Source organism: Eleutherodactylus coqui, chromosome 4, assembly GCF_035609145.1.
Source record: "Eleutherodactylus coqui strain aEleCoq1 chromosome 4, aEleCoq1.hap1, whole genome shotgun sequence".
Classification (NCBI taxonomy): Eukaryota; Metazoa; Chordata; class Amphibia; order Anura; family Eleutherodactylidae; genus Eleutherodactylus; species Eleutherodactylus coqui.
The window spans coordinates 53,104,619-53,176,707 of NC_089840.1; the positions used below are offsets into that span (position 1 = coordinate 53,104,619).

General features: G+C 42.4%; 1 protein-coding gene across 1 annotated transcript; it reads right to left on the reverse strand.

The window, feature by feature from the left end:
- Window positions 1–16,726: 16,726 nt before the first annotated feature.
- Window positions 16,727–47,479, reverse strand: LOC136624614 (cell surface A33 antigen-like). The gene is made up of 6 exons (XM_066598571.1): window positions 47,316–47,479; window positions 40,641–40,789; window positions 35,923–36,133; window positions 30,305–30,469; window positions 29,838–29,954; window positions 16,727–16,962 (listed from the first exon to the last, which is right to left on the reverse strand). Coding segments are annotated over exons 1-6 (684 nt in total). The 5' UTR covers window positions 47,356–47,479; the 3' UTR covers window positions 16,727–16,960.
- Window positions 47,480–72,089: the final 24,610 nt, after the last annotated feature.

Consider the following 72,089-nt stretch of genomic DNA (forward strand, 5'->3'; position numbering starts at 1 on the left):
AAATCGCGGCTAAAAACGCCCGTCTGACTAAGGCCTAAGCAGGAATTCAAAACGTCCATATCTTGTTCTAAAGGCAGTCTTTCACTCATCCCCTGAGCAAATCCGTATGAGGTTATAGGCCCTTCTCAGGTCCAGTTAGGTGAAAATCTTTGCAAAACCAAGTCTTTCCCGCAATTCTGGAATTAGCGATTTTTAACAGTAATTATATTTCTTTCTCTGTAATCAATGTGTTAGGTCAGCTGCCCGGGTCTGCTGGTCTCCTGCTGTTGCGGACAGATGCGGGCGTTGCCATGCTTCTCCTGCATGAAATACTATTTTACATTCTATCAGCACTACTGGAGTTAATTCTCCGCTGTGAGCTTTCCATTAGCACTGCAGTAGTTAACCATTCTCCATGCTCTCAGCCCAGCTGCAGGGTTAATAGATGATTACTCTCATATTTAAGCTGGGCTGGGAAACTTCCTCCTTGCCAGAGTATTGGTGTTGTTTGTTCCTGCTTCCAGAAAAGCTATTCTGTTTCTGATTCCCATGTACCCAAACTTGGACCTGTTTTTTGGATTTTGCTTGAACTCTGCCTGCCCTGACACTTGGAATTGTTACCTGGACTTGCTTGATCTCGGCCTGACTCGCCCTCAGCCTTACTTGAACACCACCAGCCCAGACATCAGTCTATATCCAGACTGCATGCTTCAGCCTATCTCGTGGTGCGTTGCATCAGTCTCACCGACCCAGTGGGTCAGCCGCCAACTACATCAGGACTACTCCAGGAGGTAGCATCCTGGTCGTTTCCCTGCAGCAAAATGCCAGTTGAATACCGGGGAACTGTCACGATAATGCCCTTAGGTTTAGCCAAAAGCCATACCAGTTAGTTGGTACAGTGGGTCCACACCTGCTGGTCATAACAGTATACTCTGGCCATGGACCTCACTGATGCCTCCTGCAGGGGAATCTCAGAACTGCTTCAAGAGATGGTTCAACAGAGTGATCACCAGGAACAAATTCTAGCATACCTGCATAATGTGAACGTTCACCTGAGCTCCATCTCAACTTTTGCAGCAGCACTGCAGCCTTCTGCAGCATTGAAATTCCGGCTCTGTCTCCACAGGCAGCCTCTGCACCAGGATCCGGTCCTTGATTGTCTGCGTCTCCACGTTACGAGGAGATCAGAAGCAATGCCACAGATTTATTAACTAGTACTTCCTGCACTTCGAACTGCTTCCCCACCTGTTTCCACTGACCAAACTAAGATGGCTTTCATGATGTTCCACCTTTCTGGACAGGCCCTGGCCTGGATAAACCCTCTCTGGGAGAGAGATCATCTTACAGTCAATAGCCTTAGCATGTTCATAGAGACTTTCCATAGGGTGTTTTATTAGCCTGGTCAGGCTACTTCAGCTGCCTCCTCTCTTTTACATCTATATCAGGGCAATTTCACTGTGGGCCAATATGCCATACAATTTTGAAACCCTGGCCTCAGATTTGGGCTGGAATAATAAGGCCCTGGTGGTGGCATTTTGGAAGGAACTGGCAGGTCGCATCAAGGAGGAATGGGCAGGTCATAAGATTATGTCTTCCCTGGACACCTTCATCTCCCTGGCTACTAGGATAGATCTTCAATTCCAGGAAAGGATCAAAGAGGCAGCCCTGGAGAGGAGATCTTTCTGACTGGCAACCGAGTTCAAGAGGTGGCTTTCTAACTCTCCGTCTACTCCCTTGGCTACTGATCCAGAGCCCATTCAGGCCGTTTGCTTCAGGCTAACAGAAGAGAAGCACATGCGCAGGCATTCCAATAATCTGTGCATGTAATGTGGAGGCCAGGGGCATTATGTTCGCACCTGTCCTCTCAAGCCAGTAAAACTCCTGAACCTAGGGGTCAGAGGGAGAGGCTACCCTATGCAAAGAGTGAGCTTACCAGTGACTTTGTCTATCTCCGGTACACTATTCGCTGTGTTGGCCTTCCTGGATTCAGGTGTGGCAGGGAACTTCTTGCAGCAGGCTGTGGTAGATCACTTCCAGATTCCTATCCGCCGGCTTGAGAGACCTTATCTGGTGACAATGGTTGATGAAAGTCCCCTTTCTGAGACCATTCAGTTCGTCATGGAGCCCTTTGTACCTGAAAGTAGGCATTCTCCGCTCCTTCTGAGGTCTACCAGCCCCTGTTGTTGGGTCTGCCTTGGCTTCATCAGCATAATCCCACCTTGGGTCGGAGGTCTGGGAATGTGTTACGTTGGGGGTTATCCTGCCATTCCAAGTACCTATTTCCAGAAAAGTCTGTTTGTCACCCCCCGATACCCCTAAACCCCCAGGGCCTGCCAGAAGCTTACTATGGTTTTGCTGATGTTTTCGACAAAGAGGCAGAATGTCAGCCACCACATCATACCTATGACTGTCCTTTTGATCTGGTATCTGGTTCCATACCACCTCAAGGCAGAGTATACCCTCTGTCACTTCCTGTGAACCAAGCTATGGCGGAATACATCAAAGATAATCTCGCTAGAGGATTCGTCTGCAAATCTTCCTCTCCTGCTGGAGCTGGATTCTTCTTCGTTAAAAAGGACGGGTCACTCAGCCATGCATAGACTATTGGGGCTTGAATGCTATCCCTCTAAGAACAAATATCTGTTACCCTTAATCCCTAAGCTATTTGGTCCCTAGCACGAAGCATGTATTTTCCCGAAACTTGATCTACGTGGAGCTTACAATTTCATCCATATCCGCGAAGGTGACAAGTGGAAAACCGCCTTTAACACTTGGGGTGGGCACTATGAGTATTTGATAATGTCTTTCGGTCTGGTTAATATTCCAGCCATCTTCCAGGAGTTTGTAAATGACATATTCAGAGATCTTCTCTGTAATGTTGTGTAGTTTGATGCTATTCTGATATTCTTGCCAGATATCCACTCACATCGTAGACAAGTCTGTACAGTAATCCAGCGATTAAGGGAGAACCAATTTTATGCCAAATTCGAGAAATGTAACCTTGAAATAAACTCACTTTTTTTTCTAGGGTACATAGTTTCTGATCTGGGCCTGCAGATGGACCCTGACAAACTTTCAGGAGCTGCAATACATTATTGATTCTGCTAGGATAGTAACCATGGCTCCTGTTTGAATAAAGAACATTCCACCTGTAAAACATTTGTTCCTGTACCTAAAAGAAGGTTAGTTTTATCCTAGGGACACAGTTCCAATGTAGCTGGGCACCCGGGTCAACGTAAAACTACAAAGTTAATTTGCTGCCTTTACAAGCGGACGTTTATGGTGGAGGATATTTGGAACTTTGTCTCTGCCTGTGCTACTTGCACACAAAATAAATCTTCAAAAGAAAAACTTGCCGGTCTTCTTTGTCCTCTACCCATTCCCAAGGCTCTGTGGCAGCACATAGCTATGGACTTTATCACGAACTTACCCTCATAAAATGGATGCACCGTCATCTGGGTGGTTGTTGATCACTTTTCCAAGATGGCTTACTTCGTCCTGTTGCCCAGATTACCCTCCGTCAGTCAACTAGCAGTGAAGTTCATTGACCACATCCTCCATCTCCATGGCTTTTTATGTACATTGTATCCTGATTGAGGGGTTCAGTTTACGTCAAAATTCTGGAGGGCCCTTTGCAAACTCATGGGTGTTTCCCTGGACTTCTCTTCAGCATGCCACCGACAGTCTAATGGGAAGATTGAACGTACCAACCAGATCCTGTATAACTACCTTCATCGCTTTACTAATTTACATCAAGGCGATTGGTCTAACTTGTTTTCCTGAGTGGAGTTTGCCCATGACCACCATGCCAGTGAGTCCACTAATAAGTCTCCTGTCGCGGCCTCTCAGTTGCGACATTGTCGTGGCATGGTGGCCTCGATGCAGGCCAAACCTGTTGCCTTGTTATGCAGGAAAAAGATTAATGCTCCATGTGCAGAGACTGCTGGTTGCTGTCTCTCTATGCTGCATGGATGCATGCTGATTATTAGTCATTTCTTGTAGAAGGTTGGGGTGTTGTTCTCTAGTTGCTTTGCCAATCATCAGGTGTGGAGAGCTTTATATTCTTACCCTTCCCTTTGCTCACCACTGCTTATTCAGTTCCATAAAGGAGTAGTTGAAGAGTGGTGTTCCTCTGTGCTGAGTGTATTGTTACTTATCCAAATAAGTGCTGCGGTTTCCTATTCAGTTGTATTTCTGTTTTCATTTTTGTATTGCTTTGCTGTGTTGGTTCATCTCTCTATAGGGACAATCAGGAAGATGACAGTGGGGCCGCCTTTATCGAGGCGATGACTTCACTTTTAGGCAGGGACCCTTCACCTCCGTGCTAGGCTAGGGCCAGGCTTCCTTCTCCCTGGAGTGGTGCTAATGATCAGCATAGCATGGTGTTCTATGATATCCAGCAGTGTGTACATTATCCTACGCCGTGCTGAGCGTGGTACTCTTGTGCCGAACGGGCTTTACATACTGGCTTTCATATTCCTAGTGTGGTGCACACTGTTCTACAGTGCATAGTGTTAACAACTGCAGTAAGTGTAAACGTCACCCTGCATCTGTGCTAAGTGTGGTGCTCGTGTGCTGCACGGACGTGACATCCACATTTGTGATTGTGTATGGTCATCAACTAAGGATTCTCTGCTTATCTCTGCCACATCTGATGTTCTGGCAGCAGTTTTATCGGTGGAGAATTTTTCCAAGATCTGGCAGGAGACTAAGACTTCATTAGAGAAGGCTACTATCACAGGAGTTTCTATTTTTTTGCATGCCAGCTACTAAAATCAAGGTAGCTGTCAATGTACACAGTTTTAAAGTGAGTCTTTGTGTGAATTTGTCCCTTCAAAATGAAAAGTAAAAGATTCAAAAAGACCATCTGTTTGCCATAAATCTTGCGTAACCCCTTAGTGACCAAGCCCGTTAGCGCCAGGCCAAATTTTGAAAATCTGCCATGTGTCACTTTAGCATAGAAAGACTACATAAAGGTTTAGTATATCCAAGTAATTCTGACATTGTTTTTTCATCACATATTGTACTAAATTTAAGTGGTAAAAACAGACTGATAGAATTTGTGTATATTTATTAAAAGTGCCAAAATTCGGAACATTTTGAAAAAATTGTCATTTTCTCCCATTTTCAACTGCAAATATACTGTACAAATTCTTGATGAGTTTTATATTTTCATCTGTTTACTTTATTCTGGAAGCAGATTTTAAAAATGTAAGTTTAGGAGATGTACACATTTAATATTAGTTATTAAAATTTTGAGGATCATTTTGTTTTTCTATACAATGCCAAGATTGCAAAGACTCATAGGTGTTCTAATGATAGATACCCTAACAAATTACCACATTTTAAAAAATACTCCCCTTAATGTATTCATTGAGGGGTGTCATAAGTATTTTGACCCCACAATTTTTTTTCTCAAAAGTTAATGCAATTTAGAGGAGAAAAAAAAAATATAGATCTGCAAATATGTCATTTTAAAGACAGTTTTTTTTTTTCTATAGTGCACATGAAAATGGGGATTTGCTCCCCAAAATGGATACCCCTGTTTGTTCTGTGTTCATAAACATACCCATTGTGGCCCAAATCTTATTTCTGTATGCGCAGTGGGGCCCAAACCGAAAGAAGTATCCGGCGGCTTTCAGAACAGGAATTTTGCTTGAAGGCCTCATTACGCACTTGTAGAGCCCTTGAGCTGCCAAAACTATAGAGAACCCCCACAAATGACCCCATTTTTAAAACTAGACCCCTTGATGAATTTATCAAAGGGTGGCTTCCCATGAGTGTGTTTTTGTGCGTGCATTCGTGCGCACAAAAACACGCGTCTATTACAACCAATGCATTCCCTATGGTGTGTTCACATGTCCGTGTTTTACAGGCGTGTTCCATAGGGAATGCACGCATTGCCTTCAATGGAGCTGCGACTGCTGCCTTGATGACAACTCCCTATTTGGAAAGAGCTAAAGTTTGTACAACAAAGACACTGCTTCTGCATTCTGGATTGGTTTACCCGATGATCCAGCAAAATTTCCACTACACCACAAGGGTTAGTATCCTGGTTTGTTCAAAGTCAAATTTTTCCAGTTTGATATAGAGATAATTCTTTTGGAGACGTTCCAAGATTAGCAATGCCTAATGCCTGTGCTGTTCCCCCAAGCTGTCTGAAAATATAAGAAGGTTATCGAGATAAGCAACAACAAATTAATCAAAGAGATTTCTAAACACATCATTAATTAAATGCTGAAAGGTGGAAGGGCATTGCAAAGGCCAAAAGGCATAAGGCCTTAGTCAGACGGGCGATTTTTCGTGCGATTTGCGGATCGCATGACGGATGCGCATCCGCAAATCGCGTGACCGGTGCGCGCAAGTCGCCCGCAAATCGCCCGAAAATCTGCTCCTAGCCGCGTTTCATTAGAAACGGGCCGGAGCTGTCCAGCGCATTGCATTCAATGGAGACGGCAATACAGCCGTCTCCATTGAAAGCAATGCGCTGCGGGCGAGCCCGGGATGAATTGTTGGTAAGGGCTTAAATATATAAGCCCTTACCTGCAATTCATCCTAAAATGTGTAAAAATAAAAAAAAATTGTATACTCACCTTCTGCCGGCAGCCGGAGCTCCGCGCGGCCGTCCTGCAGTGGGTGTGAAGGGGGTGTGAGTCAGACCTGCCCCCTGATTGGCTCAGCGCTGAGCCAATCATAGGCATGCCTCACTCACACCCATTCATGAATTCATGAATGGATGTGAGTCAGACCTGCCCCTGATTGGCTCAGCGCTGAGAGGCAGCAGTCACTCACCCATTCATGATTTCATGAATGGGTGTGTGAGTGTTTTCAGCCTCTGATTGGTCAGGGCTGTGACCAATCAGAGGCAGATCATTCAGCAGGCGTGGATTTTAAAGCCCCGCCGGCTGAATAGTGCCGAGAAGCAGTTCAGGAGAACTGACAGCGGCCGCGGCTGGACTCCGGCTGCAGCGGAAAGGTGAGTATACAATTTTTTTTTATTTTAACACATTTTAGGATGAATTGCCGGGAAGGGCTTATATATTTAACCCCTTCCCGACAATTCACCCCGCGCACGCCGGCAGCCCATTGCTTTCAATGGAGCGGCTGTATTGCTGCTCCATTGAATTCAATGGGCAAACATCGTTCTTCTCTGCCACAGCTGTTACAGCTGTGGCAGAGAAGAATGATTTGTCTTCTATATGTTCTCAATGGGGTCGGCGCTGCTGCCGCCGGCCCCATTGAGCGCATATACAGAAGAGAACAGGAATCGCAGATCGCAGATAGGTGCGATCTGCGATTTTTTGTTCTATAATTTATCGGACGAGCGCATAAAAAGCGCTCATGTGTCCGATACCATTGCAAAGCAATGGTTTTAAAAAATCGCCGGACGCATGCGCATGCGCAAATCGCGGCTAAAAACGCCCGTCTGACTAAAGCCTAAGCAGGAATTCAAAACGTCCATATCTTGTTCTAAAGGCAGTCTTTCACTCATCCCCTGAGCAAATCCGTATGAGGTTATAGGCCCTTCTCAGGTCCAGTTAGGTGAAAATCTTTGCAAAACCAAGTCTTTCCCGCAATTCTGGAATTAGCGATTTTTAACAGTAATTATATTTCTTTCTCTGTAATCAATATGTTAGGTCAGCTGCCCGGGTCTGCTGGTCTCCTGCTGTTGCGGACAGATGCGGGCGTTGCCATGCTTCTCCTGCATGAAATACTATTTTACATTCTATCAGCACTACTGGAGTTAATTCTCCGCTGTGAGCTTTCCATTAGCACTGCAGTAGTTAACCATTCTCCATGCTCTCAGCCCAGCTGCAGGGTTAATAGATGATTACTCTCATATTTAAGCTGGGCTGGGAAACTTCCTCCTTGCCAGAGTATTGGTGTTGTTTGTTCCTGCTTCCAGAAAAGCTATTCTGTTTCTGATTCCCATGTACCCAAACTTGGACCTGTTTTTTGGATTTTGCTTGAACTCTGCCTGCCCTGACACTTGGAATTGTTACCTGGACTTGCTTGATCTCGGCCTGACTCGACCCTCAGCCTTACTTGAACACCACCAGCCCAGACATCAGTCTATATCCAGACTGCGTGCTTCAGCCTATCTCGTGGTGCGTTGCATCAGTCTCACCGACCCAGTGGGTCAGCCGCCAACTACATCAGGACTACTCCAGGAGGTAGCATCCTGGTCGTTTCCCTGCAGCAAAATGCCAGTTGAATACCGGGGAACTGTCACGATAATGCCCTTAGGTTTAGCCAAAAGCCATACCAGTTAGTTGGTACAGTGGGTCCACACCTGCTGGTCATAACAGTATACTCTGGCCATGGACCTCACTGATGCCTCCTGCAGGGGAATCTCAGAACTGCTTCAAGAGATGGTTCAACAGAGTGATCACCAGGAACAAATTCTGGCATACCTGCATAATGTGAACGTTCACCTGAGCTCCATCTCAACTTTTGCAGCAGCACTGCAGCCTTCTGCAGCATTGAAATTCCGGCTCTGTCTCCACAGGCAGCCTCTGCACCAGGATCCGGTCCTTGATTGTCTGCGTCTCCACGTTACGAGGAGATCAGAAGCAATGCCACAGATTTATTAACTAGTACTTCCTGCACTTCGAACTGCTTCCCCACCTGTTTCCACTGACCAAACTAAGATGGCTTTCATGATGTTCCACCTTTCTGGACAGGCCCTGGCCTGGATAAACCCTCTCTGGGAGAGAGATCATCTTACAGTCAATAGCCTTAGCATGTTCATAGAGACTTTCCATAGGGTGTTTTATTAGCCTGGTCAGGCTACTTCAGCTGCCTCCTCTCTTTTACATCTATATCAGGGCAATTTCACTGTGGGCCAATATGCCATACAATTTTGAAACCCTGGCCTCAGATTTGGGCTGGAATAATAAGGCCCTGGTGGTGGCATTTTGGAAGGAACTGGCAGGTCGCATCAAGGAGGAATGGGCAGGTCATAAGATTATGTCTTCCCTGGACACCTTCATCTCCCTGGCTACTAGGATAGATCTTCAATTCCAGGAAAGGATCAAAGAGGCAGCCCTGGAGAGGAGATCTTTCTGACTGGCAACCGAGTTCAAGAGGTGGCTTTCTAACTCTCCATCTACTCCCTTGGCTACTGATCCAGAGCCCATTCAGGCCGTTTGCTTCAGGCTAACAGAAGAGAAGCACATGCGCAGGCATTCCAATAATCTGTGCATGTAATGTGGAGGCCAGGGGCATTATGTTCGCACCTGTCCTCTCAAGCCAGTAAAACTCCTGAACCTAGGGGTCAGAGGGAGAGGCTACCCTATGCAAAGAGTGAGCTTACCAGTGACTTTGTCTATCTCCGGTACACTATTCGCTGTGTTGGCCTTCCTGGATTCAGGTGTGGCAGGGAACTTCTTGCAGCAGGCTGTGGTAGATCACTTCCAGATTCCTATCCGCCGGCTTGAGAGACCTTTTCTGGTGACAATGGTTGATGAAAGTCCCCTTTCTGAGACCATTCAGTTCGTCATGGAGCCCTTTGTACCTGAAAGTAGGCATTCTCCGCTCCTTCTGAGGTCTACCAGCCCCTGTTGTTGGGTCTGCCTTGGCTTCATCAGCATAATCCCACCTTGGGTCGGAGGTCTGGGAATGTGTTACGTTGGGGGTTATCCTGCCATTCCAAGTACCTATTTCCAGAAAAGTCTGTTTGTCACCCCCCGATACCCCTAAACCCCCAGGGCCTGCCAGAAGCTTACTATGGTTTTGCTGATGTTTTCGACAAAGAGGCAGAATGTCAGCCACCACATCATACCTATGACTGTCCTTTTGATCTGGTACCTGGTTCCATACCACCTCAAGGCAGAGTATACCCTCTGTCACTTCCTGTGAACCAAGCTATGGCGGAATACATCAAAGATAATCTCGCTAGAGGATTCGTCTGCAAATCTTCCTCTCCTGCTGGAGCTGGATTCTTCTTCGTTAAAAAGGACGGGTCACTCAGCCATGCATAGACTATTGGGGCTTGAATGCTATCCCTCTAAGAACAAATATCTGTTACCCTTAATCCCTAAGCTATTTGGTCCCTAGCACGAAGCATGTATTTTCCCGAAACTTGATCTACGTGGAGCTTACAATTTCATCCATATCCGCGAAGGTGACAAGTGGAAAACCGCCTTTAACACTCGGGGTGGGCACTATGAGTATTTGATAATGTCTTTCGATCTGGTTAATATTCCAGCCATCTTCCAGGAGTTTGTAAATGACATATTCAGAGATCTTCTCTGTAATGTTGTGTAGTTTGATGCTATTCTGATATTCTTGCCAGATATCCACTCACATCGTAGACAAGTCTGTACAGTAATCCAGCGATTAAGGGAGAACCAATTTTATGCCAAATTCGAGAAATGTAACCTTGAAATAAACTCACTTTTTTTTCTAGGGTACATAGTTTCTGATCTGGGCCTGCAGATGGACCCTGACAAACTTTCAGGAGCTGCAATACATTATTGATTCTGCTAGGATAGTAACCATGGCTCCTGTTTGAATAAAGAACATTCCACCTGTAAAACATTTGTTCCTGTACCTAAAAGAAGGTTAGTTTTATCCTAGGGACACAGTTCCAATGTAGCTGGGCACCCGGGTCAACGTAAAACTACAAAGTTAATTTGCTGCCTTTACAAGCGGACGTTTATGGTGGAGGATATTTGGAACTTTGTCTCTGCCTGTGCTACTTGCACACAAAATAAATCTTCAAAAGAAAAACTTGCCGGTCTTCTTTGTCCTCTACCCATTCCCAAGGCTCTGTGGCAGCACATAGCTATGGACTTTATCACGAACTTACCCTCATAAAATGGATGCACCGTCATCTGGGTGGTTGTTGATCACTTTTCCAAGATGGCTTACTTCGTCCTGTTGCCCAGATTACCCTCCGTCAGTCAACTAGCAGTGAAGTTCATTGACCACATCCTCCATCTCCATGGCTTTTTATGTACATTGTATCCTGATTGAGGGGTTCAGTTTACGTCAAAATTCTGGAGGGCCCTTTGCAAACTCATGGGTGTTTCCCTGGACTTCTCTTCAGCATGCCACCGACAGTCTAATGGGAAGATTGAACGTACCAACCAGATCCTGTATAACTACCTTCATCACTTTACTAATTTACATCAAGGCGATTGGTCTAACTTGTTTTCCTGAGTGGAGTTTGCCCATGACCACCATGCCAGTGAGTCCACTAATAAGTCTCCTGTCGCGGCCTCTCAGTTGCGACAGTGTCGTGGCATGGTGGCCTCGATGCAGGCCAAACCTGTTGCCTTGTTATGCAGGAAAAAGATTAATGCTCCATGTGCAGAGACTGCTGGTTGCTGTCTCTCTATGCTGCATGGATGCATGCTGATTATTAGTCATTTCTTGTAGAAGGTTGGGGTGTTGTTCTCTAGTTGCTTTGCCAATCATCAGGTGTGGAGAGCTTTATATTCTTACCCCTCCCTTTGCTCACCACTGCTTATTCAGTTCCATAAAGGAGTAGTTGAAGAGTGGTGTTCCTCTGTGCTGAGTGTATTGTTACTTATCCAAATAAGTGCTGTGGTTTCCTATTCAGTTGTATTTCTGTTTTCATTTTTGTATTGCTTTGCTGTGTTGGTTCATCTCTCTATAGGGACAATCAGGAAGATGACAGTGGGGCCGCCTTTATCGAGGCGATGACTTCACTTTTAGGCAGGGACCCTTCACCTCTGTGCTAGGCTAGGGCCAGGCTTCCTTCTCCCTGGAGTGGTGCTAATGATCAGCATAGCATGGTGTTCTATGATATCCAGCAGTGTGTACATTATCCTACGCCGTGCTGAGCGTGGTACTCTTGTGCCGAACGGGCTTTACATACTGGCTTTCATATTCCTAGTGTGGTGCACACTGTTCTACAGTGCATAGTGTTAACAACTGCAGTAAGTGTAAACGTCACCCTGCATCTGTGCTAAGTGTGGTGCTCGTGTGCTGCACGGACGTGACATCCACATTTGTGATTGTGTATGGTCATCAACTAAGGATTTCTCTGCTTATCTCTGCCACATCTGATGTTCTGGCAGCAGTTTTATCGGTGGAGAATTTTTCCAAGATCTGGCAGGAGACTAAGACTTCATTAGAGAAGGCTACTATCACAGGAGTTTCTATTTTTTTGCATGCCAGCTACTAAAATCAAGGTAGCTGTCAATGTACACAGTTTTAAAGTGAGTCTTTGTGTGAATTTGTCCCTTCAAAATGAAAAGTAAAAGATTCAAAAAGACCATCTGTTTGCCATAAATCTTGCTTAACCCCTTAGTGACCAAGCCCGTTAGCGCCAGGCCAAATTTTGGAAATCTGCCATGTGTCACTTTAGCATAGAAAGACTACATAAAGGTTTAGTATATCCAAGTAATTCTGACATTGTTTTTTCATCACATATTGTACTAAATTTAAGTGGTAAAAACAGACTGATAGAATTTGTGTATATTTATTAAAAGTGCCAAAATTCGGAACATTTTGAAAAAATTGTCATTTTCTCCCATTTTCAACTGCAAATATACTGTACAAATTGTTGATGAGTTTTATATTTTCATCTGTTTACTTTATTCTGGAAGCAGATTTTAAAAATGTAAGTTTAGGAGATGTACACATTTAATATTAGTTATTAAAATTTTGAGGATCATTTTGTTTTTCTATACAATGCCAAGATTGCAAAGGCTCATAGGTGTTCTAATGATAGATACCCTAACAAATTACCACATTTTAAAAAATACTCCCCTTAATGTATTCATTGAGGGGTGTCATAAGTATTTTGACCCCACAATTTTTTTTCTCAAAAGTTAATGCAATTTAGAGGAGAAAAAAAAATATATAGATCTGCAAATATGTCATTTTAAAGACAGGTTTTTTTTTTCTATAGTGCACATGAAAATGGGGATTTGCTCCCCAAAATGGATACCCCTGTTTGTTCTGTGTTCATAAACATACCCATTGTGGCCCAAATCTTATTTCTGTATGCGCAGTGGGGCCCAAACCGAAAGAAGTATCCGGCGGCTTTCAGAACAGGAATTTTGCTTGAAGGCCCCATTACGCACTTGTAGAGCCCTTGAGCTGCCAAAACTATAGAGAACCCCCACAAATGACCCCATTTTTAAAACTAGACCCCTTGATGAATTTATCAAAGGGTGGCTTCCCATGAGTGTGTTTTTGTGCGTGCATTCGTGCGCACAAAAACACGCGTCTATTACAACCAATGCATTCCCTATGGTGTGTTCACATGTCCGTGTTTTACAGGCGTGTTCCATAGGGAATGCACGCATTGCCTTCAATGGAGCTGCGACTGCTGCCTTGATGACAACTCCCTATTTGGAAAGAGCTAAAGTTTGTACAACAAAGACACTGCTTCTGCATTCTGGATTGGTTTACCCGATGATCCAGCAAAATTTCCACTACACCACAAGGGTTAGAAATCAAATGCGATTTCAAGAGCGTACCTCAATTCAGTGCATACATTAAGTCTTACCTTCAGCCAGCCTACAAACTGTAGCAAGAGCCGTGAACTTCGGCCTTCTGAGCAGGTGTCAGGTTGTGCTCTTGGGACCTGTAGTACTACGGGTTTCCAGAAGCACACTGCCACAGGTGTAGGATGTTTGAGCTGGCTTTGTGTGGAGTTCTTCAGACAGTCAATCACCACTGGTCTGCTGCACATAAATGCCAGCTCCCCTGGCTAGAGGGTGCTAGTCTGCTCATTTCCCCCACAGTCTCTTTGTGTTTGTATTCATGCATGTTTTGTTATAGGTGTGAACAGCGACATGTTTTGTGTGTCTGTGCAGGTGGCCGAACATGTGGTAAGAACAGTTCTATTCCGTGTGTTCTGCATTCCCTTCGGGTGTTGATGGGAACTGTGTACTGTTCAGCTTAGATTGTTTACCATCTAGTGCAATCCAGGTCCCTAGGCTGCAGGCAGAAGAAGTTGTCTTGTTAGAGCAGGTATTCACAAGACAACAAGGACCTTTGTTGTGGGCTCATGGGCTTAAGTATATTGGCCAAAATATGGACCAATACCTCATACGCACTGTAACTATTCCATCTGCATAGGCGTGTAGGTATGCTAGGTAGGTGTTTTGGTGGTTTATCATTGTGTCATATCTGCTCGCGAATCCCGTTTGCAGTTCACTTGGTTGTGTTGTTCAGTGTGTGTGCACGTTTTCCTATCCCAGTCTTTCTTTCCTGCTGAATTCAAGTGAAAGTAATGTAGCAGGATTCAACATAGTTTCTTTTATAGCCCCGGCGTATAGTAAAGCATGAATTATTACTTCAATGGCTGCCTCTTGTGCAGGGCTCAGGGGGTACTGAAGCTTGTGAAGAAGCACAGCCCCTTCTTTCAGCTTGCCCAAGAAAGCTGGGACTGAAGGGGTAAAAAGTGGATAGTGGCTTGCAAAGCTTGTAACACATCTGCCCCAATCAGATTTACAGATGCAGTGTTGCTGACCAGGAATTGTTTTAGAATCTTGTGACCCCCGTCGATATCTGTATTAGGAATGGGAGTTTAAAAAACGTTTTTAAGACCCCTACTTTCACTTCCATTAATTCCAGACAATCATGCCCTTGAAATTCAATGTCTTGCCACACCCCTGCTGCCCCCCTCCTTTTCAAATTCAGCAGAAGTAATGAAGTTGTATTTAGAACTATTTTGATTGGGGTGTGAAGCTGCTAGCAGGGTGATCTCATACTTTGTGTATCTGGCAGCAGAAGGATTTTTAATTTGTGCTCAATGCAGTGTTTCCATGCCTGCATAAGGGATCATGACAGTAAGAGGGCTCATAACTCCTGTGGTACCTGTGCAAAAAACTTGTTGCAAATATGGTTCAAGAATGTAAATTCTTCCCCCCTAAGAACTGCACAAATGATGGTTAACTGCTGGTTCATGAAGGGCTTGGGGTATATTCAATTTCTGCTTGTACCACTGTAAGTATGTCTGCCCCTAACAAACTCACTGGGCAGGTCTCTGACATAATAAATCTACACACCTTATCTCTGAGTCTCTGAGAAGCAAGAAAATATTAACCCTGTCTAGTCAAGACTCTACATAAGAAAGCTTCCTTCCCCTTACAAACTGCAAATCCACACCACACAAACAGCAAGAACACTTATTCATTCATATTCAGAAACTAGAATCTGCCAAACTGCAGATCGTGAACAAAAAAACAAGAAAGAGAGGTTTTACTCACCATGGTTTGACATGTTTGTTAACAATGGGTCATCTGATGCTGGCAACAGCACTATACTTGCCTGATTCCCAATTACGCAACTGTCCATTGCTTGACATCCTTGCATTGCATCTTTAACTTTTCTCCCGTCAAAACAGCTGCTTAACTGTCTTCCAGGCAATGCCCTTACTGCCAATTCTTTCAAAGGTTCAAAGTGATGTCTGGTCGTAATTGAAAAGCCTGTTTGTGAAGGCATACTTCTCAACACTACACCCTTGACACTGTACTTATTCCAGGAAATGAGCAGTTGGGGGCCCTTTTCTCAAACTGGCAATAACTCTCAACATTACGTAGATCACAAAAACCACAAACAGCAATGATTTAGTTGAGCAGCGTAATCTCATTACTTAACAGTCATAAAAATATCTGTAATCTACGGGGGTTACCATTTGTCTAATTATCTTTTGGCCATTACCATTTCCCACCCACCGCTTCCCTGTTAGTTTCCCATAACTCACTATTATTGAGCGTTCTGCGACCTGCCCCTTCATCCTGTTCTCAGAGATATTTGTCTCTTTAGCAGTCCGTTTTGTCTACAGTAAGCAGGCAACCAGTTCTTAAGGCAGCACTCTACTACAATGAATGTGTTTGCATATTTTATGTGGACACACAGCCTTTATGGGAAATGTGCAGTTGGGAAACTTTTTCTTTGATTAGCAAACAAAGATAACCATATAGCCTTCTAGCAATGCAGTAGAACTCAGTGCACTCATTAGCCCCCACCTCAGCAATGTGAAAGTGGGGATCAGAGAGACATCACTGTCTCCCTGTTTTAACAAAGAACAAACACCCCTCTTCCCCCAACTGGGAGATGATGCTTCCACCTTCTCTTGAAGGACAAAGAAAACCACAGAAACAAACTTTCTAACTATTTGTAAAACATATAATATAGATTTAGTACTTATTAAACTGTCCTGACCAATATTGGTCACAGAGCAAACCTTTCCTATTTTTAAACAGCAATACAGATAATTATTGTAACCAAGTACCTCCATCTTTAACTCTCAGATTCCTTCAATTGCCACTGTAGCCTTTCAGCAACAGGTACAGTCCATTCACTCTGGTATTCTTCCTTTGTCATAGCCTGAAGATCATGCACATTTACAGGGTCCAGACAATAATGATCAGAAATTTCCTTTCGTGATAGGATCACACTACACACACTCTGGACACCAGTTCACAATTTGAATATATGTTTCTTACCCAAAAATATACAGTCTGTTGGATTCTTTGACATGGATCTCAAAGCACGACAGTAGTGCCCTCCTTGGCCAGCAACGAGGTCCAATAACAACTTCAGGGAAGGACAAATAATTTTGTAAGAAATTAGGTTTCTTACCTGTTGTTTATAGAGCACTTTGTCTCATGATATTCCATTCATGCTTCATGTTGGGAGCCAAATTTGTTAGTGCAAATATTCACTAGTTGGTATGGTTTCAGGTGACCAACTTAAGAGGTAATGTTCGAGCTCGAGGAAGCTCACTAATCACACACAGAATTGAATGTGATAGGAAATCATCTAATTTATTAATCAGCAGAAGTATTTTTACAAAGACATTTGAGACATGGTTAAAAGACGTCTCACTTCTGAATATGCCTAATTTATTATAATTCATTTATTATCATTGGTTATTAAAAACTCAACAAGTACAGTGATGTCTCCTTAGAGGCAGGACTTTTCTCAGGTTGATTGAAGCTGTTTCTCATCAGATCTCAGGTAATGGCCTTGGAAAACAGTCTTGCATTCCTGTGATAAAAACAATCATTATATCTGAATATGTGCTAAAAAAAGACAGAGAAATAGAGAATAGCAGGTTACAAGACAAGATGGAGGACAGAAAATATTATAGCTTATCTCACTCTGCAAACCCAACCCTTTTCTTGGGGGGGGGGGGGGGTTATTCCTTGACTTCAGTGGCAGGGATGGGGTGTAAGAAGTGGCACCCTGTGAGCCTTTGCACTGCCTCATACTCGTAAGCTTACTGACGTGTGATGGTCTCAAACAGAAGTTGCTGAACGAGCTGCTTCTGGAACTGCAGGAAAGTAAACGTGCCCTGGGACATTTAGGTAGTGATCTGAATAAAGTACAATGCTAACTTTTTATAACTTTGGATAAGAGCAGTCACATCACCGGAGACTGCTTAGCAGGGGGCCCAGTCACTGCTCCAGGCTCTCAGCTTTCTTTGGTAGCTAGGACCAAGGAGATTTTAAATTTCCCGGGCTCTCCCCGGCTTCTGTGGATGCGTCCACCATTTTGCTGTTGAGTGCATGCACAGAAGCCAGGGAAGGTTCGTGGAGTGTGTTTACATCGGGGGACAAATCCTCCGGTAAGAGGTTTCATCTCCCCTCAGCGATTGCATACCAATTAGCAAATAATTACACTAACAAATTTGGCGCCCAATGTGGGTCTGGAATGTGATTTCTTCTAAAGGTAGCTACGCCAGATGGAAGCGTTTCTGCATTCTGGATTGGACAAATTAAGGAGCTCCATAAAAGAGGTAAGAAAACTTATGTTCTTCCGAAATTTCATCCGTCCCTCCCCTGAATGCAATTAACATTCTGTGATTGCTGCGAAGAAAGGTGATCTCTTTCATGATACGACTCCCAGTTTTAGAGAACCTGACAGACAGTATGTTTTTGGGTAAGAAATCTGTATGTAAATGGTGAACTGGTGTGCTTCATGGGTGTGTAGTGCCATATTGTCTCATAAGGCAAATAGGAAAGGTATCTTCTATAAATACTATTCACAGTCTGTACTCATAAGTGATTTTAATGGGATCTGGAGAGAAAAATGATGTACCTTCTGCCAGATTAATCTATATGTCAGACCTAATTGCTCTTATCAGCTAAAGTCGTGGAATTTGGTAATTGAAATTTAAAAAAAAAGGAAATAGTAATCCCCGTGGAAATGTTGTGTGGTATGTCCTTGGACTGCTGACTGCAATGCAATGTTGTATAAGGTGTACATATAGTGCAATGTTCCTTAGGAACCAATGTGGTTTTTGCCCTCCCGGGTGTGTTCTTCTGTTTTGACAGTCAAATTTGATATTGATTAGGAGTTAGGACAATAGAAGTGCTAAACTGCTTATTGCTAAAGTATATTGCCCAGAGAGTAATGTATAATGCACTGCCCTGGGTGTAGTGTGTTGTTTCCCAGAAAGGTATACTGCCCAGAGAGTAGTATACCATGTAATATACCTATGCTGCCACAGTGTGTCAATGGGAGATGTTATAATCTATAGCACAGGAGATAAAACAGTAAACAGGAGGTGAAACTATAGGAAATTTAATAATAATAATCTTTATTTACATAGTGCCAACTAATTCTGCAGCGTTTTCAAGCATGGGAGAACACAGGCAATAGAACAATTACATGCGATATACAATCAATTTGAAACAAACGGTATGGGGGTGTTACAGGAGGTACAAGGGAGGATGAAGCATGGGGGAACACAAGCAGTACGGGAATCACATGAGGAATTCAGTTATTAGGAATCAAATGTTGTGGGGTGGTAAGGAGGTGCAGGGGTAGAGGTCGTATGCGATAAGCAGGGTGGAAGGTGTGGGAAGCCATAGGATGGGCAGGGAGACTAGGTCAGGAGATTTGGTATGCCTCCCTGAAGAGGTGCGCTTTTAGGGAGTGTCTGAAATTTTGTGCTTCAGGAATTGTCCGGATGCCTTGGAGTAGAGCGTTCCAGAGGATTGGTGCTGCTCTGGTGAAGTCCTGTAGACGAGCATGTGAAGTTCGTATTAGAGGGGTGTTTAGTCGGAGTGTGTTAGCGGATCGGAGTGTGCGGGCTGGGTGGTATATGGACAGGAGGGAAGCGATGCATGGTGGTGCTGCATCATGGAGAGCTTTGCGGGTGAGGGTGAGAAGTTTAAATTTAGTTCTGCAATGGATGGGCAGCCAATGCAGTGACTAGCATACGGTACTTGAAAAAGACATGTAGTCGAAACATTGCCTTTTCCTGTATGGAGCAATAAAAGGATTTTAAGCTTTATTCTACACCTTTGATGCTGCCGCCTCTGCCTTACTGTTATGGATTGACCCGGGATTGGGGGCCCATGATCCCATTGACTGGTGGCTGTGCATATATCTACCTCGCCCATCTGGGAAAGCTGTGTTTGAGTGCTGCCGGACCTCTATGTATTGGATGATATTTCTGATAGGCTGACGGAGGAGATAAGAGTTAAAAACTGGGAGGCAGATGAGGAGCTGGGGTTGTAAATAGGGATTATTCAAATTACCATGGATGAGCGTTGGGATTTCACAGGATAGGAAGTGGAGAAGCTTGGCGGCGAAGTGGTGTAGGAACAGGTGGGTGGGACTTAGGGGCCAGTAGATAACTGTGACGTGCAGGGACAGTGGGCGGAAGAGTAGTAGGGTGTGAACATTGAATGACTGAAAGGTGAACGAGGGAGCCGAGGGAATGACCTGAAAGATATAGTTTGGCAAGAGGAGGATGCCTACTCCTCCACTGCTCCTGTCTTCTGATCTGGGGGTGTGGGAGAACTTCAGGCCATCATAGGACAATGCAGCGGTGGAGGAAGAATCAGACTACTGTATCCACATTTCAGTGAGGGCGAGCAGGTTGACATGTTTGGTGGTGAAGAGGTCATGGATAGTTGGGAGTTTGTTACATGCGGATTGGGAGTTCCATAGGGCGCATTTGAATTGGGTTAGGGGGGCATTTTGGTAGAGAGCAGTATGAGGTGGGCCTGGGTTGGAGGATATGCCCCCCATGGGTAGGAGTAGCAGGATAGCAAGGGTGAGCAGGTGGCTGGGGGATGTGTGTGGGTGGCTAAGGTGTTTCTTGGTGGTATGGTGGGTTGGAGGCGTCTGAGGAAGGTGAAAAGTGCATGGGAGCCATGTATGTGTGAGGAGAGGAGGCAGGGGCTGATGTGGATGGAGTGTGTTGGGTCTGGGCATAGGAAGAAAGTGTTATGGCTTGAAAAGAGAATAGCTGTGGTGGTCAGTGCAAAGAGAAGGGTATTTTTGTCCAGACTATGGGTGATTGTGGGATTTATCTGTCTCCTGCTGTGTCGAACTGCACTGTTCAACTGCATCATTTGAGTACATAAGACACTTGTTCCCGGTCACTTAGTACTGTACACCTATCCATGGTAATGAGGCTACTACCAGCTTTAAAGTTCCGGCTGCACGACTACAGCTGGGAGTGGCTAGTTAAATTACACTAGTCAGCCAGCTGGCCCCATCTTTGCATTGCTAATGAAAAGGATGGAGGGAGGATGAAGAGGTTTATTGCCCTCTTTGGATAAACAAAATGTGCCTAGCAACTTTAAGATGTGACAGAGGTGATTGAAAATGCTACTGGGGGAGATGATAGGGAAAAATGCATGTGGTAACAAATAGAGTCAATTCAGATTGAATGAAGCAGGAACATACTATTACACACAGATCATGACATTAAATGAAAGATTGCACAGCAGTCCAGTAGGGGGGAGGCAGATCAGTCAAATTCAGATTGAATTGAGCAATGGAGCAGTGGAACTTGATAAGTAATGGTGCTGAACAGGGCATTGTCTTGAAGACTGCTAAGCAGCTGGTTGAGGAGAGAAAAGTTAAAAATACAGTTAAAGGATGTCAAGCAATGTTAAAAAGAGCTTGTATGAATCCAGGAGGATCCTTGGACAGTTGTGTAAGTTGAAATTGGCCATGTGTTGGCTTCTAAGGATTGTCAGCAGCATTGGGTGGCTGATAGTTGGCAGACACGTCAAACCACAGTGCATAAGACTTTCTTACCTGTCCAGGGGCATAACTATAGGGGATGCAGGGGATACAGATGCACCCGGGCCCAGGAGCCTTAAGTGGCCCATAAGGCCTCTCTTCTCCATATAGGGAGCCCAGTACTATGAATAAAGCATTATAGTTGGGGGCCCTGTTACAGGTTTTGCATTGGGGCCCAGGAGCTTCAAGTTACGCTTCTGCCTGTGTAGGTACACTGTTGGCTGTTCTGCTTAATTACAGGCCCAGTTTTTACTTTCAATACCACGCTTTTCAGTCTGTGTAAGAATGAATAACTGTTTGTGTAGCATGGATTTGAAATGGGGTGGGGAAACTTTCTTATATAGAATCTTAATTAGAGAGGGTTAACAGTTTCTTGCTACTCAGAGATAAAAGTTGGGGCTATCAGCTTAGGAGAAATTTATACAGCGGATCAGAAAGACTGCAGCATAGAATTATGCACAATGAATCAGATGAAGAAACAAGCACGTTATAAAGGTGGTTAGCAGGAGTGAAATGTTGGATAGCAGATGAGTTGAATTAAAGCATCTTAGCAAGTGTGTGTGCAAAAAGATGCAAGAAAATTATTTAAATGTGTTCTCTGCAATGTGAATCGAAAATGTGTTATTTTTGCTGCACAAGAGAATTAGAATATATTATTTGTCCATTCTGACCATAAACACTGTGGATCTGTTATTTTTGTGTGTGTGAGTGTGAAGGGCTCCTGGATGTGTTATATATATAAAACTAGCTGATATACCCGGCTTCGCCTGAGTTCATTTGGTACTGGTGTTTATCTGGTGTTCACATGGATAATCTTATGAAGTCGTGGTTACTTTAGAGATACCGGAAAAACATATATTCCCCATTTTGCATAGTTCTCTGCGTTACCCAGGAAACACCACGGGGAGGTAACCATGCAGCGTTTCCTTTATATAAAATGATATCAAAAAGTGAGAGAATTAGATTACGTACGTAAAATTTGGACGCTAATTCTTTTGCGCTAGAATTGAATAATCGAGTTGGGACCCATTAGCTTTTCCTATTTATGACATAATCAATGCTCGTGCCAAATTTCACGTTTCTATGACACCGGAAAGTGAGAAAAATACATTCTGTACGTAAAATTTGGACGGTAATTCTTTTGCACATAGAATTGAATGATCGAGTTGGGACCCATTAGCTTTTCCTATTTATGACATAATCAATGCTCGTGCCAAATTTTAAGTTTCTATGTGAGAAAATTACATTCCGTACGTAAAATTTGGACGCTAATTCTTTTGCGCATAGAATTGAACAATCGAGTTGGGACCCATTAGCTTTTCCTATTTATGACATAATCAATGCGCGTGCTAAATTTCACGTTTCTATGACATCAGAAGTGAGAAAATTACATTCCGTACGTAAAATTTGGACGCTACTTCTTTTGCGCATAGAATTGAATAATCGAGTTGGGACCCATTAGCTTTTCCTATTTATGACATAATCAATGCTCGTGCCAAATTTCACCTTTCTATGACACCGGAAAGTGAGAAAATTACATTCCGTACGTAAAATTTGGACGCTAATTCTTTTGTGCATAGAATTGAATAATCGAGTTGGGACCCATTAGCTTTTACTATTTATGACATATTCAATGACCGTGCCAAATTTTAAGTTTCTATGACACCGGAAAGTGAGAAAATTACATTCCGCACGTAAAATTTGGACGCTAATTCTTTTGCGCTTAGAATTGAATAATCGAGTTGGGACCCATTAGCTTTTCCTATTTATGACATAATCAATGCTTGTGCCAAATTTCAAGTTTCTATGACACCGGAAAGTGAGAAAATTACATTCCGCATGTAAAATTTGGACGCTAATTATTTTGCGCATAGAATTGAATAATCGAGTTGGGATCCATTAGCTTTTCCTATTTATGACATAATCAATGCTCGTGCCAAATTTCACATTTCTATGACACCGGAAAGTGAGAAAAATACATTCTGTACGTAAAATTTGGACGCTAATTCTTTTGCGCATAGAATTGAATAATCAAGTTGGGACCCATTACCTTTTCCTATTTATGACATATTCAATGCCCGTGCCAAATTTTAAGTTTCTATGACATTGGGAAGTGAGAGATTTAGATTACGTACGTAAAATTTCAACGCTAATTCTTTTGCGCTAGAATTGAATAATCGAGTTGGGACCCAATTACTTTTCCTATTTTGGAGATAATGCATGCTTGTGCCAATATTCATGTTTCTACGACATCGGGAAGTTGGAGAACTTTTGGCGAGTCAGTGAGTGAGTGAGTGAGTGAGTCAGTCAATGAGTCAGTGAGGGCTTTCAGCTTTATATATATAGATGTGCATTGCGAGACTGTTAACACTGCAAGTGTGAACAAGACGCTTAAAAAAGTAGCCAAAGCAAAAGGGTTGGAGCTGGATAATGTAAGGAGAGTATACGATGGGTTTGCCACTCCTCAATACAAAGCAGTCTAGCAAAAAAGTAGGGGAAAAGGGGTGTGATGTGCATAACACAAAAATATGGTGTATTCAAAATATTGGGTTCTACTTATTTGAATACTATTGAAGCATGATGATAAATATTAATAGAAGAGATAATTATGCACTTGAGAAACCTCATGAGTGCATTGCCAACAAAATCAAGTTAATAACAAAAATCTGCTTAAGCCCTTAAGTACATGGCCTATTTTGGGCTTAAGGACGCAATGATTTTTAGCGAATTTTCATTTCCATTTTTCAAAAGCCATAACTTTTATTTTTGTGTATAAAGTCTTGTTTTTTGCGTGACAAGCTGTAGTTTTTATTGGTGCCATTTTTGGGTGCATAGACTATGTTGTAAAACTTTTATTAATTTTTTTATGATAGCCGGGAGAGAAAGTGCATCAATTTTTCCATAAATTTTGGTATTTTTCTTTTTTACAGCGTTAATCACGCAACATAAAAAATAATTAAAAATAGGTCAGCACTACCCAATAGAAATATATAGCTGCACGGTAAATCATGGCTGCAACATACAATAGAAGTAGAAACCAAAAATGGCAACAGCACGCAAAATAAATTTACTATTAGGGAGCCTGTTGCCATGGCTCTCCGTGATTATATTGCGAGAGTCCGATGACATCACAGAGGAAGCGCGATCTACATAGATCGCTGCAGGGAAGGTGTTAACAGCAGAGGTCGCTGCTCCGGTGCGCCCCCGCTGTAGCAGGCAGAAGCTGGCTATCAGTGACAGATGGCTCCCACTGCCAGATAGCACAGGATCTTTTCTGATCTCACGCCATCCTCAAGGCATAACTGTACGCCATGTTGCCAGGACGTACAGTTACACCCTGTGTTGGGAAGGGGTTAAAGTGTATCACATTTCCAATGTGGGTACATTTACGGTGTCAGAGACCTACCTTATTAAGGCAGATTTACTTACAGTGATACAAGCAGAAATTGAATACCCTAAGCGGTATTAGGGGTATTAGGCCTTTAATGAACCAGTAGTTAACGACTATTTGTGTTATAGTTTTTACACAGGTCCCAAAGGTGTTGTGGGACTCTTAAAGGGGTTGTCCCGCGAAAGCAAGTGGGGTTATACACTTCTGTATGGCCATATTAATGCACTTTGTAATATACATCGTGCATTAAATATGAGCCATACAGAAGTTATTCACTTACCTGTTCCGTTGCTAGCGTCCCCATCGCCATGGTGCCGTCTAATTTCAGCGTCTAATCGCCCGATTAGACGCGCTTGCGCAGTCCGGTCTTCTCCCTGGTGAATGGGGCCGCTCGTGCCGGAGAGCTGGTCCTCGTAGCTCCTCCCCATCACGTGTGCCGATTCCAGCCAATCAGGAGGCTGGAATCGGCAATGGACCGCACAGAGCCCACGGTGCACCATGGGAGAAGACCTGCGGTCCACCGTGGGTAAAGATCCCGGCGGCCATCTTAGTAAGGTAAGGAAGAAGTCGCCGCAGCGCGGGGATTCGGGTAAGTACTAAACGTTTGTTTTTTTAAACACATGCATTGGGTTTGTCTCGCGCCGAACGGGGGGCCTATTGAAAAAAAATAAAAAAACCGTTTCGGCGCGGGACAACCCCTTTAATGTCATAGTCCCTCCTTCAGACATGGATATTCTGCATTGAGCTCAAATTAAAAATCTTTCAGCTACCAGATTCACTAAGCATCCTGTTAGCACCCTCATATGATATCCCAACCACAATAGTTCTAACTGTAGCATTTGGAAAGGAGTAAAGGGGGGAGGGAGGAAAGGCAGGGGCAACAGGGGCAGATTATAAGTGCATGATTGTCTGGAAATAATGCAAGTGAAATTAGGGGCTTTGAAAATGTTGTTTAAACTCCCATTCCTAATACAGATGTCGACTGCGGTCTCAAAATTATCTCTCTCACACAATTCCTAATCAGCAACATTACACAGGCCTAGGAACCCACTATCCACTTCTCACCCGACGGTACTCTTTCCCTCAGCTCTGAGGTGGATGAACAGTTTTTGTCTTCTTAGAAAAAAACTAAGTCCATAACCCCTGCAGATATAGCCTAGCTTACTCAGGTGCCAGAGTATATAGGCAACTAGAAAGACAGAAAATGGGAAGCTTCTGGTCCCAGCCATTGAAGTAAGAATTCATGCTTTACTACAGGCCAGGGCCATAAAGGAAACTATGTTGGATTCCGCTGCATTATTTTTGCTTGGATTCAAAGGGGGGGAAATTGACACAGTAACCACTGAGCAGCCTGAAAATACTCTATTTTAAATCACTAGAGCCCACAGTACAATAAGATGTTCTATGTCAACATGATTGCATTTGAGTATGTTAAAGATGGACCGGTTGCTAATACAGATTTTTAGTGTTTTTGTAGATTGTTCCAGATATCATAAAGATGGACAAGCAGAGCAGTTTATGCATTGATATATTGGTAATTCTAGGAAAAAACACTCCCTCCCTAGGATTAGGCTCAGGAGGCGGGAGTTAATGGAACTTGCTACAATGTGTAGACTGGATTGAAGGTAAGAGTTAATATCGGCACCAACTCGAGGTATGCTCTTGAAATCACATTCGATTTCGCACCAATGTGGCGCAGTGGAAATTTTATTGGATCATCGGGTAAACCAATCCAGAACGCAGAAGCAGTATCTTTGTTGTACAAGGTTTTAGCTCTTTCCAAACAGGTTGCCATCATCAAGGTCCAGACCAGGCTCCCACCAAGGAAGTGACTCCTGAGTCTTTACAGAACTGGAATAGGTGTAGCAGCCGACTCTCCTTGACTGAGGTAACGACTGTCAACATGGTTGCACCCAAAATGGGTGTGGATATATATCTCTCTGTTGCAGGAACAAGGATCAAAGGGAGAAAAGGAGGAGTGGCAAAAGAAAGGAGAGAACAGAACACTGACAGGGTCTGAAGGGAAGATCATCTCCTGTGCCTCCCCTGCAAGCTCTACTCCATGATGTCACACCTGAGCCAGGAGCTAACCCATCAATCCAAGGAGATAATGTGTGATATAGTACCTTCTACTTGACTTGCCCCAGGGTTCAACACTGCTGCGACCCAGTTTTGTACAGGGCTGCATGGTATATGCCCATCACAATCCAGGCCAGTTGATCAAAGTACCTTCTCACTGTTACTTCAGGGCCAGACCATCCTTTTTAATGACTGCATACAGCTACCAAGGGTAGGTGTTTTGGAGTTTTTTGGTTTGCATAGACCTCTTCTTACATTAGCTAGAGGCGTGGCTTGTAGAATAAAATAAATAAAAATAGCAACACCAAAACTATGGCTAAGAGATTGTCAAATTAAGTAATTTGTATATATGTATATTGTGTACAAGAATTCATAGAAAGTAATAGAGCTACACATTTTATTAGCCCTCTACTCAATCAAACCAATGCCTAATCGTAAGAGTGGGTTAATCCCCTATGAAGTTTTGTTAAATAGGGCCTCTGTAACAGGCCTATACTTTTTCCAGTCCCAGCATGAGGATCTCACTTCCTACATGAGTGCTTTATATCAGGAGTTAACTGTCACTCATTAGTGTGTATTTTCCTTGATTCTAGATTCAGCCTCAAAAGGATATATTGGGTAAAAAAGTTTTGAACCGAGATTTGATGGACCACACTAGGTCCAGTTGACGACTGCCAATTCAGTCAAATTGAAGTAAAAAACAATTGGGTTCACGACAATTACTGTAAGTGAGTCTCCGTCCAAAAAGAAGAATAGTATACCTGCTAGAACTATGCATGTCCTTTTAGTTATGGTCATGGTGCCATGGATTTGGGGCTTGAATATTATGTTGGAAAATAATTCAGACAATAAGTTTGTTAAATACCATGAAGTACTTACTGCAGCATTTGATGATGCAAAAACATTTTAAAATTGTTGGATATGTACTCATGGTCCTATAGCATCCTCCTCTATGCACTGTGTGTATACCCCGACTGTGGAGGAGATCAAGTGATGGTTTAATAAAATTCTTGGTACCCCTGTGTTGTCACAAGAATACCAGAGTACAACTGCTCCAATAATGGTTGGAACATGGTTCCATGATCCCTGGATACTTCTTAATTGCTTGTGGACCGGGGATGATTATGCCATCTCATTTGCCCAGGAAAAGTATCACTATAGACACTTATCCCTTCTGGATAATATATGCATGTTTGGAAGTCACAAATAATGTCGCAACTTCGTTTTTTAATCACACCCCCTATGGGGATTGCAATAAGTTACCTAATAAATGTGTACAATGTGTGGGACAACATAAACGGTAAGCCGGTAGAAAATCAGGCCAGAAAGTAGGTTGTCCTGCTCTTTGGATGACAAGTTATCTAAAGTGCTAGATCAGATGGTAGTAGCCATGCCACTTTTGTGTTACCGCATTATGGTCTGCCTTAAACACACACTCTTCAATAGAGCTAAGGATAATTGGTGGTGGACAAATGGTAAGCCTCAGGCAGTGTCTATTCACATGCATCAAACACCTGACTACAATTTATAGCAAAAAGGGAATACTGTCAGCAAGATGACACCTGTGAGAGACCTCATACACTGCTGAATAATACAGAAGTAATAGCTCTGTGAGCATCAATAGTGGGGGTCTGGGGACTAGCAATAACTAATAACCAGGTAATAAATGGAATAAATGGTGTAGTATGTAATATGGCAAGAGACCTTAATGCTACCTCACAGACTCTTGACTTATTTCTGTTGGATGTACCAGTTAAAAAGCTGCTCTACAGAGCAGAGCTTTAAATGATGGTATTCAATCATGGATGTGAGAAATTTGAAGGTATGTGTTGTTTCAACCCAACTGATAATTCATAATCTATTCATAAAAATATTCAAATGTTTGTACAGACACTCAAGCAAAATAAGGACCAGGGATCATTTAATTGGCTTTCCAGTTCCTGGTTCAATCAACTTGGCTTTATCTACTTTTTGGTATATTTTGTGGTGCAGTGGTGAGTTGTATACTCATTTGCCATTGCATTCTGTGCATACCTAATCTAGTAGGTTATATAATAATTGGTTCACAGGTCCACAAATACATAAATTCGCAATTTATAATATAACTAATATAACTAAATAGTTACGTTATGTTTCCTCATGCTATATCTATCCCAGTACCCAGAACACAAGAGTCTCTTACCCTCAGCCCGAGGGTTATAATAGAGCCCTTATGAATGGGCTGGGGCTGCCGTACGTGGATGCAACCATAGGAACATGGACAGTTCGTAGGAACATCCATCTTCCTAGATGTTAGGTAAGGCAACACATTTCTTAGTGGTTAGCTCAAGCTTCTGGGATAAGAATTGAAATCAAACTAAGTGTGGGAACTATGTAACATGAAGAAACAGTTGCAACAGGGGGGACTGTTAGATCAGTAACACCTCCTTTGTCGGCATGTTCAATGTTCCTGATTCTTAGCTTATTTAAGGTTTGCTTCTGGGTCTTATTTAATTTATTAGAGTTATTTGTGAAATACTTTTAGTTAAACATTCAAAGACTTTCAGTACTTTGTCATAAAAAACTTTCAATGAAAGGTACTTTATGCTGTATTGGGTAAAATGAGCTAGGGGGTTTTAGATCAGTACCGAGGGGTCCCTCCAACAATAGATGTATAATGTCCTCTACCTCCTAGAGTATTTGTAATTTTGTGAAATAAGTGCAGAATTACTGGAGGTAAGGTTATCAAGATTTTGCATTGTGAAGTATTCATGTATTGTTCATATTCTAATTATATAATTTAGGTTAACAAAAACTTTTAAAAGATTGGGACCACTTGAAGGGCTGAAGGTTAGACCTTTGCCCAAACAGTCAACCTCTTTTCTATTTAAGTGATGATTGGAGATGTTGAAAATCCCCAAGTTCATATTTAACTATTCATTTTTAACTATTTCTTGAGGATGGCAGGTTTTGCTTTTTTATTACGCCCCTTCCCCCTTGTTTGCCCCTTCTTTCGCGAGAGTTCTTTTCTTTGAGATGGGTCGGACAAGTTTGTAGAAATGGGTAATGGCCAACTGGATAAGGGAATGGACAAGGGGATGTAGAGGGTATTGTAAAAATTATCTGAGGTTTGAGAATACATGATCAAGATGTCAAGCTGATGGTTGTTTGCTGGCAACGCTATTTCTTTCCCCTGTGCCTAGTAAAGAGATGAGGGTAAGTGAAGAGAGTTTAAGCAATCTCACTGTATGTCAGTCATTTTTATACTATCCAGACTAAGAGCTCAATACCAGGGGGTCCAGCAGGCGAAGCCCATGAACGATGAGCTAACCATTAGCACAGGTACTCCATGTCAACCCCTTTATGTTGAGTTTGTTGATATATTATGATACATCTACTGATGCAGATAAGGCCAATATCTTACATGGCATCACAGACAGGGTGATAATGCAGAAATCCTTTCCCAATTTATTGCTGGATGTGCAGATAAAAATTCCTGATGTCTCAATGGAAATGTTCTTCAAGGTCAGTTGTCCTTTATCTAAAGCAAGAAGGAAACAATCAGTATGCAGTGGAACAGATAATTCTGTAACCCTTTGAATCCCAGCAAGGACAAGTTCTGCCTGAAGCTTGCACGTTCTTGTGGGTTTCCTCTGACACTTCAGCTACATACTAATTAAATGAGCTGTACAGAATATCGCAATCTCTGAGGTTATCTAGCACGGCATTATTCACATGAATGGGTATTACCTAAAATACCAGGCACGACTCATAATCAAGAATGGTGCCACTTTTAGGTAAAAAAAAAGCTGACCTCCTTTCTAATCCCTCAATAGTTTGTCATATTATGTACAGTGCTGCAGAATATTTTGGTGCTAAATTAATAGATACCTATGACTGCAGTTTGCGGTAGCTGTCGCTCCACATCTTGTGTGGTGAAGCTTTTCCAGGAGTACTCAGGGATTGGAGAACCCTCTTCAGAGTTACAAGTCAGTTTTACGACCTGGCCGTATTGTGCAGTTCCGACAACCCCACAGACTGGTTTAGATGGAGGAACTGGAGGGAATAAAGAGAAAATATTTTAAAAATTCTATAAGTTTTCATGGGTATAAACCACATTTTATAATAAATTTCCTTGAAGAGGTGGTGTGAGCTCAACTCAACAAATAGGAAGTTGCACAACTAGCAATTCAGTAAGGAGGCCGAAGCTGCGGTTAAAGGACCAGGAGGCCGAAGCTTGCGGTCGCTGTGAGAGCAACATAGGACATCTGCGAGGCAAGTTAGTGAACTTGCTTAGTTGATATTATGGACTGTGCAGTCAAGATGGCTGGTGGTCAGGAGGCAACCAGAAAGCCATGCTGGGGGTGTTTTCAGATGGACTTATGTATGTTCGGATGTCCAGTGGCAAAGTGGCCAGTAAAACCCCACTGGTCTGTGTTGGAGACTAACTGCAAAGCTGTGAGGGCACAGCAGGAGGTGTCCCCGCCAAAGGACTGTAACCGAGATGTGGAGAAGAATCCATGGAGTGGTGAGGCCACTAAAGAATCTGTGGGTTCTGGGCAGTATGGACGCAAGAGTGGAAGAATTGATGCCAATGTGGTTAAAATGCTATATAACAGAATGCTTTCCTTGCAGGAGAGTAGTGAGAAAACTGTAGTGTCTGCACTGGGAGCAAAAAAATTCAAAACCCCTACGGCACATAATGTGTTGCACGATGATACCATAAAAGCCGCGCAGTGTGCATGGACATTTAAGAAAGATTTGTCTGAAAACTGTGTTGCTGACTGGGTGGGGTAAGAAAAGTCCATTAACCCTGAAATGTCATGTGTGGGGGATGGTGGGATGTATTCTGTGCCTAATATGTGTAGATATGTTTCCAATATGAAGTCAGGATGTGAAAAGGGTGCAATGAGGAGTTCAGCCAACGCCCATGTGAGAGCCTGTGCAAGTATACCTCTAGTGAAAGAGGGAAGTAATAATGAAGATAGTGTGTGTAAGACTAGAAATGCTGGAGTGAATAGTACTATGACTTTAGAGAGAGAAAAGATAGATCATACTACATCTGCAAAAAAGAGAAAAAAGAAGAAAAAGGCTGCTGCTAGTGAGACAAGTGAGGTTTTCAGGGCAGATCCTGAGGTTCAGGGTGAGACAGCAAGAGAACGCTTGTTTAAAATTCAGGAGGGAGTTGCACCAATGCAAGCTCATGTAAAGTTTCTTGAGGAAGCATTGCAAACTGCTAATAGAAATTATGAAGTTTAGTTACAGAAAGAAAGGACTATCTTGTGTCTGCTTGGAGAAGAGGCCAAGAGGCAAAGGCTGTTAGCAGAGGAACAGACAGATAAATTCCTAAAAGGAAAGTATTCTCCAAGAAGCTGAGCAGTTAAAAGCAAAAAATGCAGCGCTCTTAAAGGAGAATGAGTACCTTGAGAGATTGGCTAAGGAGCAAGCTGATCACCGGGTGTTGCTCGAACAGAAGAATGATAAGTGTGAACAGAGCTTAGAAGAGATGAGAAGTGAGAAAAAGAAGTATGAGGGATATCTTTCAACAGCCCATGAAGAGATACAAGACCTCAGAGATGAAGCCAGTGATGAGGCTGAACGCAGAGTATGTCTGGAGGCACAATCTGTGCAGTATGAACAGGACTGTAAAAAACTGCAAATGAAAACCCAAGAGTTGGCGATGACATGTTGTAAGTTGGAAAGAGCTTCTACAGATGCACGTAATCAAACTAAAGGTTTGCAGAATCAGGTTGCAGAGTTGAAAATGCAGTTGACAAAGAAAAATGGTGACTGGGAGTGCCAAATAAGTCAGCTCAAGGAAGAGCTGGAAATACAGAAAGCTGTGTGCAGTCAGGCAGAGAAGCAAGCAGAGATCTTGAAAGACTTACTAGATTACAAAGAAAACCAGAAAGCACTGTATAAGCGGCTGGTGTCCCAGCTACAGATGAGCTTGGATGAGAAAGCTTAAGTACATGGAACCCAAATCCAGGAGCTGGAACAGAGTCATGCTATAGTTGTGGGGAAACTGTCCAAGCAGTTTAAGCAAATTGAAAAAGTGAAAGAAACATGGGAAAGTGAGTGTCTTGAGTTGACCCAAAAGGTGAAGGGGTTGTTGGAAGACAAGTGTGCATATGAATGCAAGAGAAATACAGTAGAGATGAAGCTTCAAGAGCTACAAATAAAAATAACTGAAAGTGACAGTGTGCAGACAGCGTTGTCTGAGCAGGTGAATAGACTGCAGGTGAAGCTGGAAGCTTAGACTGAAGAGTCTCAGAGGCTGGTGCAAGAAGAGACGCAGCAGAGGCTTGGTCTTAGTGCACACCTGAAGATTATGCAAGATGAGAGAGATGTGTTCCTCAAGCAGTTAGAGGAAGATGCAGAAGCTAAGAGAAACCTGTCAAAGCAGATTGCAACACTACAGGCTGAGGTGTCTGACCTAAAATATAGACTGGAGAAGAGTGCTGTGTGCTTGGATTCTGCAGAAGAGCAGAAAAGAGAAATACAAGAGGAGTTAGAAGCTACAAGGCAGAAGTATGAAGAGAAGACAGCTGCCTGTGATAAGCTTGAGAAGGTTAAAGTACATCTTCAGCAAGAGATAGAAGATGTTTTTGTGAATCTAGTTCTCCAAAAGGAGCTTGTATCCAAACTAAAAAAGACGCAGAAAATATGTGAACAGCAGCTTACAGAGGAGAAAATCAGGTCTGCAAGATATGTCACTGAATGTGAGCGTGCTGAAGAAAGGGTCTGTATGAAAAAGACTGAAGGGTTAACTTTGACACATACCTTGAAAATTATGTCAGAGAAAAAGGGGCTGCTCCAAATGTTCGCCAATAATCCAAGAGTCTGACAGGGATGACGCCCCTGAACTCACACCCAAGTTGGGGTGCTTATTTGAACTGTATATTGATGTTGTGTGATGTGCTGTGGAAAAAGGCTGGCAGGAGCCAGACAAAGAAATACACATCTTCTGAGCCGTGTTTACACGTGTGGTGTGCTATTTCACGTACGAGAGGTCAGCGATCCCGAGGCGAGTGCAGCCCGCTTGCTACTAATATATCTCTATCACACACACACACATCCTCAGAGGATGTATTATCCAAAGAGGACGTCTACTGTAGTTTTTGCTGCAATTCTGCTTGGTTCTGCTACCACATCTACATAGTAAGATTGTTCCTGCTATTGTATCTATGCAGAAAAGCTCAGATCCCATACCTCCCAGCTGTTCCTCTTTTGGAGGGATAGTCCCTATTTTGACCCAAGTCCCTCTGTCCCTTTTTTTACCTTGAAAATAGATTTGTATTAATAAACTTACTATATTACTTACTATACCCTATGTAAATAGTTCCTAATGGTATCGGATACCCCCAATTTGCATATTATTCCATCATATACTATAGTTTGGATCATAAAAACATCTATATTTGATGCTATATATTTTTATGCTAATATTTAAATTAAAAGCTTTCCAGTATATAGATATGGATGGAAAAATGGTTCTGTTATACAATGAACCATAAGTGTCCCTCTTTGACCATCCAAAAAGTTGGGAGGTATGAAATCCTCTTCAAAACTTTATTTCATTCATTTCGGTGGCGCTGATAGAAACACCCGAGCACTTGCTGCTTGGCTATCTTCACAGCCCTATTGAAAGTGAATGGAGCATTAGCGTGCTTGCATGACCAGTGCAACATTCAGTCTCCTCCTTACTGTGGGGAGGAAGATGGGAGGACCATTTGAGATGAACAAGGGTCTTCACAGTGAAACCGCCACGATCAGTGAATTATCCCCTATCCACAGGATGTGGGATAACTTGTATCTTGGTACAACCCCTTTAATCTACCCCTGGTCAGGATACATAAACTGCAGACCCTGTCCAGCGGTATGAATCTAGCACAAGCAGTCAATTCTCCTGCAGCACCCCCACAGGGAAAATAATGCATTACACAATTCTCACTGAAATCTGGCTATCTATATAAAGGCCCATTTAGACACAACGATTATTGCTCAAAAGATGTCGCCCAAGCAACTTTTGAGCGATAATGGTTGTGTCATTTGCAGCGCAAGATGATCGCTCAAGATGAGCGATCACCTTGCACTGCCAGCGGAGGATGCAGAAGACAAGTGGGCTGTCCCTGCTTGTCTTCTGCATCCAGCTGTTCCCCGTTATTTCTGTGCATTGTGAGACAGACAGAACTTGCATATGAATAGAATCCATTATTTTCAACGTGTTAACCATTTGCAATCCAATTTTGGATTCAGGGTTTCCTAGGGGGCTTTCTCTTTCTGCCATTATACAATGGCTCCATCTGCCGGCTACAGCCAGTACTGCAGTATGGGACATGCTGGAGAGGCCCTGACAACAGAGCGGCCAGTAATCTACAGTAAGAATTTTTGAAAACCACGTGTATAATTACAGGTAAACTAGTGCGATATAGGTTCAATTGTCTTAGACTGATATCGCGATTGTGCAAATACATACATCATAAGGCCTTTTCCACACAAGTGTCATTGTGACTGGGAATAGACCTGGCAAAAAAATAAATAAATCGCATCTAAAAGAGCCAATGGTTTCCTATGGCTTCTTTTAGATGAATGATTTTTTGACGCACCTAAAAAAATGTAGAGTTTGTTTTTTTTAACGCCGATATTTCACTCCATCAGAAGATAGCCCTTGTCCTATCTTTTAATGGCAAAACACTGGAGACTCTGTAGACTATTATAGAAGAGAGGGGGTGAGGTTAGCAGTGGCGAGCAATGCTAAACAATGGTAGGTACTTCTAGCGAGGCATTTCATATCGCACTTGCCACCATGTGAAAGCCCTGTGAATGTGAGGCGTTGTCATATGAAAACAGCCTTGCATCACTGCGGGGATGAAGGGAATCTGCGCCTATCATAGTATTAAACTAACACCCGTATGAAGGAGGCCTAAGGCATTTGCGCTGTGTATTTGCGCATTGGGCACTACATATTTACAAGTGCGTATTTAACTGTTCCCTTTTGCGTGCTCAAATCATTTGAATTTGAGCACGCAAAAACAAGCGAACATGAAGTGATTCATTGAAGTGGACAATTAGGTTAATTAGTTCAATATGTGCTGCTTTTGTATGCAAATGTGCGGGAAAATACGCTTATGCGTTCACAAAACCATTTCTAGTGACACCAGCCTAAAGCACAGACGTAAATCAAATCAAAATCAAATCATGGTATTTGTATAGCGCCAACTTATTCCGCAGCGCTTTCAGGTAATTATTATTTATTACCCCCCACCAAGCTGGGTTCTTATTTTACCGACCTCGGAAGGATGGAAGGCTGAGTCAACCTTGAGCCGGCTACCTGATTCATGCGGGGATCGAACTTGCAACCTTCAGGTCGTAGGCGAGAGCTTACACTCTGCACCACACGAGGCTCATAAGAAGTCTTCCAAAGTGAGAGATACTTTTGTAGCCAAGGGTTCTGAATGAATGACCCCTCTCTTAACCCTTGAAGCTTCCCAAATGGTTATACTTACCCAAAACTATAAGGTCCATTTCGGCAGTACGTGTGCCAGAGTAGTCGTCGGGGTGGATCACTTCACACTGATATGTACCATTATCTTCCATCCGAATTTGGTCAATAAGTATGGTTGCATCGTTTTTTGTGTAGCTGCCAGTAAACGACACCCTACTTTCATAAGATTCATCACTTACGATGCTGCCTCCAAGATATGCGATTGCTGTAGTCTGAAAGAAACAGAGATAAAGCCAATAAATACTGTTTCCACTTAATGTTACTATTTTTTTTCTGATTAAAACAATGATTGGGAAATACGCTCATTGTAAAAAAACAATCCCTCCCCTAGGATACAAGATGTGATATGAGCGGGCATGGAGGCATACAGGTTCTGTATGGTATCCTGCAGCATATCGGTCCATATTTGCTGTAACTGAGCCTATGAATCGTGCAAACTCATAAGCTGTCAAAGTTGGCATCCTTAATCTCCCAGATGGTCCCATACATGGTCTATTGGTGATAAATCTGGCAACTGGATAGGCCACGGAAGTGTGACAATGTTTTAGAGACATTCCTGTGACCCCCTTTTGTGTGCGGCCGAGCATTATCCTGCAGGAAAATGCCTCTTGGAAGCCACCATCAGAGTAACACATATCTGCAGGATGTCCTGAACATATCGCTGAGCTGTCATTGCCCTTCATATCATTACTAGAGGGGACCGACTATTGTATGTGATGGCCCCTTAGACCATCACACCAGCAGGAGGCAGTGTGTCGCTCCACAGCAAAGACAGGATTGAGAAGCTCACCCCTAGGTCTCAAGACACGAGCATGGCCATTGTTAGTGCTTAAGCTAAACCTGGATTCGTTGCCATGGACAACCTGGTTCCACTCCATAGCAGTCCAGTGTTGTAGTTCATGACACCTCTGCAAACAGAAGCAGCGATTGGTGTCAAAGGCCTTCATGTAATGGGCTCCATGAGACCAAATGCACCTAGAAAAGCACCTAGAAATGATTCCAACAGACACAGGGGTCTGTAACGACAAGGTCACCCATCTCTGAATAGTGGACAACGAAACATTTGGAGCTACTTGTGCTTGTCGGATGATCAGACAATCTTCTCTACTGGTGGTCTGTCCAGGGCGTCCTGAGCCTTGTGTGCGCACACATATCCACTGGTCCCAACACCTGCTAACAGTCTGTTCAGAACAGCTCAGTTGGCGTGAAATTTGTCAGTGCAAGCTTCTCGCATTCCAATAATGTACCCCTCTCAGGCTCTGTTAACTAGATGAAATCTCTCCAACTGCATCATAGAGGTGTCTAGTGGTCAACAAGCTCTATACAAGTGGAACTGTGGTGGCCCATGAGCCAACCCTGGGCTGGGGAAGACAGAAGGGTAGAAAAATACTTACTTTGTCATGGGTGGCTGTACCATCTTCTCCTTCTAGGCCCAAAGGGTAACTGGCCCAGCCATCCGCAGATACCGTAATAAGTAACCATATGAAGCCAAACTTAGTATCTGTTTGTCTTTGTGACGCCATTGCCCCTTTCAGGGTCTGTTCCAAACACTGTCTGAAGGAAGGGCACTCCATTACTGCAGGAGTGAGCCAAGGATAAGGCCCGGGTAAGCTCCAGATCTCCTGTCTCCTCACATGGCCTCCAGCTGCCATCGCACCTCCACACGCAGTCTTGAGCAGCTCTCTCTCCCAGCTCCTCTCACGAACACCTCCTAACTTCAACTCCTCCAACCACATACATGTCCTAACTCCTCCTCCTAACACCTGACTCACTCCACATCACAAGCACACCCAGAGATTAGGAAGGACAATACACATAACCAGACTAGATAGATACAATACCAGACACCAGACATACATGATCTGTATGAGCCAATACACAGAACAGTACATAACAATACGAAGAGATAAGCGCTACATAGAGACACGCACAGACTCTCCAACTCTGGCACACTACAGAAGAAGAGGTAACAACACACTAGTAGCCTCTGAGAGCCTTTTTATAGGCCAAAGGGGGAAAGGGACACCACTTTTAGGGCCTCAGGTGACAAGACTGTTCATCTAATCACATCACAACTCTAATCATCCACATATCTGCCCAAGATGTAACTGCATGCCGAACTTTGCAGCAAAACAAAAACTTCTCAGTGCTTGATTTTTTTTTTACAAGAACCAAGAAGCCACAAGAAGACTGCCTTTGGTAACACTGACTGGTTTGAAATCAGTAAAGGTCTCCGACAAAGCTGCATTCTATCCCAAGCCCTGTTCAACTTGTATGCCGAAATGATCATAGGGCAATGCAATCTGGATGAATCCCCAATTGGAGTGAAAATTCATGAAAGAAACACAAATAATCTTCGATATGCTAACGACACAACTCTACTTGCAGAAAACGAAAAGGACCTTGAATATGTAATTCAAAGAGTCAAAGAAGAATGTGAACACATGGGACTGTATGTCAATATTAAGAAAACAAAGCTGCTGACAACAGCAAATAATGCTGTACCACGCATAACAATCGACAATGAAGAAATTGAATCAGTCCAAGATTTCACTTTCCTTGGATCCAAGATTGACCGCAGCGGTGAATCGAGGTCTGAAATCAAATGAAGAATCAGCCTTGGCTGTAGTGCAATGCAAGGAATGGCGAAGATATGGAAGAGCAAAGACATCAGCATTACAACAAAGATCCGAATAATCCATGCAGTCATTTTCCCAATAACTACATGTGTATGCGAGAGCTGGACACTCAAGAAAGTAGACGGAAGGATCAAGGCCTTTGAGCTGTGGTGCTGGCTGAACTGAACAACGGATCAGACCGTGTAAACAGGAAGTTGTTCATCTATGAACGACGGCCTGTTTACTGTGAATGGAGGCCAGTGGGCCAGAACGATCCCCAGCCTGCTCTGTCTCCATTCACTGAGTGATGATTGTACTTGCGTAAAAGCATAGGGATGATCATTGCTGGGACGGCCTGTCGGGCATCTGTGTTGAACCTGTGTAAAGACCCATGTACACAGGACAATTATGGTTCAGAGTTGTTCAAATCCCGGTGCTTCTGCGGGAATTTCAATGATAGCCGTCTCGAGTTAATGCATGCAGAGACTGAGCAAGAGTTGTTTAGTCGTTCAGTTTCCGCATGCATAAACCTGAACGACTAGCCATTCAGTGTAAACAGCAGTCGTTCAGTTCTGAATGACTGCCTGCTTACAGCGAATGGAGGCTGGTGGGGGAGAACGCTCCTCCAGCCGCTCCACCGCCATGCTGGCAACGGTGTGAGCGATTCTGCAATACTCGCTCCTGTGTAACAGCACAGGAGCGAGCTTCACTGGGAAGAGCTGTTGGGCGTTTGCCTGACAGTTCGATCCGTGTAAATGGGACTTAATAGGACCCTGCCTTGGGGCATCTGTAGCTCAGCCGATTATGTTCCTATTATGGTATTCATAGTGACCTTGTAATTATACACATCTCTTTCAACTCCAGTGATATTGTTGACTCCTTATTGGTTCATATGAGATTTTATTAGGACAGTTATGTATATTTGCATTGTTGCACTTTACATGTTTAATTGCATATATTGTTTTGTGCCCTTTTCCTGAATGGCACTTTTGCATAATGGTTAATTGTTTACAGTGAGGGGACTGCTATATGCATTTATACTCTATTGTGTCTATGGTCACTTGGATTTACTATTTTCTCTTTGGAGATTTTTAATTTTTTTTAAAAATGTAATACATTTTTTTAAAGGCCCTTTTACACGTAAAGATAATCTTTCAAACAACTGAAAGATTGAAAGATTTAGCGATCTATTTGCATAAAGTGTTAATGGACATTAATGTCCATTAACACTTTAGTATCTTCATTTGCATATCAAAGGACCTCCAGGAGCTGTTTTCAGAGATTAGCATGTATTTAAACACACGCCCAGCTGTGCAAACAGCTGTATTCTTCTGCACTGAGCTACCAGCAAATTCCATTGTTCTCTCCCAACTTGTGTAAACATGCCGTGCAGAGAACAGACTGCAATTTGCTGAGAGATAAAGGTGTTTCCTTTATCTCTCAGTGGCTGAACGATTGATTTTAAGTTAACCTTAACAATGGAATAGTTGCGTGTAGAAGTCAAAATCATCATCAGTAGCTGTGATAGAAGTTTATATGTCCCCCCTCTGAAAAGCATGTGTGGTACAGTTTGTTTAATATGACCAAACACTAGTTATACTGACTGAAAAACTGATTTATTTAGAGAACATATAGCCAAGTAATTCCCAGGTGATCACAATGAGATCACATGACCACCTGAGGAGAAGGACTCCAGGGATTTTGAGATAGAAAGGAGTAATTAAACAAAATAATACTAGCCAATTTATATATAATGGGGAATAGTTACATAATGAATGAAAAGGATTTCACTGGAGTGGCTCTTTAAGTAGAGCTTTTCACACCAAAATATGTGATATGCACTGTACAACGGTCCCTGGTCAGGACTTTGTCTGTGTCCGCGCTCAGGAGTGAAAGAGTGTGCTGGAAAGGGGAAAGATCTGGGGTGTGATGAAGGGGTCATTTGTACTATTTGTAATTCCAGTGGTATATATTAGGGGTGTATTCTATAGAAGTGGGTGGGGCATCTAACAACATTTTTGGAGCGCCTCCTTTTATAATCTTACATCCATTCTACAAAGCTGGTGAGCAATTGTGTAAATCAATAATTGTGACTTTTTACCTTGGGCAGCCTCTTCCATGTAATGTGGCTTCCGCTCATGTCCTGCGCGGTGGTTTTGTACTCACATGGCAGTTTGGCACTATTACCTCTTGCAGCTTCGACTGTTTTTTCTGGTGTTTGCACAGTTATAGCATCAACTGCTATCCACACTGAGGGAAAAAGACAACATGGCGGCCTGATTATAGAATCGCATAAATACCTACAGCAGTTCTAGTAAGGTTTCTGGGAAAGCTGAGTGAAAACAAATATGTCCGCCATTACTGCCCCAAATTGGTGCAAATGCAAGGGTTCACACCCACTTGCGCTTTTTTAACGTAGCGATGTCACGTGAAAAAAACGTGCAAGAAAAACGCAAGGGTGCAGGAGCCCTAAAGGACATATTTGAATTGAAGGTATGTCAGCCATCTTTAATGGAAATCTGCCCCGGGCCGTGGTGATACGTGGCACTGCTTACAACATAACTAGTTTTGCTATTTGGAATACTTTCTATGTGTAAGCTGTAATAGCAATTACATTAGTTGTCATCCAACTTCTCCAAGTGTGAAACATTTTTTTAATTTGACAATCCAGAAAATCCGATTATCCGGCAAATGTGTCTATCACAGAATTGCAATATTACTGTGGAATTTCAAAAAAATTGAAATGCAAAACAGATCTCCCCCCCCCCCCCCCCCCCACTAGTTTCAGGGTGCGTTCACACATAGCTGATTTGCTACAGATTTTCCACAGCAAATCCGCACTAAAATATGCATCATATTCTGTAAATTAAGTGCGGATTTCAGCCCCAACATTGAATTTAAATTGAAGAAGTGAAATCTGCTGCAGATCTGCACCAAAGTCAACACTAAATGGTGCAGATTTTGACACAGATTTGATGATGATTTTTTTCGGCTATGGAATGTGAGCTGAAATTCTGCAGCGATGCACAGTCCAATGTAAGTGAATGGGTTGTAGCAAACTTCATTCCCTTAAGGGCTGACACCCACTGGCGATATTTTTTTTCTTGCACTGCAAGACCACTGATTTCGCCAGTCTTTTCAATGGGGCCAGCAGCAGCAGCGCTAGCCCCATTGGAAAGATATGGAGAATACCGTGGACTTCTGCTACAGCTTTTACAGCTGTGGCAAGAGTTTCCTTCATCCCCGCGGGACCGGTCCCATTGAAAGCTAAGAAAGTGCTATTCATGAATGAATAGCTAAGCACCATCTGTAATTGGCTTAGCGCTCAGCCAATAGCTAAGCACTAGCTGCTATTGGCTGAGCGCTCAGCCAATCAGCACAGCCCTTTCAGGAGGCGGGGATTTATCCCAGCCTGCTGAAAGTGCTGGACAGCTGTGTCGGGGAGCTAGCCGGTAAACAATTTTTACCACTTATTTATGCTTTTCAGGGAAGGGCTTATATTTCAAGCCCTTCTCCGAAAATCATAGTGCAGGGTTTGCCACAAACCACTGCTTTCAGTGGGACCGGCAGCAGCGCCGATCCCATTGAAAGCAATGGGATAGCATGCTGCACTTCTGCCACAGCTGTGACAGCTGTGACAGAAGTCCGCGGTATTCTCCATATCTTTTTATTGGGGCTAGCGCTGCTGCCGCTGGCCCCATTGAATAGACTGGCAAAATCCCGTCGTGATCCCGTTTTTTTTCCTCGTGTTGCGCTGCGAGAGTTTTCACTTACTCTCGCAGTGCAGTGGAGAAAAAAATGCTAGTGGGTGTCCGCCCTAATGCAGAGAAGATATAAAGTGGAAGAAGCTCATGCTGGGGATTTTCACCACGGAATTCATTCTTTGGGATATAGTGAGTGAACTCCACACTGAAAAGACAAACTAAAATCCGCTCGCTAATTTTGGGGCAAATTTTATGAGTGATGTGTAATCGTACCCATATAGACATTCCAGTAACAATCTTTTAATCTTTAATATCTGATAATCTGGAACCTCTTGCTGCCAAATTTAAGACGTTCCTCCAGTTTTATGTGTATTAAATAGATTTTAATCACCTTAAAAATGATAAGTTCTACAACCTTCCAATATATGTACTTTTCTCTTCAATTCTTCACCATTTTCAAGAGATTTGCTTGCTGTCAGTGAATGAGAACAATGTCTAAATCCAGAGGCAGTAAACTCATACAAAGTTTGTTCTGCACTCCACTGAGAAGTGGTAACAATTGTATCCAGACTAGACAATGCTCTGTGAGCTAAACACATCAGCAACTGCACAAATCCCTCTGCTGGTTTTTACAATGTATCAGTCTGGAGTCTAGGATGTTGAGCTCACAGAGCATTGTCCAGACTAGGTAGAGTTGTCAAAGGGCATGACTAGCTATGTGCAGGGTTATGGCCTCTTAAACTAGAGTGTTCTCATACATTCTAGTGATGGAGAAAAAAAACTCATCACCTATTATCTGATATAACAAAATATCTGACCTCGCCAACTTCCTGAGAGTGACAACAACTCCACATTACTGCCCATGGTTTTGGAATGAGATGTTGAATAAGCAGTACTGAATGTAATGTTCATGGCTTCTGTTGCCGCCAAGATCATACATAGCATAGATTGTCAATTTACAGTCGTGCTTAAAAGTTTCTGAATCCTTCAGAATTTTCCTCATTTCTTCTTGTATTTGAACTAAAAGTATCAGATTTTCACAAAAGTCCTAAAAGTACAACCCTACTTCTAAAAAAAAGTTGTGATGCTGTGTAAAATGTAAATAAATGTTAAGAACAAAGATTGCAATGATTTGGAAATCTCATATAACTATATTATATTCACTATGGAACATAAAACAGATATCTGAAGGTAAAAGTGAGATGTTTTTCAATTTCCACGCAAAAAAAAATACCGTATATACTCGAGTATTAGCCGACCCGAGTATAAGCCGAGTCAATAAGTTTTACCACAAAAAACTGGGAAAACTTATTGACTCGAGTATAAGCCTAGCTATACTCGAGTATATACTGAGTATAAAAAAAAACCCTCCATACTCACCTCCCAGCTGGCATCTGTGTCTTGTGTGGCAACCTGCATGAATTCTCCCCGCTGTCATCCCCACCATCCTCTCTGCTCGGCTCTGTCATCTCTGTCAGGGCTGTGTAAGTAAGCGCTGTGATTGGATTGAGCGCCAGCCAATCACAGCCGGCACTCGATCCAATAACAGCGCTTACTTACACAGCGCTGACGGCGGGCGATTTGAAAGCCGAGCAGGGAGATGACAGCGGGGAAAATTCTAAAGCAGCTTGCGATAGCTGTGAATGATCGAGCGCTGACTGTGATTGGCTGGCGCTCGATCCAATCAGAGCATTGACGCCAGGGGATGACAGAGCCGAGCAGAGAGGACAGCAGGGGATGACAGCAGGAAGATTTCCAGCAGTTTGCCGCATCGCTGCTGGAAACACAGGAATTCAAGTAGCTTGCCGCACCACCGCCGGGGACACAGACGCTGGCTGGGAGGTGAGTATGAAGGGTTTTTTTCTTTCTATTAACCCTTCTCTGACTCGAGTATAAGCCGAGGGGGGCTTTTTCAGCACAAACAAATGTGCTGAAAAACTAGGCTTATACATGAGTATATATGGTAATTCATTTAGAAATTGATGGGAACAACACATTTCACAAAAGTTGGGACAGGGGTAACAAAAGGCTGGAAAAGTAAGTGGTAGTAATGGGAAACAGCTGGAGGGTCAATCTTCTGCTAAGTCAGGTGACCATAAAAAGAGCATGTTAGAGAGGCAGAGTCTCTCAGAAGCAAAGATGGTCAGGGGTTCACTAACATGTGAAAAACAGTTTCTAAGGGCTTATTGTGATTGTTCGCAGCAAGAGAAATCAAGTAATCATGTAGATATGATACCTATTAATGGCTAACAAATACATAATGTTATGGCGAGCTTTCGAACCAACGCTTCAGGCTTAAATTAAATAGATCCAAAGAGGCATGCATATTTATACACACATACTTATGACAAGGCACAGACATGGATGTGAATAATTTGCACTTAAAAGAATACTACGACAGAAATACAAACATCTTTAAATAGTCACTGATAAGGGAATGAAGGTTTTATGGTCCCTGAATTAGTGTTGGGGGGGGGGTTCTTCACCAGACCAGCAGTGTTATCTGTGCTATAGATTTCTCATACTTCCCACTAACGCATGAGTCCTTGTGAATAATTTAGCCCGCAATTGAAAGTGTCAAAAGTTGTTATAAATTTATATTCCCAAATTCTTCTATGTCTGTGTCACATTAAAAGCCATTAAAAGACATCATATCTACAATATTCTGTGGTTTCTTTTGCTTGGAACAATCACATTTTGCTCTATTGGGTAACATGGTAGTAAACTTTTTTTGTAAGGGCTTATTCACACGGGCGATAATCTTGTGCGAGTTTTGTGCATTGCAAGAATGCTTCCAGAAATCATTGTCTGTTAACACAGTCTGCCGTGCAATTAGAAAATGCAATTTAAAGCTGTATCATGGGAGGAACACAATCCAGAAATGCCGACATCTTCTCTGGGCCGAGGCTCATATAAAATGGACTGAGGCAAAATGGAAAACTGATCTGTGGTCAGATGAATCAAAATTAGAAATTTTTTTTGGAAACCACGGATGCCATATCCTGCAGACTCAAGAGGAGAGGAACCATCCAGCTTGTTATGAGCACACAGTTCAGAAGCCTGCATCTCTGATAGTATGGGTTTGCTATAGTAGCACTGGTAGGGGCAGTTTACATATCTCTAAAGGCACTATGAATGCTGAGCACTATATAGAGGTGTTAGAACAACATATGCTCCCATTCACACCATGTCTCTTTCAGGGAAAGTTTTGTATATTTCAACAAGACAATGCTTAACCCCATACTGCATCCATCACAACAGCATGGCTTCATAGAAGACGAGTCCAGGTCCTGAACCATCCGCCTGTAGGCGAGACCTTTTACCGATAGAAAACATTTGACACATTGTGAAACAAAAATCCAGGACTGATGAGCAGCGAGAATCCTACATCAGAAACGAATGGGACAACATTCCTGTCCCAAAACTCCAGCAATTAGTCTCCTCACTTCCCAGACAGCTGTAAAAAGAGTGGATGCAATACAATGGTAGACATGGCCCTGCCCAATTTTTGTAAGATGTGTTGCTGCCACCAATTTCTAAAAAAGTTAATTTTTTAAAATGAAATGTTAATTCAAGATGGTATAAATTTAAATTTAAGAGGGTATAAATGTTCCTCTCTGTCCTCTCTGGAGCAGATCTGTATATAAAAGGTGTCTTATTGACAAGATTACTTGGTTTCTCTTGCTGGGAACAATCACATTTTGCTCTACTGGCTAACACGGGACTAAACTTTTTTCACTAGGAGTATTCAATGCATTTTTGTTTTTCATGCAGTGGAAAAAGAGTGACATCATGAATTTTTTTGCCACAAGTAAAACACAGTAAATGTGGATGCAACATACATATAAATGTGCACACCCATCAAAAACGCATGCAACACACACAAAGCGAAAATGGTCCATTTTTCATGGATCAAAATTGCATACGGCTGTGTGAATGAACCCATTGACATGGGCATATATATATGCAAGTTATACCTGAGATTATCAGATAGCACACAGATGTATGTTCAGTGCGCAGTCCGTATTATGGACAGAATAGAACATGCTGCGATTTCTTTCACATGGACCATTGGTCCATTCTAAAAAAAATGGTTGCATGAATAGCCTATATGGCTGTAATGGGTCCGTGTGCTGTCTGAGATATATATAAAGAATAGTATACAGATTGGAAATGCACTTATCTGAATGGGCCCCAAGAACACATATTGCACAAGCGTTCTTGCACCTGTGCGACTCACTTTTATGGTGGTATATAAAATTCAATAAAGTTTATTTGAGCCATTTCCTGGCGCTGGGCATCCCAGTGAGTGACATTAACCCAATGACCAGCTGGTCAGCAGTCACACCTATGTAGGTACGTGTTTCTGGGAATATGTGATATGAAGAAATGATCCTGGGAACAGAGTGTTTAGATTTCCCCATAACAGAACATTCCTGGGGGCAGAGAGACTTCATGTAAAATCTCTTGATTTACCAGCTAATGTTTGCTTTTGATCTCCATATACCTTATCAGATTAGATATCTTCATACCGACAATGAATGCTATCAATCCATACGTCATACAAATATTCCCAATCAAATGCCACTTTTTGAAATATACAGATGTAGCAGAGCTGAATCTGTCATTTTCTTGTCTCCGTTGTGCACTGCCATAACTCAGCAGTTCTATGGGAAGCTACAGATAACACATAGTGACACATGACAAATCCAGCTCCACTACATCCATTGGACATACGATCTTGCATCAAGGATATCTAATTATCATATATTGAAAAATCCTCCCTGTAGACACTCGCCGCTACTATTGTTGACCATTAGTGTTACAGATATACAAAGGTTGAATTTTCTATGGTAAAACTGCCACAAAAGGAGAATATAGACTCTTATAGTTGTTACTTGTCATGCAAATTATTGCAACTGCTTGGCTACTCTGCTGTAAAAACAAAAAATGATATTTTCCAACATATTTGCGCCATTTTCCTATGGTAACATGATTGATATATGATCCCTGTCGTGCCCTTATCAGAGACAGGGCATAGATTAACACCTGGTAATGGAAGTAGTGCTCACCTGTGCACAGGTAGAATATTACTTGCTCTCTTCTCTGCATGGTCGATGGAAGGAAAGCGAGGACTCTGTGCCAAACGTTTGCTGCTCCCAAGTCCCTTAGATCTTAAGATACTAACTCACAGCACCTCCTTCCCTCTATCCCTTCCTGCTTAAAGCCTACAGGAAGCAACTCTTAGCAAACACTGATGTCTCTACCTGGTTCACAGGACTCCTCCTATAACCCACCCATTTACACCCCTTGCTACTTGCAATGGACAAGAAGATGTAGCAGAGGTGAGTTTCTATTTTGGCACAACTCTTAGTGATATAAGGTGTTATCTGTAGCTTACATAGGACTTCATATAAAAATACTGCATTATCTAATTTTGTGCAGCACAATCACATGACACGTTCAGATCTGCAACACCTATAGTTTCTTCCTTAGGACCCTTTTACACAGAATATTGATTATTGTTCAATTAATCATTCAATTGTGCAAAAAAAACCCATAAATCATTCAGCGTAAACACGGCCAAAGATTCAACAGTGAACAATAATTCATTCGATTAGCGTTTGTCATTCATTTTATCCAGACATAAAAATTATGGTGTATCACTTGCCAATCTTTACAATAAAAGGTGATTGTTTAGTTGTCACTGACCATTCCAAGCCATCCCCAGACTCCCTTGAAAAACAGACAACGGACTGAACCAGCTGTGATAAAAAAAAATGAAAAGGATTGAAAGCAAATGACTTGCTCATTCCAGCTTTTAGAGAAATATTGCTAATTGGTATGTTTTCAGGTATCCAGATTCAGTTACTTAGTCATATCTGGGTTGGATTTGCTTTAATAACATGATTTGCGAATCTTTGTGTTCGTGGACCCGTGAACCAATTTTAATATTAAACTCACTAGATTTGGTATACGCTGAATGCAACAGTACAGAAGTGTACAACTTACCAGTACATCACAAAGTATATTGAAAAGTAGACAAAGTCAAAATACACTGAATCAGGAACCGGAAAGCCAGTCAAAACTATCCCTGGTCTTTATTTTCCTTGAGTGTCTGTACTAACTCTTTAAATATTTTTATGAATAGATTCCAAATTATCATTTAGGTTGATACAACACATACCCTCAAATTACCAACATCCAGTATTGAATACCAACAATTATAGATTTGTATTGTAGAGCAGCTTTATCAGTACCTTGTACATCCAACAGTAATAAGTTAAGAGCCTGTGAGATAGCGTTAATTAGTTATTGCAAGTCCACAGACCACCACTATTAATGCTCCAAGAGCTATTACTTCACGATTACTCAACCGTGTAGGAGGTCTCTCACAGGTTTCATCTAGCTGACAGGATTCCCTTTTTACTTTAAATTGTAGTCAGGTGTTTGATGCATGAGAATATGTAAGTACAAAACATGAAGGAATTAAGCTGTATTTAGAACTATTGTGATTGGAATGTGGGGGTGCTAGCAGGGTGGTCTCATACTCAATGAATGTCGTAACTGAAGGATTTTTAATTCATGCTCAATGTAAAATTTCCATGCCTGCAGGAGCAACAACACCTCTGGAACCTGCGCAAAAACTTGTTGTAGATAGGGAAAGAATTTACAATTTGTAAACATACTGTACAAATAGTTGTTAATTGCTGGTTCAATAAAGGCCTAATACTTCTAATACCTTTAGGGGTTTATTTAATTTCTGCTTGTATCACTGTAAGTATATCCACCCTAACAGTGCAGATATTCTCTGACACCATAAATTTACCCACATTGGAAATGTGATAATTTTTAGCAACAACAACTTGCGATGCAATGCCATAGCATTACATCATACTGTAATCGGGCAGGCAGTCTATCAAGCGACACTCTGCCATGACAGCCCTGGGGCCTTTCAGATCTCATTGCAGGGGTCCTACGGGACCCCCGAACAGTGGTGGATTTAAATGCCACTGTCAGAATTGGCATATCGGCGGTCGCTAAGGGGTTAAACAGCGATAGTTCAGTCTTTCACATTCGCTAAAGTGAATGACTGAAGGATTCTCGTTGAATAAGTCAACGCTGAATCTACATATTTAAATGATCTAGCAATTACATCATTTGCTTGTGCAAATGAGAATCAGTTCATATAAAAGGAACCTGGGGCTCTGTCACAGGACCGTATGCTTTTTTTTAGGGTCGCCCATACACGCCATAAAAAAAAACACATGAATGACTAATAGTCATGATCAAGTACCGCTCTTTAGCCGCGAATTTCCTGCCATTCACATGGGTCGCTGCAGTGTATCGACATTGGATGAAGCTAAGCTCCCTTCCCCCTCCCTTTTTCCAGATCCCATAGGAGTCTATGGGAGCTAACAGCGTATCTCTGCCAAAGATAGGGCAAGACCTATCTTTGGATGCTGCATACAAAATCGGTGTACAAAAATCACTCATCTGAATGAATACATTGGATTCCAATGCTTCAGATGGACGCGAATTATGCTCGATTTTTGAACACGTCTACAAAACTGCGTATATATGGTCATGTGCATAAGTCCTAGGGGCCCATTTACAGGGACAGCATAAAACGCCATTGATATTCAGATGAGTGTTTATTTGTGTATCTATTATTTGCTTAAAATATTAACAGCATGTCTTATTATCTTCCATACTTATGGACCAAAATCACCCATTAAAGTCAATGAGAATACAACAAATATGCAGTTACAGGACTATTCAAAATGTGATTGTTCCCAGATGGAGATATCACGTAATCTTGTAGATATGATATCTTTTAATGACTAACAAAACTACATGATGTTAATGTGAGCTTCCGAACCTCTCAGGTTCTTCTTCAGGCTAAAATGAAATAGATCCGAAAAGGCATGCATATTTATACACACATACTTATGACAAGGCTTAGACATGGATGTGGATAATTTGTACTTAAAAGAATACAACCATAGAAATACAAACATCTTTAAAAAGTTACTGATAAGAGAATGAAGGTATTATGGTCCCTGAATTAGTAATGGGGGAAGAAGGGTCTTCAGGCCAGCAGTGTTATCTGTGTTATAGTTTTCTCATACTTCCCACTCACGCATGAATCCTCGTGAATAATTTAGCCCTCTATTGAAAGTGTCAAAAGTTGTTATAAATTTTTCTACTCCCAAATTCTTCTATGGCTTTGTGACTTGAAACCACCCTTCAGTGTCATAACTGTCATATCTTCTATGTTGTGTCCGTGACTAGAAAAATGCTCGGCCACAGGTAATTCTGTCTTTCTCTGTTTCATTGTGTGGCAATGAGAACTTATCTTCGCTTTAAGTCTTTGCCCTGTTTCTCCAACATAAAGCAGTATATTTACTGCATCGGATCAGGTACACAACATTGGATGTGGAACATGTGAATGTCCCAGGGATCTTATAGTCCTGCTCTGAGTTGGGGATTTGTATCCTGCCCGTGGTCATTACATGTGAGCAGATCTTACAGCTCCTTACATTACAAGGATAAGTTCCTTTTTGTGTTGGAGGGCAATGGACTCCTGACTATAAAGTTCCTAAAATTTGGAGGTTGCCTGTAATGCAGAAGCGGAGGGTCCGGGAATATGGTTTTCAGAGATCATCCTTGTGTATGGTATGGTGGAGTTTCTTTGCGGTTTTCCTTAGTACCTCTAAGTGTGGATTGTAGGTCACTACTAGAGGTACACAATTGTGTCATTCCTTCTCTGGATATCGGAGTAGTTGATTTCTGGGTATCTTGGTGGCTCTGATAATCTGATCATCAATTGAGGTGTGATGGTAGCCCTGATTCAAAAATTTTAAATGGTATAAATGTTCCTCTGTGTCCTCTCTGGAAAAGATCCAGTTGCATCGAAAAAGTATCATATCTACAGGATTACTTGGTTTCTCTTGCTGGGAACAATCACATTTTGCTCTACTGGCTAACACCGTACCAAACTTCTTTCATTAGGAATAGTCAATGCCTTTTTATTCCAGTAGCCTGTGGAAAAAGATTGACATCAATTGGGTCTTCTTAATTTTTTTTTTTTTTTGCTCAAGTAAAAATGCAATAAATATAGATGCAATATGGACATAAACATGCACGCATCAAAAACACATGCAACACACACACAGTGAAAATGCTCCATTTTTCATGGACCGAAATTGCATAAGGCTATGTGAATGAGCCAATTAACATGCGCATATGCAAGTTTTACCTGAGATTATCAGAAACAACTTGCATCGGACAGCAAACGGATGCATGTTCAGTGCGCAGTCCATGATATGGACCAGAATAGAACATGCTGTGATTTCTTTCACACGGACCATTGGTCCATCTAAAAAAATGGCTGTGTGAATAGCCTATATGGCTATAATGGCTCCGTGTGCTGTCTGAGATATACATGGATAGTACACAGATGGGAAATGCACTTATCTGAATGGGTCCCAAGAACACATATTACATAAGCGTTGTTGCACCTGTGCGACTCACTTTTATGGTGGTATATAAAATTCAATAAAGTTTATTCAAGCCATTTCCTGGCGCTGGGCATCCTAGTGAGTGACGTTAGCCTAATGACCAGCTGGTCAGCAGTCACATCGATGTAGGTAAGTGTTTCTGGGAATATGTGATATAAAGAAGCAATCCTTGGGGCAGAGAGTGTTCATTTAAAATCTCTTGATTTACCAGCTAATGTTTGCTTTTGATCTCCGTATACCTTATCAAATTAGATATCTTCATAACGACAATGAATGATATCAATCCGTAGGTCATACAAATATTCCTAACCAGCCTCCACTTTTTCAAACATACAGATGTAGCAGAGTTGAATCTGTCATTTTCTTGCCTCTGTTGTGCACTGTAATAACTCAGCTCTATGGGAAGCTACAGATAATACATAGTGACACATGACAAATCCAGCTCTACTACATCCATTGGACATATAATCTTGCATCAAGGATATCTAATTACCATCTATTGAAAAACCTCCCCATGGACACTCGCCGCTACTATTGTTGACTATTTGTGTTACAAATATAAGATGGTTGAATTTACTATAGCAAAACTGCCCTGAAATCCAATGGGTGTTCCCTCCATTATAGGCCTAACCATGTGTCCTGTAGATTAGGGCCACAATGGGTATGTTTCAGAACACAGGACAAACAGGGGTATGCATTTTGTGGTGATAGTCTTCATACATGTGTGCTGTACAAAAAACACCTGTTTTTAAAATAACACAATTTGCAAAAAAAAAAGAAAATTGTATTTTTTTCATTCTGTTTTGCTTAGATTCATTCAAAAACTGTGCGGTAAAAATACGCCGTACACCCCTAGATGAATTCTATATGGGATCTAGTTTGCAAAATAGGAGCATTTCTGTTCCGGAAGCCACAGGCTGATCCTTTCACTTTGGGCTCTCTTGTGCATACAGACATAATATTAGGGCCACAAAGGGCATGTCTCTGAACACAGGAGAAACAGGGGTGTCCATTTTGGTGTGTAAATCCTCATTTTCATGTGCACTATAGAAAAAAGCTGCATTTAAAATGACGTATTTGCAAAGATATATAATTTAATTTTTTTCTCCTCTAAATTGCATTAACACCTGAAAAACTGTGGAGTAAAAGTACTCCTGCCCCCCCTCAGTGAATACATTAAGAGGTGTAGTTTTCAAAAAGGGTGTCATTTGTGGGGGTATCTATCATTCTGACACCTATGAGCCTTTGCAATCTTGGCTTGGTGCAGGAAAATGTTCCCCAAAATGTTGATAAATGTTAAATATGTATGTCTCCTAAATTGTTAAAAGTTTTTCAAATGTGCATCCAGAATAAAGTAAACAGATGGAAATATATATCTCATCAAAAATTTGAACAGCATGTTTGCACGTATTTGAGATATTACAATTGAAAATTCTAATTTTTTCAAAATTTTCCCAATTTTGGAGCTTTTAATTAATATGCATAAATTCTATTGGTCTCTTTTTACCACCTAAATGAAGTACAATTTGTGGCAAAATTACTTGGATATGCAAAACCTTTACAGAGTTATTTTATGTCAAAGTGACACATGTCAGATTTCCAAAATTTGGCTCCGTCACTAAGGCGCAAACAGGCTTCATCACTTCATCACAAGGGGTTAATAACATGAGTTGCGCATCTGTGTGTTTGTGGACCCATGAACCAATTATTATATAAAACCCACTAGATTTGGTATGCACTGAATGCAATAGCAAAGGAATGTACAACTTACCAATACACCACAAATTATACTGAAAAGTAGACAAAGTCAAGACGTACTGAATCAGGAACCGGAAAACCGGTACAAGTGGGAATCGACTTTGTGTTAGCTTGTGAGGACAGACTCAGTTTCTTCCTACAAAACCACGCTTTGCAGTCTGTGTCAGAATGAATAACTGCTTGTGTAGTGAGGATTTGCAGTTTCAAAGCATATTAAAGGGGTTGTCCCGCGAAAGCAAGTGGGGGTATACACTTCTGTATGGCCATATTAATGCACTTTGTAATATACATCGTGCATTAATTATGAGCCATACAGAAGTTATTCACTTACCTGTTCCATTGCTAGCGTCCTCGTCTCCATGGTGCCGTCTAATTTTCAGCGTCTAATCGCCGGATTAGACGCGCTTGCGCAGTCCGGTCTTCTTCTTTTCTGAATGGAGCCGCTCGTGCCGGAGAGCGGTTCCTCGTAGCTCTGCCCCGTCACGTGCCGATTCCAGCCAATCAGGAGGCTGGAATCGGCAATGGACCGCACAGAAGCCCTGCGGTCCACCGAGGGTGAAGATCCCGGCGGCCATCTTCACCAGGTAAGTAAGAAGTCACCGGAGCGCGGGGATTCAGGTAAGCACTATCCGGTTTTCTTTTTTAACCCCTGCATCGGGTTTGTCTCGCGCCGAACGGGGGGGCTATTGAAAAAAAAAAAAAAACGTTTCGGCGCGGGACAACCCCTTTAAGTAAAATACAGTAGATGGAAAGTGAAAAGTTAGATAGCAGATCATGATCAAGGAAAAAAAAAAGGAATTGAACTAAAGTGTCTCAGCAAGTGTTTGCGCAGAAAGAGACAAGAAAGTGATTTAAAGGTGCAATGTGAATTGAAAAGGTTTGATTTTTTGCTGCGCAAGAGAATTAGAATGTAATACATGTTGATTCTAACCATAAATAATGTGAATTTTTCTGTGTGAGTGTGAAGGGCTCCTGTATGTGTTCTATATGAGATGTGCATTGCTAGACTATTTACCTTCAAATGTGAACAAGACACTCAAACGGGTAGCCAAACCAAAATGGGTGGAGCTAGATGATATAAAGAAAGGGAGAATGTAATGGGTTTGCCCCTCCTCAATATAGAGCAGTCTAGCAAGAATTAGAAAAGAAAAAAAATCTGTCAACCTTCTGGATTCATACTAGCTCTTTTTTAATATGGCTTGACATCTTTTAACTGCCTCTCTCCCTTCACGCTCTTCAGTAATTTGTCTGGCAGTTTCCCTTACGACACATACTGCCCTCAGAGATATTTATCTTTTTAACAGCCCTTTTGGTGTACCGTAAGTCAGGCGAATAGCTCTGAAGCCAGTTTTCTGCCACAACGAATGTGTATATGTTTTTTATGTGGACCCATAGTCCTTACAGAAAATGCACGGTGGGGAAATCTTTCCTTTGATCAGCTTGATTCAACTTTCACACAAGCCATATTACGAACACAATGACAAACAATCCCAGAATAATTAACAAAATAAATTCATGTTCTACTCTCATTTATATTCTGTGGAGTATATATATATGTATATATCCTTATGTCTATGCAAGGTGAACAGAATGGAATGTGCTGGCACATCTCATACTGCTAACTGTTATCAGAATATGCAGCTTGATAGAAACACATGCTCATAACCTTAGGGCACACTTTTTACCCGCATATAACCCTCAGGCGTCATTTGACACACATTGGTTATTCCCGCCCCTACCCCCTCCATCGAACTCAGAAAGATGGCGTTGGCTCTCATTTGAAAACGTGATGTCGGATGTCCATGACGACAGCAACTCACACAGGACCGGATGCAAAAAGACCATATTTGGATCACCCAATCCCATGATTTGATTTACAACCACGTATTGCTTCCTGCTGCCCATAAAGGGCAATTTACCCCTAATGCTATAAAAGATGCTTTAGTCCTACTAATAAACAGAGTCAGGAAGACTTTCTACAGTGACAGTCTTGTCTCCGTGTGATCTCTTACATTGTGCGCACAATCTCTGAACATAAATCTGGAAGGGTGCAAACATTCCTATTGATTACGCCGTGGACCCCAAAATAAATCCACGGCAATTTGACAAACTTAAATACTATCATGACCTTCATCTACAGGGCTAAATCTTAACAATTGTCCATAAATTTACAATGTAGTCACTACAGTATTATTTAGTCTACTGTTTCCTTGTCTTGGCAGGCAAGTTTATTTAACTGTTAGTAAACCTACCATATAACATTGATTTTGTACTTATTAAACCATTTTCTCTGCAACCTTCATTTATTTACTCCCTTATCACAGGACAATATATGACAATATATATTTTAAGACAAGGGTACATACGCTCTCCTTGGCAAAAACAGCCTGGTGTAAAAACCATGCACACTCCTTTTGTTACAGGATCAAACTACATACAGGTTTCTTACCCAAAAACATACCATCTGTCAGATTCTTTAAAACTGGAGGTCGTATCATGACCTTCCTTTGCAGCAATCACTGGAGCCGGTCATGTGTTCTTTCTTCCGGCGGTGCGGAGAGTCGTCCGCACCTGCAGTGCGGCCGTCTTATCCTGCAGTAACACGAGCGCATCAGCGCCCGGATGCGCCCGTGTGACTGAGCCCTCAGTATGGATGCAATATTGACATGAACGTGCACACCCATAAAAAATGCATGCAACACACACGCAGTGAAAATGGTTAATTTTTTATGGACCAAAATTGCATATGGCTGTGTGAATGAGCCAATTAACATGGGCATATGCAAATTATACCTGAGATTATCAGATAGCACACGGATGCATGTTCAGTGTGCAGTGCATGATATGGACAGAATAGAACATGCTGCGATTTCTTTCACACTGACCATTGATCCATTTGAAAAAATGGTTGTGTGAATAGCCTATATGGCTATAATGGCTCCGTGTGCTGTCTGAGATATATATTGATAGTACACAGATGGGAAATGCACTTATCTGAATGGGCCCCAAGAACGCATATTGCATAAGTGTTGTTGCACCTGTGCGACTCACTTTTATGATGGTATATAAAATTTAATAAAGTTTATTCGAGCCATTTCCTGGTGCTGAGTATCCCAGTGAGTGACGTTAGCCCAATGACCAGCTGGTCAGCAGTCACACCTATGTAGGTACGTGTTTCTAGGGAATATGTGATATGAAGAAGCAATCCTGGGGGCAGAGAGTGTTTAGATTTTCCCATAACAGAACACTCCAGTCAGTGTCTCCCCAGACTGAAATGGCTGATAACAAGGAGCAATAGATTACATTCAATTGTGCAGCAAATGTAGAGAAAAATTGATTATTGTTAACTTAAAATCTCTTGATTTACCAGCTCGTGTTTGCTTTTGGTTTGTGTGCGTTCCACAATGTAAAGGGGCTCAGATCCGGGGTATTATTTATAGAGAAGTATTCTTTAGTGGCTACTTGTATACTCTCTTTATATGTGGGGGTTAGAAGCATGTTGTTACGCCATGAATCAGGCAAGGGAGTCAAAGAAGAAAGATAGGGACAAAAAACTCTGGAGCATGTACCAACCGGCATGCAACACCCACCTCCGCTTTCTTGGCCTTTGGTAAAAGGAAGAAGTCAATGAGGAACATATCTATACTCAAGAAGGATTTGTGTCAAGGACAGTAGTAGGAGTATGCTTTTGGATTGGCATTTAAACAGCGAAATGTATCATATAGTTCGTGTAACCACAAGGAGAGAGAAGGCATGGAAACCCTTCCCCTGTTGCTCGTATCAATAGAGGGATCTGATACAATACTGAAGTCCCCGCCTATCACTAAGGTGTGCACCTATGTACGTGCAAAAACACACGTGTATGAAGGTCCATGTATTGCCTTCAATGAAATTTATGAATGGGTGAGTGCTTCCTCTGATTGCCTGAGCGCAGGGACCAATCAGAGGCAGTTCTCAGCTGTCATTCAATAGCTGAGAGCTGCCTCTGATTGGTCACAGTGCTCAGCCAATCAGAGGCAGCCCATTCAGCAGGTGGGGATCTTAAATCCCTGCCTGCTGAATACTACTGAGAACAGTGCAGGAGAAGAGCGGGATTGATGTGGCTGAGCCCCGGCAGCTGAAGAAAAGTGAGTATTCTTTTTTTTTTATTTTAATCACCATTATTTCGTGTTTTTTAGGGAAGGGTTTATATTTACAGCCCTTTCTGAAAAACAATTACAGGATGCTGGCAGCTGGATCCCCTACCGCAGCTGTCATCTGTGACAGCTGTGGTAGGGAATTCCTTATTATCCGCAAGGATGAAGAATTGCTTTGCTGAATCTGTCCCAGATTTGGCAGGTGCAGCAGGGAATTCTTTTTCCTCTGGGGGATGAAGGAAACATCTGCCACATGCAGCAGATGTGTTCTTCATCCCCGCGGGGACATGGCAGTGGCAGACAGGTAAGTTTTTTTTGTTTTTTTTTTACACTAAAATAGTTGTTTTTCAGGGAAGAGCTTATTTGTAAAGCTTTTCCCTGAACAACAATTCAGGGGTGCTGGCAGACCATTGTCTTCAATGGAGCTGCCGGCAGCAGCCGTATTGGATGAGGAGAAATGGGAGACACACATTGCAGAGGGTCGGCAGGGCCTGTCAGCGACCCTCTTTGAAATTGTGGGTGATAGCCCACAATGCTGATGAGAATTGATGATAAATTGACATGCGATCATAATTCCAATCCCATGCCACCTCCGTCACAAAATTGTCAGGAGCCGCAAACATGGGCATAAAGGGAACTCAGATGCCACTACCTATACACATCTCCACAATGCAGCAGCGCATACTAACACCAAAGATTGGTTTGAACCAGGAAGTGTCGCAAAAGCAGCCACCACAGGTATACAGTGACCTGTGAACGTCTCATTAAATCAGGTACGCTTCCTGTGAACGCTCCAATCCAGTATCTCAGATAACTGTGGTACTTTGTAACATGAAAGATAATACAGTACATGTCAGCCACTTCTGATCCCCAGGCCCCAAGGAGGAGGAGGTGTCATAATAGGCCCAATAAACTGTGACTGAGGTAGGACCTGTAATACTCTGTGTGGGAAGCACATGAGCAGGCCCAGGGTCAGGTTCGGTCCCAGCCTCTACCTTGTGTGACCCAAGGTGCCGTGAGTTACAAATGCTATGAGAAATCCATGTGTCCCCACACAATTCATTCTGTGTATGTATCAGATAGCTAAACAATGCAATGGGAAAGCCATCTGCACCCTACCCAAGTCATTCAGTGTATTGGTGCCAGATAACTGAACACCGCACTGGGAAACCTTTGTGCACCCACAGCATAAGCAAACCCATGAAACTCAAAGACAGTATTACACATGAAGAAATGAGAGTGCCCAAACACGGCAGAGTTTCACCCGCCCAGGACCTCGGCCTCAGCCCACACTTCTGCCCAAGCTGTTCAGTGTAATTGTGCCAGACAGCTGAACACCGCTATGGGAAACCTTTGTGCACCCACAATATAGGCGAACCCCTGAAACATTTCTGTTGAAAGAGTATAGGTGAACTCCTGAAGCATTTCTGTAGCAAGAGTATAAGCGAACCCCTGAAGCATTTCTGTAGCAAGAGTATAAGCGAACCCCTGAAACCTTTCAGTAGCAAGTGTATAGGCGGACCACTGAAACATTTCTGTAGCAAGAGTATAGGTGAACAGCTGAAACAGTTCTGTAGGAGAAGTATAGGCGAACCCCTGAAACATTTCTGTAGCAAGAGTATAGGTGAACAGCTGAAACAGTTCTGTAGGAGAAGTATAGGAGAACCCCTGAAACATCTCAGTAGCAAGAGTATAGGCGAACGCCTCAAACCTTTCAGTAGCAAGTGTATAGGCGGACGCCTGAAGCATTTCTGTAGCAAGAGTATAGGCGGACCCCTGAAGCATTTCTGTAGCAAGAGTATAGGCGAACCCCTCAAACTTTTCAGTAGCAAGTGTATTGGCAGACCCTTGAAACATTTCTGTAGCAAGAGTATAGGCGAACCCCTGAAGCATTTTTGTAGCAAGAGTAGAGGCGAACCCCTGAAACATTGGTGTACCAAGAGTATAGGTGAACACCTGAAAAAATTTGTTTACCAAGAGTATAGGCGAAGCCCGGAAAAATTAGTTGCCTAAGAGTATAGGCGAGGGCCTGAAAAATTGGTGTACCAAGAGTACAAGTGTACCCCTGAAAAATTGCTTAACGCAGAGACCAAGTGAAACCCATAAAAAAAATTTAAAGATACAGCTCATTGCTTAATTTGTAACAGAGCCTGGAGGCAGCCCTCCGAAAACATTGGTTTTAACAGAGCCTTTTGGCCCACAGAAAAATTGGCGGTTCAGCATGATGACATGCTGTTTTAGGAGGAGGAGTAATATCCAAGAGGGATAGACCAAGCTACTTCTCCCCTTTTGGGGGGTGATAGAGGATTCATATTTCTCCTGTTGCAGCTAAAAGAATCTTTAGGATCCCCTGGTTTCCATCGGTGGAGAAGAGAAGTCTGGGGAAATCCAGCCTTTGTTCATCTTTATGAGTGTAAGCATGTCGGCGCTGTCAGTTGACAGGCGGGTACGCTTATCCGTGATGATCCCCCAGCTGCACTAAACACCCTCTCTGACAAGGCGCTAGCGGCAGGACAAGCCAACAACTTCAGGGCGTACAGTGCCAGTTCGTGTCATGTGTCCAGCTTTGACACCCAGTAGTTGTACGGAGCAGAGGCGTCACGGAGGATGGTTGTACGATCCGCTACGTACTCCCTCACCATCTTCTTACAGTGCTCCCTCCGACTCAGCCTTAACTGGGGAGTGGTGACACAGTCTTGCTGGGGAGCCATAAAACTGGCAAAGACCTTGAAGAGTGTTCCCCTGCCTGTGCTGGACATGCTGCCTGATCCCCGCGCCTACCCTGCTAGTTGGCCCTCTGAACTGCGTCTTCTACCGCTGTCAGATGGGAACTTTAGCATCACTTTTTCCACCAGGGCCCTGTGGTATTGCATCACTCTCGTACCCCTTTCCTTTACAGGGATGAAAGTGGAAAGGTTCTCTTTATACCATGGGTCGAGAAGGGTGTACACCCAGTAATCCGTGTTGGCCAGAATGCGTCTAACGCGAGGGTCACGGAAAAGGCAGCCTAACATGAAGTCAGCCATGTGTGCCAGAGTCCCAGTACGCAACACATCACTGTCCTCACTAGGAGTATGCTCCTGCTCTTTCTCCTCCTCCTCTTCAGCCTATACGCGCTGAACAGATGAGAGGCAAGCAGCATGGGTACCCCCTGCAGTGTGGCCAGCAGTCTCTTCCCCCTCCTCCTGCTCCTCACAATTGCGCTGAGATATAGACATGAGGGTGGTCTGGCTATCAAGCGACATACTGTCGTCCCACGTCTTCTGTTCTAACCGCAAAGCGTCGGTCTTTATGCTTAGCAGCGAACTTCTCAGCACGCAAAGCAGGGGGTTGGTAATGATGTCCGCATCGCCGCTCACCATCTGGGTAGACTTCTCAAAGTTTCCGAGGACCTGGTCGATGTCTGCCATCCATGCCCTCTCCTCTGTAAAGAACTGCGGAGGCTGACTACCACTCCTCCGCCCATGTTGCAGCTGGTATTCCACAATTGCTCTACGCTGCTCATAAAATCTGGCCAACATGTGCAGCGTAGAATTCCAGCATATGGGCACGTCGCACAGCAGTCGGTGCTCAGGCAGCTGAAACCGACTTTGCAGTGTCCTGAGGGTGGCAGCATCCGTGGTGGACTTGTGGAAATGTGCACACACGCGGTGCCCCTTGCCGAGCAGGTCAAACAAGTGGGGATAGTTTTTCAGAAACCGCTGAACCACCAGATTGAAGAGGTGGGCCAGGCATGGCACGTGTGTGAGGCTACCAAGCTGCAGAGCAGCCACCAGGTTACAGCCATTGTCACACACGACCATGCCCGATTGGAGGCTCAGCGGCGAAGGCCAGAGGTTGGTCTGCTCTGTCAGACCCTGTAACAGCTCAGGGCCGTGTGCCGCTTGTCACCTAAGCTGATTAGTTTCAGCATGGCTTGCTGACACTTGCCCACCGTTGTGCTGCCGCACCGCGTGCTACCGACGGCTGGCGACGTACTCAGACTTCTTAATTGAGAGGTGAAGGTGGCGGAAGAGGAGGAGGGGGGCTTTGGAGGAGGTGGCATAATGCGCCGCAGAAACCAGCACCGAGGTAGGACCCGCTATTCTTGGTGTGGGTAGTACGTGAGAGGTCCCAGGCTCTGACTCTATCCCAGCCTCCATCAAGTTCACCCAATGCACCGTCAGGGAGATATAGTGTCCCTGCCCGCCAGTACTTGTCCACGTGTCTGTGGTTAAATGTAACCCCATTGGTGAGGGCACTGGTAATGTTGCCGGAGACGTGCTGGTGTAGGGCAGGGACAGCACACCAGGAAAAATAGTGGCGACTGGGGACCAAGTAGCGCGGGACCGCCGCCACCATCATGTTTTTGAAGGCCTCCGTTTTCACAAGCCTGTATGGCAGCATCTCCAGGCTGATTAATTTGGCAATGTGCACGTTTAAAGCTTGTGCATGCGGGTGACTGGCAGCGTATTTCCGCTTTCGCTCCCACGCTTGTGTTACCAACAGCTGAACGCTGCAATGAGAGACATTGCTGGATGGAGTGGAGGACCGTGGAGGTGAGGGTGTGGATGCAGGCTGGGGGTGCTCGCGTCTGCGTTCTGGAAGGGGGATTGGATCTGTGTGGCAGGTTGTGGCACAGGGAAAGAGGCAGTGGTGTGACCCGGGGGCGGTGAATGGCCTTCGTTTCACCTTGTGTGAGGCTTGTCTGTGCCTTGTCATAAGTATGTGTGTGTGTGTGTGTGTGTATATGCATGCTTCTTCTGATCTATTTAATTATGCCTGAGGAAAGACCCTGAGTAGGTTGGAAAGCTCACTATAACAGCATGTATTTTTGTTAGCCCTTAAAAGGTATCATATCTACAAGATTACTTGGTTTCTCTTGCTGGGAACAATCACAATTATCGGGCCATAACTTTCCTGTTCACCCGATAACCAGACTGTGTAAAAGGACAAATGCTTGTTCATTGGCTGATTGTGTCATTTAGGTGAGCATAAAAATGCTCACTGCTCAGCTGCACATCTTCCAATATATACTGAATGAATGACAGGAGAGAGCTGCCTGTGATTGGCTGAGCATCTCAGCCCATCAGAAGCAGCTCTTTTAGCAGGCGGGGAGAAATCCCCGCCTGCTAAAAGAACTGCTTTGGAGAGCCGGGGACAGCACTGAGAGGATGAGGCTGAGCCCTGGCAGCTGAAGGAAGGTAAGTATGTGATGTTTATTATTTTTTACACCACTTTTCGTTGTTTTTCAGGGAAGGGCTTATATTTAACCCCTTCCCGCTGCAGGACGTACATTTATGCCCTGGAGCGTCAGGGTATGTATGCAGAGAGGTCGTAGGGCGACCTCTCTGCATACAGCATGGGCATCAGAATAAGCCAAAAAAGAAAGATGTGGGCTCACCTCACCAGCAGTAACTTTCAATGTTGCAGGAAGATCTGGGATCCAACAGGAGCTCCATCCTCAAGTAGCCGACGGCAAGCGGCCAGATTCCATATGAGCAGAAAATAGAGATGGAGGAGAGCTGCTACCGTTAAAAATTTCCTTCTTTATTGAATAAAATAAAGCATACAGCTCACAGGTGACGCTGAACGCGTTTCGGCAAAAGCCTTTGTCAACAGCTATGAGGTATGGAGTACATAAGACATTTATAGACCAAATACAAATTAAAATCAAAGGAGAAATACCTGTGTATGTTAGCTTGTCAGGGGGAGAAATGGTTGAGGGATGGTATAGAGGGTGTGTTCAAGAGCTAATTACATCACATGTTACAACCAGCATACAGAGATTTGTGGCAAGAGGATTCAAAACAGACAGATAGAGAAACAAGTATGCATATGGATATCTGAAAAGCAATTCTTAAATACATTTACATAGCGATAAATAGGTAAAGAATATGAAAAAGAAAAAAAAAAAAAATTTATAAAAAAAAAAAGAAAAATTTTTTGAAGAAAAAAAAAAATATATATTTTTCTTTTCTTTTCCTCTCCCATTATTCTCTCTTTTTCCAGATATATAGTTGCACAAGCTATTTCCGCATAATAGTAAAGCAATTACAAAGTATATAAATTTACCAGAGTAGAAGTCAGGAGAGGGAAAAAACACACACACAAAAAAAAAAAACCAAAAAAACACACACACGCACACGCACGCACTTTCTCTTTTCTTTTTTACCTTTAATCCCCCCTTACTGTTCATTAATAAACACAGAATAAATCCGTTCTATAATTCATACCAAATGGGAATCTAGTATTTAGTTCCAAAATCTAATACGCTTCCCATTCCCATAATGTCACCATTTCTGATGTCCACTCAGAATTATTAGAATTCCTGAGTTATATTAATAAGAACAATTGCAACTTACAGTTTACCATTAATAGTGATCAGAACAAAATTAATTTCCTGGATCTCCTATTAGAGGTTAGTTGCTCTAGGGATAGTATTAATGCTTCAGTATATCGCAAACCCAGCAGTGGAAACACGATACTTAAAGCGACTAGTTGTCACCCCCGACATACAATTAATGCCATACCACTTACGGAATTCATTAGGGCAAAACGTATATGTACCAATACATCAAGCTATAATACATCAGCAAACCAAATCTGTACCCGTTTGGCGAATAGAAGTTATAACCCACAAACTTTGAATAATGCTAGGGACAAGGTTAATAAAATGGACAGAAAGACATTGCTGTATAAGGATAAGGATTTATCTGATGGTATATCCAACAAAATTGTCTTCACTACACCATATAGTAGGGAATTCCCACAGATAAGAAAATTATTCTTCTCCTATCTTCCAATTTTAAAACAGGATGATGATTTAAAATCTATCTTAGACAAAGGCGTGTTATGTACCTCTCGCAGAAATCGTACTATTGGAGACAGAGTATCTAAGAATTTCATATGTCAGAAACCCAAAAATAATTGGATTAATATTAATGGATTTTTCAAATGTGCGGACCCCCGTTGTGGTTGTTGTCAGTACACCCTAATAAATCTAGGGAATTTAATAACCCACAGAACAACAAAAAATACAAAATCAATAGTTTTATTAACTGTAAAACTAGTGGAATAATCTATGTAATAGTATGCACCCTATGTAATTTACTTTATGTAGGATGCACCTCTAGGAGATTACATACTAGAATAGCAGAACACCTGAGGGACATTCAAAAAAATCTATTAGGAAAATCAGGGGTTGCAAATCACTTTATTCTAAAACATGGTGGTGAAACAAAAAAATTTTCATGTTTGGGGATAGACAGAGTTTGGAAAAATAGGAAACAAAAAGTAGAAATGAAGGATATCCTTCGCAGGGAAGCGTATTGGATTTTGGAACTAAATACTAGATTCCCATTTGGTATGAATTATAGAACGGATTTATTCTGTGTTTATTAATGAACAGTAAGGGGGGATTAAAGGTAAAAAAGAAAAGAGAAAGTGCGTGCGTGTGCGTGTGTGTGTGTGTGTGTGTGTGTTTTTTTGGGTTTTTTTTTTTTTGTGTGTGTGTGTTTTTTCCCTCTCCTGACTTCTACTCTGGTAAATTTATATACTTTGTAATTGCTTTACTATTATGCGGAAATAGCTTGTGCAACTATATATCTGGAAAAAGAGAGAAGAATGGGAGAGGAAAAGAAAAGAAAAATATATATTTTTTTTTTTCTTCAAAAAATTTTTCTTTTTTTTTTTATAAATTTTTTTTTTTTTTTCTTTTTCATATTCTTTACCTATTTATCGCTATGTAAATGTATTTAAGAATTGCTTTTCAGATATCCATATGCATACTTGTTTCTCTATCTGTCTGTTTTGAATCCTCTTGCCACAAATCTCTGTATGCTGGTTGTAACATGTGATGTAATTAGCTCTTGAACACACCCTCTATACCATCCCTCAACCATTTCTCCCCCTGACAAGCTAACATACACAGGTATTTCTCCTTTGATTTTAATTTGTATTTGGTCTATAAATGTCTTATGTACTCCATACCTCATAGCTGTTGACAAAGGCTTTTGCCGAAACGCGGTCAGCGTCACCTGTGAGCTGTATGCTTTATTTTATTCAATAAAGAAGGAAATTTTTAACGGTAGCAGCTCTCCTCCATCTCTATTTTCTGCCCAGCATGGGCATCAGCTGTTTATTACCCCCATTTGTTTTGCATTTTACTCCACTTACAATTTTTTTAAAGTTTTTTTGTACGTTATATGGTACTTTAAATAGCACCATTAAAAACTACAACTCGTCCAGCAAAAAACAAGCCTTCATACAGCGACGTCGATGGATAAATAAAGGAGTTATGATTTTTTTAAAGGGGGAAGGAAAAAACAAAAAAGTGAAAAAAAAGGGCCACGTCATAAAGGGGTTAAAGCCCTTCCCTGAAAATCAATTTCAGGATGCCGGCAGCTGGATCCCCTACTACAGCTGTCAGGAGCAGTGGCTCCTCTATAACCTGAGGACAGGGGTGTATATAAATCACGCAGACATATATACTGTATATAATGTACATGTGGAGGAGCAGGAAATGTAGCAGCTATGCATGAGACGTCTTCTTCTGTTTCTCCCTTCTCCCCAGAACTTCCCTGTTTAGTTGTCAGCGAGAGCAGCAGGAATATGTGGTCTCTGTGTGCGCTGTGTGTCCTCCTGTCACTGGTACCAGGTATGTGATGACATATAGAATCCCAGGGCTGTACATGGTCAGGAGTGTGTGTAGGTAGGTAGGTGTGGGTATTTACTGTATGTGTGCATGGTGTGTGCAGTATATGTATAGTACATGCACTGGTAGACCTCTAGGGGTGCAGAGGAATAGCCATACATGTCCCGCTGCTTTATTACAGGTGGGCTCTCTACTATACACTGGATATAATAAGTCTACACACCTCTGTTAAAATGCCATATTTTTGTTATGTTATAAAATTTGACAAAGATGAATAAATGCAAGATTTATGTCCCTCTGCAGTGTGACCCGTTATCTGTACAATGCCATGGAAAATAACAGTAACAAAACTAAAATAATGTGGTTGCATAAGTGTGAGCGCCCTCTTATATTTGGGGATAGGATTGTGTTTAGAATTAGCCACATTTAAACTCATGGTAAATAGTAGTCAGCACTCCGCTGCCATTACAGGGATTCTGATTTCCCCCGTATAAAGCCCAGCTCTTCTAGGAGGATTTTCCTGACATTTTCTCAGTTCCATTTTTAAGCAAAAACTAAAGTCTGTAAAAAACATTGCATTTTACCCGGAGTGTATAGACTATTTATACCCACTATATATTATTGCCTATTGCACATACTATTCTTATATGTAGTCACACTTTATAATTGTCAGCACTGGCACTTTATGCTGTTCTTTATTTCTGTACTATAAAGGGGTATTCCCATCTCGGCTTTTCATGAGTCAGAGGGGAAACCCGGCGCTCTGCCCCGACCGCCTTTTTCTGTAACTTCCATTCACTTCAGTGAGATCTACGGAAGCAACGCTTGGCCGAAGAGCTCGGCTCTTTCCATAGGTTATGGCCGGTAACCATAGCAGTCATTTCCTATCTTGGCTATGAAAAGTCGAGATGATAATAGCCCTTTAAGCTCTGCTTTTTTATTTCCGCCATTTTCGGGGGTGATGTTTCCCTGCCCCATACAGCGTTTTCTCACTTACTGGGCTGATAATGTCTCCTGTAGCATTGACTGTGTTTAAATATAAGCCCTTCCCTGAAAATCATCCCTAGATTGTGTAAAAAATAAAAAAAATATATACTCACCTCTCCGTCGCTGCCAGGGCTTAGGCGCGTCCAGCCGTGTCTTCTCCTAAAGTGCTCTGAAGTACTTTCAGCAGGCAGGGATTTAAAATCCTCACCTGCTAAAAGGGCTGCCTCTGATTGGGTGAGCAATGTGACGAATCAGAGGCAGCACTCAGCCATTGAATGACAGTTGAGCGCTGCCTGTGATTGGTCCCTGAGCTCAGCCAATCAGAGGTAGCACTCAGCAATTTATTAAATTTAGCCATTTTTTAAAAACCATTTTTTACCTTTTATTTCTTTTAATAATTAATAAAACTTTTTTAAACTAATTTTTACATTTTTTTTTAGTCTCCAGAGGGGACATGAACTTTCAATGGTTTGAGCGCTCCTGCAGTATGATGTAATCCCATAGCATTACATTATATTGCGATCTGACAGGTAATCTATGAAATGGTAATCTATGCAAGGGTCTTTCAGAAGGCCTCCGGCTACCATGACAACCACATCTCGTCATGGGGAGCAGTGCTGGACCCGTGAACATCGATCTGGGCATTTAAAGGGTTAACAGCTCCAATCAGCAGGCAGGATTTAAAGGGTTAACAGCTGTTGTGGGTGGGTGTCAGTTGTAAGAAACACTCCATACAAACCCTGAACCTCCAGGATGTAAATGTATGTCCTTTTGCATTAAGGGTTTGAAGGGGTTGTAACACAATCACGTTTTATCACTTATCTATATGATGATTGATGAAGTGCTGATCGGGAAGGAGAGGCGTGGTGTCTCACTGCAAAGACACTCACTGATCCCGAATCACAGAACGGTAGAGTTGGAAGGGACCTCCAGGATCATCGGTCCAACCCCCTGCTCAGTGCAGGATCACTAAATCATCCCAGACAGATATTTGTCCAGACTTTGTTTGAACACTTCCATTGAAGGAGAACTCATCACCTCCCATGGTAACCTGTTCCACTCATTGATTACCCTCACAATCAAAAAGTTTTTTCTAATATCTAATTTGTGTTCCATCCCTTTCAGTTTCATCCCATCGCTTCTAGTCTTTCATTTTGCACAACATTTGCCCTTTTTTCAATCTTCTGGAACTTCTATTGTTCTCCGTGAATTTTTAAAGAGTAGTCGAGTGGTTCAGCAATTACCTCTGCTGCTACATTTCAAATCCTAGGATGTAATTCATCTGACCCTGGAGACTTGAATTCATTTAAGTTAGCTACATTTGCCTACATTCTTTTATTTCTTCAATAGCACAGGGAAGATCAGTTGGTGTTGAATTTACTTTCTGAGAGAAAACAGATACAAAATAGGGGTTTAAAAGTCCAGCCTTCTCAACAGCATTTTTAACCAATTCACCATTTTTATCCTGTAAGAATCCAATAGCATCTTTGATGTTTCTTTCGCTTTTGACATACTCCCAAAATCCTTTTTTATTGCTTTTGGCCTCTGTTGCAAGCCTCAATTCATTATTAGCTTTAGCTTTTCTGACACCTGCCCTACAGTTTCTGCAGACCGCATTATATTCTTCTTCAGATATTCCCCTCTCTCTCCAGTTGATGGGCATATTTTCCTTCCTTTTTAACATGTATTTAAGTTCTGTGTTCATCCATCCTGCTTTCTTTAAATGCTTTCCATTCTTCCTTCTTTTTGCGATTGTTATCGCCTGTGCTTTGAGAATCACAATTCGCAATATTTCCCAACCTTCTTGGACATTTCTGTCCTTAAGAATATCCAGCCATTGGATTCTTCTGACCCTCTCTCTGAGTCCATTAAATTCTGCCTTTCTAAAATCCAACCTTGAGGTCTGGGTCTTCTCAGATCTTCCTCCCCTTGTTATCCAAATTTCAAGAATAGCATGATCACTGCCTCCTAAGGTCCCAGCCACCCTTACTTATTCAACCAGTCCCTCCCTGTTGGTAAGAATTAGGTCTAAGATAGCAGATCCCGTTGTTTACTCAGGCAAAGGGGTTCTGAGAAACGGGGTCCTATGTCTCCCTCTCCTCTTCACTGCATAGTGAGAAGCAACTTCAATGGAGTGGCGGCCGAGCATATGTGATGCCACTTCATTCATTTTCCATGGGAGTGCTGGAGATACCTATACAAGCAGACAGCTCAGTACACTTTACTATGGTACTGCAGGTATATCTGTCATTGAATTAAATGGGAGCTGTGCCTGAAATACCATGTTGGGCCACTGCAAAGTGTACGGAGCTATCTGATTTCTGCAGCATACATAGAATCACTTGTCTAATGAACAGTTGATCGGCCGAGGTGTCGGGTGGTGGTCCCCCATGGATCAGCTGTTGGTGACCACCCTGAGGATAAGCCATCAATCTTTTAGAAGTGGACAACTCCTTTAACCTGTGTTAATGTGAGTTTTCATTAATTTAATTAGCATTGCTATTGCTACGTTAAGCCGACACTGTTCTTGTAGAGAAACGTTATTAAAAACAACCTAATATTTTTTAGATCTTTTGTGTTATTTCAGGAACCTTTTGGAATTACCTTTTGGGAAATTTGATTCAGTATGTTTTAAACAATTTGCGGGGTTGCCTGGATGTGTCCACATAAATTTCTCTAAGAAGAAAAAAGAAAATGGCCAAAGATAGGGAAGAGTATACCGCTTTTGAACGGAATTAATCATTGTGTAATGCATATACTATGTTCCAACTTCAAAGAGTTTGAGGGTCGCCTAGCAGTTGTCCAATTGAGCTGAAGTCTTGCACAGCCCGTTTTTTTGTTGAGTGGAACAGGATTAAGGGGTAGGAGCAGCAAAAGTTTAACTTTTGGAAAATTACCCATAGCTAAGGGCCACCCTAAAATATGTATGTATATATATATATATATATATATATATATATATATATATATAATGTGTATGTATGTGTTCGGTGGGGTCACATTTCTTCTTTTGACTCCTTGCTTTGCTCTCTGGTCATTGTTCTATAACTTTGACTGGGTTTTGTCATCTATATTCTGTCTGGTTTTGATTGTTCTTGGTGGCTGGATGGCGTTGTCTGCCCCTCGCTCTGCCCACCTAAAGGATCTCGTTATACTTACCATTATAAACTAGTAGATCCAGGAGGTTTGCTTGCGCTTCACTTCAATTTTGTTCTATAAGACCTAGATCCATTAAAAACGGAAGCCTTGATGCTGGAGAAAATGGAGCCTAAGAGCGTCTCCTGTTTGGGGGACTTTGTGCCATCTGTGGATTACAGGACCGCCATTCATTCTGTAATACTACATTTCCCCTGCAGAAATGCCTGGTTGGCTGCAGCGTTCACAGCGATTTACTAGGGGTGCCAGGACCAGGATCTGTGGTGATCAGATGATTGCCCTGGACCCCACTTTCTGAAAGCCTTTCTGTCTGATGACACAGCTGCTTTAAGTGCCGAGTCCGCTACATTCATTGTTCTTATTTGACTACTATGATGGAGCTGAACAGTGGAAATAACAAGCATAGATGTGAACACGGTCTTACATAACGGCTCTCTGTTCCGGCTATAGAGGGGAAATTGAGTGGGGACTCCGCTCTAGGATGTTCATATGTCCTAATACATCATATGAACAGGGGGTGTGTACTTGGCAAAAACATTTTAAATAACATGAACAGCGTCTAACAGACCCCATTAACTATAATGGGGTTCATCCAGCTTCCATCATCCCTCCCAGCATTTTACCAGGCAAAATCGGGCAACATGTTGCGCTATTTCATATGGTATTTCACATGGATCCTTTGACATGAATCCGGCCTAACAGACAGAATGACTGCTCTAACGAAGATGATGATGGAGCTGATGAAGATGATGATAATTGAGCCATAAATGTGGTATAGGAGGATCAAACGCTTAATTTATAGCAGGTTTTGGCCTCCACCAGACTGTAATATAATATAATCCTAGATTTCTACTGTGCGGAGGAGCGGCCTCGTGGGGTGTTACTGACTTACATCTAGATGTTGCTATAAAACCTTCAAACTAATAGTCTCTATTCACATCAGTATCACAGGCTCAGTTAGAAGCCTCCAGGCAGATCCAGCATAGGAGTCTGGATGAAATAGCACACCATGCTGCACTATTACTGCATTCAATAAAATGACAAGCGTAATGTCAGAAGCCTATAGAACGCATTATAGTCAATGAGATCTGTTGGGTGCTTTTTCTATAGGTGAAGTGCAAGAGTCATATAAATGAGCCAAACAACATAAAAGATGAGTGCAATTATGAAGAGAGCCATACACCTTGTAATCAATAGAAAGGTTAGCTCACCCACTGCTCATGTGTTCCTTCCACTTTGTATTCCATATACTGGCTTGGGTTTCTGTTTGGGCTGCTTCACCGCTCCATCCAACACGGCCACATGTATAAGGTAAGTAAAGGTAATGCTGTCCTTACAGAAGTAGTGCTCCACAAGCCTTTATTCATAAGAAGTGTTACATAACAACCAGTCGGTCAGACGCTAGACAGTGACCATAGACCTTGTACTATACATACAGAAGATGCATCCAGAGTCTGGGGAGATACGTGGATCTATGTGATAAAACAATGCTGAAAAAAGTACAAATCTTCCCCTGTGAGAAAAACCTTAAGGCTGAATTCACACTGCTGGATTTGCACGCAATACGCAGTGAATAAAATCCATTAATTTCAATAACATGTTGGTATTTTGCGTATTTTATATTTTGGGTGCGCACAAGAATATACAACA

Coding starts and splice junctions, on each gene's coding strand:
- LOC136624614 (XM_066598571.1), bottom strand. CDS start 47,355: ATGCAGAGAAGAGAGCAAGTAATATTCTACCTGTGCACAG. Junction 36,134..40,640: donor CATGGAAGAGGCTGCCCAAG/GTAAAAAGTCAC, acceptor TGTTTCTTTCAG/ACTACAGCAATCGCATATCT. Junction 30,470..35,922: donor AATGGACCTTATAGTTTTGG/GTAAGTATAACC, acceptor TATTCCCTCCAG/TTCCTCCATCTAAACCAGTC.